Source organism: Spermophilus citellus (genome assembly GCF_964194105.1).
Source record: "Spermophilus citellus genome assembly, chromosome: 4".
In the NCBI taxonomy this organism is placed as follows: domain Eukaryota; kingdom Metazoa; phylum Chordata; class Mammalia; order Rodentia; family Sciuridae; genus Spermophilus; species Spermophilus citellus.
The window spans coordinates 6,699,588-6,759,003 of NC_138185.1; the positions used below are offsets into that span (position 1 = coordinate 6,699,588).

The 59,416-nt window shown below is 42.8% G+C and overlaps 1 protein-coding gene across 15 annotated transcripts; it reads right to left on the reverse strand.

Annotated features, from left to right (window-relative positions):
- Positions 1-5,329: 5,329 nt before the first annotated feature.
- STAU1 (staufen double-stranded RNA binding protein 1) lies at positions 5,330-58,955 on the reverse strand. 15 transcript variants are annotated; one of them, XM_081292636.1, is made up of 14 exons: positions 58,618-58,758; positions 49,144-49,212; positions 40,605-40,729; positions 33,808-33,946; positions 32,575-32,740; positions 19,656-19,754; positions 13,948-14,178; positions 12,375-12,518; positions 9,521-9,667; positions 8,335-8,410; positions 7,829-8,148; positions 7,089-7,211; positions 6,083-6,168; positions 5,330-5,621 (listed from the first exon to the last, which is right to left on the reverse strand). In XM_081292636.1, the coding sequence occupies exons 4-14, from the start codon at positions 33,906-33,908 to the stop codon at positions 5,606-5,608; spliced, it is 1,509 nt and encodes a 502-aa protein (XP_081148762.1). In that variant the 5' UTR covers positions 33,909-33,946; positions 40,605-40,729; positions 49,144-49,212; positions 58,618-58,758; the 3' UTR covers positions 5,330-5,605. The 15 variants fall into 15 exon arrangements, with proteins under 15 accessions (XP_081148762.1, XP_081148771.1, XP_081148772.1 ...); XM_081292645.1 differs by lacking the exon at positions 40,605-40,729 and adding an exon at positions 42,402-42,690 and having other exon boundaries at positions 13,948-14,160; XM_081292646.1 differs by lacking the exon at positions 40,605-40,729 and adding an exon at positions 42,402-42,690 and having other exon boundaries at positions 7,988-8,148.
- Between the last annotated feature and the right edge of the window lie 461 nt (positions 58,956-59,416).

A 59,416-nucleotide genomic window follows, 5' to 3' on the forward strand; every position in this document is an offset into this window, starting at 1 on the left:
GTAAGGAACAGGGACCCACGCACTGGGGCTGTGACGCCATATGGCCGCGCAGGTGCTGCCTTCCATTTAAACAATTGCTGTGGCTGCAGTCTTCCTGGGCACATGGTCGAAACAGTTTGTGGGGTTTTTGGTTCTGGTTTGGTCTGCAGTGCCTGGGACTGGACCCACGGTCTCACAAATGCTGCACAGGCCCAGCATGGTGTTTAAGTGTTTATGAGAGAATATACAAAGGAACTTTAAAAATCTGAAATGGGGTTAATAAGCACATAATAAAGTATAAATTTCTAACAGTGGCATGCCAATTAAATGATGATGAATTAGAACAGTTTCACATACATTCTATATTTGTATATTTTGTATACATGCATTAAAACAAAATCAGTACAAATACACAGTAGCAAAGAACTCCCAAGAAAAAAGTTGTGCTGCTTCATTAATCATTAGGCTTCTAACTGTATGGAACAGGTGAGCTCCAGTGCCACATCCACAGCCTCAGGTTTCTTTCCAAGTGCTGTAGCCCACATGCCTTTGTGGTGGTTTAAGATAAAGCACCCAGTGCATGTCTGAGCTTGGCATTAGAATACTCCAGGAACAAAAGGGCAGGAGGACTGGGCTGGGCTGGGGCTGTAGCTCAGTAGTGGAGTGCCCACCTTGCACGTGTGAGGCCCTGGGTTTGATCCTCGGCGCCACAGGTGAACACACATGCGTGTGACACCCACACAGACCGCTGGGCCCATGCCCTCTAACACCTCAGTAGCACTGGTTGATCTTTTTTTTTTTTTTAATATTTATTTTTTAGTTTTCGGCGGGCACAACATCTTTGCTTGTATGTGGTGCTGAGGATCGAACCCGGGCCGCACGCATGCCAGGCGAGTGCGCTACCGCTTAAGCCACATCCCCAACCCACACTGGCTGCTCTTGAATGCACCGATTCTGTCACTACAGTGGACCAGGGTCCTTGGAGAAATGGCTGAACCACAACTGAGGACCGGAAAAGGACAAGATAAATCCCAGGCATCCTAACGTGTTGAAATTCAGTAAGTCCACTCACAGCATGGCAAATTGCGGCTGTGCAGGAACAGAAAAGCCCATCCAAAAATTCAAATAGAAATGTCAAGGCACCCTGATTAACAAAAGACAACCTAAAATACAAAACTGGAGGGCTCACATTTCCTGATTTCAAATCTTGCTAAAAAGACAAAACAGATCAGGGAATAGACTCACAGAACCCATAAACGGTCCCTCACAAATATGGTCAAGTGACTTTCCTTTACAGTGCAGAGGCCTGAACCCAGCCTATGTGTACACTACACAAGCAAATTTTTATTTTGAGACATTGCCCAAGAACTTGTAATCCTTCTGCCTGTGCCTCCCAAGTAGCAGGGACTACAGGTGTTTAAAAAAGGCATAAGACCATTCAACAGGGAAAGAACAGTCTTCAACAAAGGTTGCTGAGAAAATGCCCACCAGGAAGGTAAAACACGTCGGATTAGGAGCCTTAATGTAAGGCTTAAAACTATAAAGCTCTTAGAGGAAAACAGAGCAAATGCTTCATTCACAGCACTGGATTCGGCAGCCATTTCTTGGATGGGATATTAATGGCACAGGCAACTCCATGAAATTTGTCCATCAAAGGGGCACACGAACCGGACATAGTGGCACACACTCGAGGGCTCGGGAGGCTGAGGTAGGAGGAATGTAGTTCTGAGGTCAGCCTCAGCAAGGCCCTAAGCAGCTTACAAAATAAAAAGGGCTTAGGGATGTGGCTCAGTGGTAGACCCCTGGTTTAAATTCCCACTACCAAGAAAACACACCTACAGACTCCAGGTGAGGCAGCTCAGTGTTGAAGAGCTTGCCTAGCAGGCACAAGGCTCTGGGTTCCATCCCCAATGCTGAAAAAAATGTGTGTGTGTGTGTAAATATATACGTCAACAGTAAAAAGGCAACTCATGGAATGGGAGGAAAAAATTCACAAACCGTGTATCTGATAAAGGACTGACTCCTAGAATATCCAGTCAATTCCAGATCTCAACAACCAACCCAATTTAAAAATGGACAGATGGTCTGAACACTGTTCTCCAGAGAGGATCCACAAATAGGCTACACGCAGCGCACTCACAGAGAAGGCCAGTCAAAACTACGGCGGAATCACCTGCGCCAAGGAGGGCTCCCTCAACACCACAGAGCACCGTGGGAATGGTTCCTAGAGAACAGCCTTGCCACAGCGTGCGGCAGCGCCCCCTGTAGTCCATGTTCCGAAGAACTTAAAGCCAGGCCTCAGAGGGGTACCTAGGCCCATGTCCCCAGCAGCATTACTTCAAAAATAGCCAAGCGTGGATGCGCTCAGGGCCGGCGCAGACCAGCAGAATGTGGAGTACACGCTAGAACACTCATTTTTAGAAAGGTGGGAAGTGCTAGCGCAAACCACGAAATGAAAGTAACACAAGCCAGTCTCAAAGAAGGCCACAGGAGTCCACTGACACTTAGATGACCACGACCACAGGTGCCTGCCAGGGGCTGGGGGAAGGACGACAGAATGTTATGGAAATGATACATCAAGCCGTACACTTAGAAAACATGGTGAAGGTGATGATAAAGTATGCATGCTTTCCACAGCTAAAAGGACACCTTGAACAGAGTCACCTTGAACAGACATCTGGGTGGCCAATTTTGGGAAAGGTGAAGGCATCAAAACAGGTGGTGGTAATGGGTTCTTACCATGGGGACCTAGGACTGCATCAGCTGCCGATACTCGGAATCAATGGGAAATAAGAGCCCTCGGGAGTGCAGCGCTCAGACCGATGGCAGTGTGGGCTCAGTGGGAGTTGCCAGTGGAGGGCAAGGAAGGAGGAAGCGCGGCAGGAACTAGCCTCCCACAACACCCTGCGGTTACCACAGTGGAGCAACCTGACATAAGTGGGTGACCAAGGCTGATGGACACCTACGCCTCAACCCTGGTGTGACACAGGAGAGTCATTTCTGTGGCTTTCCCTTCAAAAGTACTGGTCATTATCAGCCAGACGCGGGCTGAGGGTCAACTTCAGAGAAGTCCCAAGGACAGCCAGGCGGCCGAGCAACCAGACAGCCCGGAAGGTCAAGGCAACGTGCATTGCTCGACAAGCCCAGAACTGAGGTCCCCAGACAGGGTGGTGGTGCTGACTTCCTGACTTGATGGAATATCTGAATTGGGGGGACAGAGAGAGTACAGATGCAATTTCAGTAAAATTCAACTTTTCTGTTTGAAGTAACTTCAAAACAAGTTCACTATTTAAAGATTAAAAAAAAAATTAGATGGTTATGTTTTAATGTACAGAGAGGAGGGGACGGAAAGCTTGCCAGTGTGCTCTTCTTGAACTATCCTGGTTTTCACTGTGATGCTTTTAGCACTTAACGCTCACGTCAACAGGTCTGAGTGGACCCAAGTTCGCCCAGGCCACTGCTGCTTCTGTGGAGTGCCTGGAACAGGCCAGAACCGCAGACCCCAAGATGGACACCTTCCAAGTGCCACTGTCCACTCAGCATCCAGCTACATGAGGAACACAAGTTGCTGCAGGCCACAACCGGCTCTTCTGAGGGCTTCTGAACCTACAGGGGCACCTGCCTCAATGGGAGTCACTGTCCCACTAGTCTAGTTTCGTTTTTTTTTCTTTTTAATATTTTTTTTGGATGTTGATAAACCTTTATTTTATTCATTTATTTATATGCAGTGCTGAGAATCAAACCCAGTGCCTCACACATTGCTAGGCAAGCGCTCTGACACTCAGCCCCAGCCCCAGCCCATGTCTTGTTATTTTGAAAGACATAAAATGCCTTCAGATCACTTTTGGTTAAGTCAGGTGGTCACTTCATAGACAACCACCATTAAAACCTTATAGTTCTTTAAAAAAAAATTTTTATCAGACAGTAATCCCAGGTACTCAGGACGCTGAGGCAGGAGGATTACAAGTCTTAAGACCGGCCTTAGCAACTTAGCAAGACACTGTCTCAAAATAAAAAGGGCCGGGGATATAACTCAGTGGCAGAGCGCCCCTGGGTTCAATAACCAGTACCAGAACCACCAGCTGCCCCTTACCAGGCTGGAGGGCACCTCCGCACCAAGTGTCCCCATGTGCTCCCCGGCTGGCCCTGTGCCCCACTTCACTTCCCTAGCTTCTTCAGTTACTGCTCAACAGGACCAGAAACTTCATTAGTAGCTGTTTATTGATCAATGGTTTGATATAAAGTTATCTCAGATCTTCAGATTTTGCCCAGAGGGAATCACAAGCATTACAAATCATTTTTTCTTAAAAATAAAAAAGGGGAGGGATGACTTGGAAGGAGACCAACCTAACATACTGGCATTTGAAAATAAATTAAAAAAAAAATTTAGTATGACCATTTATTGGTGACAAACACTAAGCTTTACTTACATTCCATGGGGAGAAAGTTCCAGCGTGAACAACGGGTGGAAGCAGTACTGAACCGGCAGGGCACGCGCTTTTCACCAGGACAGAGCAGACCTCTGTGCACACATCTCTGTGTACAACAGCACAGCATCAAAAGCAACACAGCTGTATATACAAACGGTCGTTCTTCTCAGCCCAACACAGAGATGTCATTAATAGTATCAAGCGCTCAAGGAGAGTCAGCTGCGGGCTCGTGTGCGCGACCCCGCAGTGTGGTGAAAGCTAAACGTCCTCAAGAGCCAGATGGATAGACACAATTTTTTTAATAATCTTTAAAACAAAGATCAAAGTTCATTTATTTAAGTCCTGTTGCATTAACAAAAATAAAAATAAAATAGAAAAGGACCAAATGATCATCTAAAGTTTAAAATTCCTAAATTGTCCAATTTATACAACTGTGGGAGACTTCATCAAGTTTTCTGAGAAGTCCAGGACTTTTTCAGCTAAACCAGAGGGCCACAACCTGCACTACTGAAAGGGTCCTGGGTTAGTCCAATGACATAGGAACGCATAACCACACACATGGATATGATCTTTGCCGGTTAGGTACTGATAAAGTCAGTCTCAGACAAGTTTCTAAACTGTGCTATATAACTAGATACAATTGAGAAACTCTCAAATGAAAACTTTATATAGTGTCATATCAATCAAAAGAAAATAATGAAACGAAGAAGAGTACGCCTCACTGGGGAGGAAGTGGTGTTCAGGGTGGGCACGACGTAGGCGGTGGGTGGCCGGCCTGCTAGGAAGGTAGGTCAGCTGAGGAGGAAGCATTGGATTTTCTCTGGTGCTGTTAGCTCTGGGGCCGGTCTAGGGCCTCTGTCCAGCGTGGCTGTCCAGGGTTGTCCCAAAGTGTCTGAGTCACCAGGACAAGAACGTTCATGTTTTGTTTCTTTTTTACACAGCAAAGAGAGACAAAAAGGAAAAAAAAAAAAAAGGCCGAGCACCGAGCCGCCGCTGGATCCCCACAAGCCTCTCCCCCAGCAGCTGCCTCATCCGCTGGCCACCTCGGGTCGCTGTGGTCTCCATGCTGCCGCCCGCCTCTGACCCACCACATCTCTCAGCCCACTGGACGTATCAGAAATTCCAAATTTTCAAAGCAGTTTCAGTGTGTTCAGTATATATGTTGGGTCTCAAAATGGTTCACGGCCAGAAAATGTTCAGCACCTCCCACACCTTTAAGGAAGGAAAAATGAAAATGACACCAGTTTTGAAATGAGAGCCCTGTGCTGAGGGGACACTGCTCTCAGCAAACCCCAAGGGCCATCAGGGCAGGCCCCGCTGGCGATGCCAGGCTAGAGCAGAGCTTCCCAGCAACCCCGTGAGTGAAGGAAGCAGGGGGGGGACAGAGGACGCCCGCCTCAGGGCGGTGAGAGCGGGAGCTACACAACTAGTGAACACGCGAGCCCTGGGGGAGCAGGAGAGCGGGAGACGGGGCAGGGCCAGGTCGGCCACTGTGCACCCTTAGGAACACTTCAGCTTTGAGCCATGCGAATGTGGCACTTATTCCAAATCAACCCAGAACAAGCAGCACTCCGCCTGAAGAAGGTGGGTGGGAGAGGACACTGGGGCAGGGGCAGCTTCCCAGCCAGCAGCCAGGGGCGCAGATGCAGGTGGGGGCCGGGCGGCTCACTCACATGGATGCTGGCCCGTTGCCTGTTCTTGGCGTCTCTGTACTTTGTTGGTCCAACTCAGACAGCAACTTTAAAATATTCAGCGCAGCCTGAGGGGGAGAGAAGGGAGAGTGAAACCACAGCCATGGCGGGCAGCTCCAGCAGGACACCGCAGCAGGGAAGGAGGGGTCTCCTGCTGCCCCAGCAAACGTGAGGCAACTTCGTAAACTGGACCCACCAAAGAAAATGTCTGAATTTTTAATTTGAAACACACATTTAATAAAATAGATTAGTCACAGTTACCTCACTGAATCACAACCTCTGTTCATTTTATGAAATAATTCCTTAGTATTTTAAAATATTTTAGTTGCCAATGGATCTTTATTTTATTTATTTATATGCGGTGCTAAGGATCAACCCAGGGCCTCACACATGCAGGCAACTGCTCTACCACTGAGCCCAGCCTCCAGACATCCGCTTAGGAGTTTTAACACCTCACTGTAACCAGACTACATGAATTTTCTATACTACTTTCAAACAAAAGCCTAACGTGCATTTTCCTTTTTATTACATGATCTTCAGACATTAATTTGATGCATGCATTATATTCCGTTAAGTGAACTGCCACAGCTTCGATTTGTTGCCAATCCCTTTTCTCAGTTTTAGTGTTTCTCATGAACAAACTCATCTAAACAGAACACCAGAACAGGGGCTTAACACAGCGGCCCGGACATGGACCCCGATTCCCAGTGCCGGTGGGAAATGAAGTGAATACAGTCAGTCTCTGGAGGAGCCCCAGGGTCGCAGTCAACCCTCAGGTCAGCCTGGGAGATCGAAGGGCGAGGCCACCTGACAGGTAAGACAGAGTGAGACCCGCCTGGCCAGCCAAGTCGGTCTTCACAGACGGGCACTGTCCAGCAGCTGTTCACGAGGTCTATGGAAGAGTGGCTTCCCCTCTCCCCAAGGCCAGGACAAGCTCCACATAACCACCCAGCTTCACTCACCAACCCTCCGGTCAGGGGTGACGTACCATATCATGGCAGGACTCCACGTCCTTGCCGATACCGTGGCTGATCAGAGATGGCTGAGAGGAGCAATTGATGAGAGATACAAATTCGTTCTTGTTGTTTTTGGGGAAGTCTTTGTATTCAACCTGGAGGGGGAAAGAGAACTGAGGCCAGGGCAGGGAGGTGGCAAGCATGAATGAGTGGAGGGTGGCAGCTCCTGGCCAGCGTCTGGGACGCACCCTACCTACTGTGACCACCACCAACCCGCCCGGATGCTCAGGGACCAGCCCAGAATTTTACAGGAACCTAGAAGATGCCAACTAAGGATGCCTGGCATGGAAGAGGCTGTGACCTTCCAAATGGTCAAGGGGTCAGCTCAGGTGATCTGTTGCAACTACCACTAAAGGTTAAAGGCTTTGTTTTTAGGATTGCTTAGATCTTGAAAATGGTATTATGAAAGGACAAGGCCCTTCTTTTCCCCTACAGGCCTGTGACTGGCTGCACCTCCTTCCCTGTCCAGGATCACCCTTCTGCCAAGCCACTGCTTGCCCACCCCCAACCTCCCACCCCCGGGGCACAGAACTTCATTTTACTCTTCCTTCTGTGTTTTTCCCAGTGCATGGAGATGAAGCCAGGGACTCACACACACTAGGCCGGCGCTCTAGTACTGAGTTCACTCCCAGCAAGAGTCTGATTTTGCGTAGAGTGCGAAGCTCAATTTCTGAGAGGAGCCCAGCCCTCCCACCTCAGGCCTACCAGTTACCTGGAATCCCTGGGCTCTGGAAAGATAGTCTAGTTGCTCAGAGGGTCTTGTGAGAGGTCCATGGGGTACGTGGCCTGAAGAGATGTTATTCTTTAAAATGGTCTCGGCTGTGGGTGAAGTGCCCCCGTACAACAATTCTCGGGCTATCATGGCAGTTACCGTGGCCTTGGCAGGATTTGGAGCTGCCCTGGTGAAATCTTTGGTGTGATGTCCTTGACTAACTCCTACGGCCTGGGCGACCTCGGGCACCATGGGAAGAATCCCAGCAGGCAGCTGCTGATGACTGAGATAAGGCATCCTAAATTCGTCCTCTTTATTACCTGAGGAGGGACACACAGATAAACACAAACCCACGTACACCGCCAGAGGACGCCCCACACTGCACCCACTGCCCGCCACCCCAGCTCCAAGGGGGCCACAGCTTCTGACACCACGAGTCACACCGCTCACTCAGGAAGCATGCAATCCCCAGGACCACATCTGGATCACACGAAGATCACACTTACTAGTCCCATTTTCGTCCCCAGAGCCAGGTTCAAAAAAGGTTACTTTTCTTCCATCCCCTGATTTCTTTATTGGTGTCTTAAATGGGAAGGGGGGGGGAGAAGGACGGGTATGAGTATAAATGAAGCCATTGACATCGCAGTTCCTGCTACCCAGAACTACAAACCCAACTGGCTCAAACGAGGTCTTCAGCGGGAAAACCCTGCCCTACCCGACACCTGCCCATCCACAGAACACCGAGGGTGGCGACAGCCCCACACAGGCAGAGCCACTCTCCCTCGGAGCATGGGGTGGGGGTGGAGGTGGGGGGCTTGACCAGAAGAAGGTGCTAGTCTGTCAGAGCAGATCCAAGTGGGAAAGGAGCTCTTAGATGGAAGCTGACCACGTATCAAGACTGTTTCCTGGAGCCGATTCCCAATCTAGGAATCAGATGACACTTCTTAAGGTAACACTTTGCGGGTGGGGGATGTTGCTATCTAAAATTTGATCTGTTTCTGAAAACTAAAAAGAAAAGGATGCTAATGAATGCTCTACAAGATTTTTGAAATGAAAAACCAAAATACCAACTCTATGACAAATGTTTGGGGTCCCAATGATGAACTGTGTGGCCTTTATCAATACAACTGGCAGAGATGAGTGGCCACTCCTGATTTCAGGTTTATCCCAACAGGTTGTCAGTGACTGGAAATAAGAGGGCATCCAAGGCTATGCTGGCAAAAGTGATTTTTCAATATGGGATCACTTTCATCTTGTGTTCTATTAAAAGAAAAGAATTCCCAATCCCACAGATTTGGCCTAGAAAAACCAAAGCCTTCTCCACAATAGAAGTGTAAGCATTATCAATCTTTCCTGTAGGCTTCACTTTCAAAGCACAAATGACAGAATCACCCTCCTTGAAGTCGGGCCCCATCATCCTACAAACATTGACAGGAACAAGCTGCCCTCCAGTGAAGTCTCCACAGACTGCAAGGACACTGGCACGTAAGTGCTTGGCCCAAGCCTTGTCTGGAGCCCCTGGGTAGGAAATCCCCGAGTGCACTATCTGGTCCAAACTGTTCAGAGGCTGCTGGCAGAGCAGCTCTGCTGCAGGGAGGAGGGGGACACCTCGCCCTGGGCTTGCCCCGCAGGTGCCGGGGTTCCCAGGGCTGGGGAGGAAGCCATGCTGTAAGCAGGACCCTGAGCACTTACCTTCTCCTCTGACTTGAGCGCAGGTTTGGTGGGCTGGGCCTGTGGGACTTTAAAACCAAGGATCTCCAGCATGTTCTCAGCTGCGTTGCGTTTGGCCACCTTCTTATTGGTGCCCGTTCCTTCTGCAGTGTGGTTTCCCACCTTCACCTGAACAAGGCAGTCAGAACAGGCAGTGCTTACCCTCAGCAACAAGCAGGCATGGGCTGGCATGCTGGCCAAGGAACCTGGCAACGGGCAAAGCTGGATGGCAGGGTTGACAGGCTGCTCTGCAGCTTGCCTGCCCCACTCCTCGGGAGCCAGTTACTGAATATCTGGGAATTTAGAGAGCTGGCTGTTAAACATGGCCTTTATGAAACCGTAGATGACATAAGCGTATACTTCACAGAGATATTGAATACTCAAAACTCAGCACATCCCACTTGACTACATTTCAGCCATCTCTGCTCCTGAGGGGCTGCCCATCATCATATCAACATGAGGAAGTCGGATACGACAGTGCGCCTCTCTGCCACCGCACATCTCTCTTCCCAACTCCAAGACCAGAGGTGCTATAAAAACTTGCAATCAGCTGTTGTGGGAATATATGCACCACAGACATCCACCAGTGTTCCTATTTGATATTAAGTTATTTACTGACAAATTCTGAACTTAAAAGTGATGGAGAAAAGGTTATTAATGCAGATTAAGTTTAAAAGTATGTGAAGTCTGCAGCCATTAAACTCTACAAGAAACTGAAGCATTTGCCAGGCTGTAAAAGCTATCCAGTTCAGCAGAGAAAGCACTGATCATTTATAAATGGGCAAAGTCACATCGTCATGGCTTTCCTTTCATCTTATTTGTTAAGGTAAACAAAACCATCAACCAATATTCATGCTAAAATTAAAATCTAAATTATGGATTTGTCGATAACATGAGCAACCTTCTTTGCTAAACTGGATACAGTTTTTTCTTTCCCCCCTTGGTACTGAGGACTGAACTCAGGGGCACTCTACCACTGAGCTATATCTCCAGCCCTTTTTATTATTTTAAATTTTGAAACAGGGTCTTGCTAAGTTGCCCAGGCTGGCTTTGAATTTGTGATGCTCCCAAGTAGCTGAGATCAATCACAGATGTGCCCAGCTAAACCAGATCTTGTAATAAAGCATTAAGTGCTGATTCTGTTACACTGGTGTTGGTAATTTTCACAGTGAAGTTCTAGGTGTATGAAATTTATGATAAAGAGAATTATATGTGAGGGAGGGGGGATGGGTCTTCCGTAACTTCCCTATGTTCATATATGAACATACTACAATATAACTTTCCCAAGAATGGGAAGTTACACGATATATGTGTGATATGTCAAAATACATTCTACCGCTATGTATAAAAATAAATAAATAAATAAATAAATAAAAAAAAGAGAATCCTATCCAAGCTGTGTGCCACACCCCTTTCCATCAGTGGAATCTAGAATATGCCCAAATGTGCGTGCATGTGCTTCTAGAAACATCTGCCTGGGCACCTCCTTCCGGCCATGCCACCTTTCCCTAAAAGCTGGTTGCTAAACATATTCTGGCACACCTGCTTACATCCTCTTCCTAAATTGGTCCTGACCAAGGTACCCTGCTGCTAAAACCAAAAGCACAATGTCACAAGGACAGGATCAAGGAAACCCTTCCCTGGTTGAAGAGGGTCCTAGGATGATTCCCATCTGGCTGTCTCCCAGCCACCGGTCTCGGGCAAACCGATCCTCTCCACAAAGTGTGGTTTCCTCTTAGAGAATGTGAGGCTCATTTCCTCTCGTCTCCTGACACGGCAGAACAAACACCAGGATGACAGACAGTTCATGAGCTGCAAATTGCCACACAAGAGTCAAATGCAGCAGGTCCTTTATCTGAGAAGGCACATTCCAACCCCTCAGTGGATGCCCAACACTGCAGTCACCAGGCCCTGACACCATGACAGTCCATCTAGTAATCAAGGTGGCTACTACATGGTGAATGAGCAGGTGGAGTATACACCGTCCGTACGCTGGACAAAAGAATTTTCTGGGATGGAGCAGAATGGCTCAAGGTACCCTGCTACTCAGAATGGCGTGCAACTTAAAACTTACAAATTGTTGGGGTGGGATTGTGGCTCAGCGGTAGAGCGCTTGCCTAGCACGCGTGGGACCCGGGTTTGATTCTCAGCACCACATAAAAAAAAAAATAAAGGCACTGTATTGTGTCCATCTACAAAGAAGATTCCTTCTCTCTCTCTCTCTCTCTTTTTTCTCTTCTCTTTAAAAAAAAAAAAAAAAAACTTACAAATTGTTTATTTCTGGAATTTTCCATTTAATATTTTTAGACCCAGGGTGACCAGGGTAAAACTCCAGAAAGTAAAACCTCAGAATAGGGAAAGACCGCTGTATTCTGTTTTTCATTAGAAAATAATTAAATTCAGGTTTCAAGTAAGTTAAGGTGCCCATGAGAAGTAACTGTTTAATAAACCCAGCACAAGGAGAAACCCTCCGTGTCCCTGTGAGCGTCACCCTAGTCTAAGGAAGAGCCAACTCCATGGTCCAGGCCCTGCACACGGGACAGGAACAGATCTGTTGATCTTCTGCAAAGATCATCATAAACCTCCAAGGAGATGAGGAAGAAAGACTCGCCCAGAACCCACCAGGCAAGCGCTCTCTCCACCTTCCTCCCGTGGACATGCAGCACCTGAGGTGAGCGGCCAGTGGGCATCTCTAAACTGCCACATCACTCCAAGGAGCACATTCTTCGTGATGGCAGAGTGGACTGGCCTCCTCAGGAAAGCTCCCAGCCCCTGGACTGGACTTATACAGGGTCTGGTTGTGGTCAAAGAAGGGCGACCCAGCCACGCCACCCACCTGCATCACGAACTCCCTGCGTCGGGGGAGGCCTCGCTCCGTGAGCAGCGTGTACTCCGGCTCCTTCTCCTTCTTGGCCTGCTGGATCTGGGCCAGTCTGCTGATGGGATTCATCCCTTGGCCATACTCTGGGCTTGTCTGTAGCTGAGGAAGAAACGCTATATGGAGAAACCGTGCGCCACATTGCTCCCAAGAAAGACCCGGCTGGTTCAGAGTCAGCATGTGACGGGAGCTATGAGACCTCACACTGACTTAATGGCTCAGAATTCATCAGATGTTTATGACTTTCTGATCATCCTGAGGTGAGGTCTTACCAAAGCAACATCAATATTTCACTGAACAGGCGAGCATCGCTGCAATGGTGGCTTGCTTTCTTTTTTCCACTGTGTTGCCCAGGCTGGCCTTAAACGATCCCCTGCCTTAGCCTACAGAGGAGCTGGGATACAGGCATGAGCCACTACACCAAGCTGAGTGCCTGCTCTTTAAAAAGTTTCCATATATGACAGTAAATAAAGAGAAAAATTTGAAACTCCCATTTCTAAAACTCCCCCAGAAATCTGTACAGTTGTCCCTCAATATCTGCAGGGGATTGTTCCCCGATCCTACAAGGACACCAAAATCTCCAGCTGCAAGCGTCCCTTATATAAAATGGTGCAGTGTGCACATGAGCCTCTGTACATCCTCCCGAACTTTAGATCATCGCTAGACAGTTTATAACAATGCAAATACCACGTGAAGCTGTATTGTTTAGGAAGAATGACAAGGGGAAAAAGCTCTGTATAATGCCACCAGACATTTTTTTCCCAAGTATTTTTGTTCCAAGGTTGAGGGACTCCATGGATGGGAAACACAGATGTGGAAGACAGACCACACGATGATGGTTTCCAGCTTCCCTAACAATGACTTAAAATCCAGAAACCATTACACCAAGTTATTTTTTTTTTAAGCCTAGCATGTGCTTTTAGTCCTGCCCCTTAAAAAAAAAAAAAAAAAAAAAAAAACTCCATCTGATGGGAAGAAGCTAAGAATCCTACTTCCTGCCTGTTGGCCTGCTTCTGTGCCAAGTACTCCTCATCCATTCCACTACCAGGAGCATTTCCAGGACCCCTTAAGCACAAAGGAAAGTGTAATGCTAATGTTTAAGGAAGAAAATCCTAGCACTCCACACGTCCCCCAGTGGAACCTCGTCCCTCTTCTGGCTGTGAGGAGGGATCCATATGTTCTGACAGGTCCATTGGTAGAGCTCAAAATCCAAAAGGAAGCAGCATTCAGTAAACTCCTTCCCCTCCTGCCTCACATGTCCCTCCCACCACCTCAGGACCCGGCTGGTCACTGCACAGAGGCTCCACCACTCACCCATATGCCCCACAGGCAGGCATGAGGTCCTGCACCCACTCAGTGTCCTTGTCTTTACCTGACCTGTGGCTCTTGTGTGGCATCTGTAAAGTGTCTATCATGCGTAGCATGTGCTTTTAGTCCTGCCCCTTTGGCTCTGGAGACAGCCACCACCAGGATTCTAACCCTCCACCCCATGGGGCAATGATAGCGGCCCTTTGTTCGGAAAGGGTCGCACCTTGCCTGTGGGCTTGGTTTTCCTTTTGATCCTGGGCTTCACACGCTCCATGGCAGGCAGAGGGGGCAGCTTCCTGAGCTCCTCGAGTACAGCACGGGCCGCGTTCTTCTTGGAAATCTTCTTGCTCTTCCCTTCCCCTTCCCCCACGAACTCCCCAACCGAAACCCTGGTCACGAAGCTCTTCATGTGGGGTGGGCCACTTTCCCGGGCCACCTGTGTCAGAGGGAAAGACTGAGTGAAAGTGTGACAGACGCTTGCTAAAAGCTGTGGGGCACACTGGTTGGCACACTCTCTCCTCGTGAAGCACACAGGTCAAGGGCACTGGGACAGGGACCACGAAACGAAGGCACATCTACAGCAGGACAGCAAGCCCTGGGGCCTGAAAGCCTCTCCTTCCCTTTCTTCCTACTTTTCAAACTGGTTTATGTTCTTTAAGTCCCCCTTTCAGGCCTGAGTGTTTTTGAGCCTTAAACACTCAGGCCTGAAAGGGGGACTTTTTCACTCCACCCCATCAGAATGGCTCACATCTTCCCCAAGGTCCTGAGTTCAGTGTGATCCACTGCAACCAGCAGAAGCAGGCCCAGAAAAGCCCAGAAATCACTGCAGCACAGAGTTCAAGTTTATTATTTGCTCGGAGTCTCCAGCCAGGACAGAGCTTGCTAAATACTGGCTGCTAAGCAACCGTAAAAAAAGAATTTAAAAAATCTCTAAGCCCTGATACAAGGTGAATTCCAGCATATATTAAGTAGAAAAAAGGAACAGTCAGAGAGTATACGGTCTAGTAATTTAACTCTAAGAAAAAAGGTTTATAAATGTATTCACAAATACATAAAAAATTATATATAGACACGTGTGTTTATATGCTTATTTTTGCAAAAAGACACAGGAGGGATAAAGCAGAAATCAACAATAAGCTACCACAGGTGGGAGGGTCAGAATGGAGACACACTGCAGGAGACACATCTTTTGAGTATCAACAGAAATGACTATATACTGAAGCAATCACATAATCACATGGAAGGAAAATAAAAATCAAATCCAATGTATATTAGCCACGACACTTAAAAAAAGAGCAACAACATTAGAAGACTTACACTACCAGATTCCAAGAATTCCTCTAAAGTTACAGCAGCTATACTGTCATAATATTGAGTAAGGATACACAAACAAATCCACAGAACAAAGTACAGGAATAGACTGCACAGAGATAGTCACTTGACTTTCAGCAAACACAAAAGCAATCAAAAAGTTTAAAAGAGGTACTAGATATCCACACGGCAAGGTGCTGGGGAGACTGAGCTGTGATCACTGATTTATAAACAAAAATTAACTGGACTCAGGTAGGTGCAACAGCACACACTGGTAACCCCAGTGACCTGGGAGGCTGAGGCAGGAGGATGGCAAGCTCAAGGCCAACCTGGGTGATTCAGTGAGACCCTATCCTGTAATTTTAAAAAAGAAAAAACTTTACTTGGATCATAGACCTAGATCGCAGACCTAAATGTGAAAGCTAAAACCATAAAGGTCTCAGAAGAAAACCTGATGTCCACAAAGTTGGCAGATACATATTCAGATATGTATCTAATAAAATTTTTTAAAGACCAGTGATTCAGCTCAGTGCTACAGAGCACTTGCCTACCATGCTGGGGACGGAGAGGGGGATTTACAATATTAAGTGTTAGAATGCAAATCGGTACAGTCATTTTGGGAAACTGGCAAGTTTTTATTGAAGTTAAAATATCTACCCTATAACTCAGTGATTCTGAGTGCACATGTACACAAGGAAACTTACAGAAGAATATCAGCAGCTTTATTCTTAACAGTCCCCAAAAGGAACCTGTTCAAATGCCCCTCTCCTGGACAATGCTTAGGCTGTTTCACACTCATACACAAGACTACTACTCAGGAACAAATTACCAATGCACACATGTGGAGGGAGCTCAAAAACATGGCATGCACGTGAAACCAAAACCATACATATCCATAATATTCTAAAAAAGGCAAAATTATGGGGACAGAATTCAGATTAGCAGCCACCAGAGGCTGACAGGGTAAGAGATGTCCTGCATCCTGATGGACATGTGCCCACGCTAGAAACAGGGTGACTTCATGTAAACTACCTCAAGAAACCTGACCCTCCACACACCAAACAAGGTGATGGAGCAAGTCAAAGGACACAGGAGCCAGCCTGAGGGGCACTCTGGGCATCAAAATGAACGATTATGACAAGGAGAAATACCCCAAATAAAATAAAAAGAAACACATCTATTCAGCTCTAATGCAAGAGAGGGTGAAGAAGTTCTCTTGACAGTGGAACGCCAATGCATAAATGCAGATCATCCTCCTGAACGCAGGGATGGGTGACGCCTCCAGGATCCTCACTGCCTGGAGCTATAGGGGAAGCTGGGAGGGCACAGCCTCCAGAGTCCCCACACCTGGTGTAGAGCCCTGAAACCAACAGACAACATGTGACCCCTGAGAAGGACCAACATCACTCCTGAGGTGTCCTGCCAAAGCACACACAATGCATGAGCAATCAGATGTGCCCCGAATGAGGACCATTTTACAAGTGACCTCTACACATGTCCAAGTCATCAAAGACTGAGGAGCTGACAGAGGTTAAAGGAGAGCAAACAGACTTTGACTAAATTTGAGGTGAGGCGCTGTGCTGAACACTAGAGGCAGCAAAGATTTCTATCCAGGACACCACTGGGACAAGTGGCCGCACGTGAACACACGATGTGTGGGTGATGGTAGTGCAGAGTGCTGAATTTACCCTATTAGGCAAACTAACTGTGTTTCTTTAAAAGAATATTCTCACTCTTAAAACATACATGCTGAAATATTGGAAATAAAGGGCATCATATCTGACAATTACTCTCAAATGATTCAGCAAAAATAAAAACGGAAACTAAAACAATATTACAGAAAAAGAAAAGGAGATGTGGTAAAATGTTCACAGTTGCTGAATCTAAGTGAAGGACACACTCACTATGCTGTTCTTGCAACTTTTCCATAGGTTTGAAATTTTTTTAAATAAACGGTTGAAAAACTGTCCAGGAAAGAGCTTGAGCCCAAGAATTGGCTGTGCAGGGCTGAAGGGGGTCAAGAGGCACCACAGCCCCAAAGCCTATCCCCTTCAAAGCCCATTCCCTTCAGGGAGAAGGAGGTGTTGTGAAGAACCAAACTACACAGGCACCTGTAGGGGTTGCCAAAAACACTTCCTCAGGCGCCCCTTACGCCAACACCTAGATTCTGGAATATTCCTTCCCAGAACAATGCTTTCCACATCCTCAGACCAGACTTGAAATCACAGGGTAGCCAACCCTATGGTTCACTTCAAATCACAGCCCCTGTCCCCCAAGGAGTGTGTTCACCATCTCCTAGGGACCTCCTGAGGCTCTCAGGGGTGTGATTGCCCTGAGCGAGGGCACGCCCAGGGCCTGTGAGGTCTGCACAGCTTCTGCAAGCCAAGCCAAGCCGTTCCATCAAAGGCAGGCTGCGTTTGTTTTTCCAAAACATTGTTCGATGGCTCCTGCCTTCTCCTATCAACACCTAACCTATCTTCCTACATGACAGACTTTACAACCAAAATCTTATCAAAAATTGACTACTATGTTAATTTATTCAGGAAACAGTTCCTAAGCATCTGAAATATGCACCAGGCAATCTTCTAGATGCAAAACAGAGTCCTTGCTCAATGTAAAAAAGAATATGAACCTCCTGACATAGGAGTTACACAATGAAAAGTACTCATATTACAAACTCTGTGCCACCAACAAACTGTTTTAAAAGTATTAATTAAGAAGATATTAACCCGGGCTGTGGCTGTAGCTCAGTAGCAAAGCACTTGCCTAGCACATATGTGAGGCACTGGGTTCGATCCTCAGTACCATATTAAAATAAATAAATAATAAAGGCATGCTCTCCATCTACAACTACCAAAAAAAAATTAAAAAAGATATAAACCACCAGAGGGCACTCCTACAATGTGTCTTATGTGACTACTTCTTAAACGTTACACATTCCTTAACACAGGTTTCAAAGACAAATCTGAAAGATAAAGAAAAATGGAGGTGAGAAGCAATCTGGTCCCCACCCCAGACTCCACAGAGAAAATGCACAGAACGGCAGAAAGTTCCAGAAAGTTCTACAACTCTCAGGCAGGGCAGCAACTCTTGTGAGCAGGTGACAAACTTCACAGAAATCCAGGCCCTCCCCATGAGCAGTTAACTCTAACCCTGAGATGACGTGAGGGCCAGGCAGCTCCACTCTCCCAGTCTTGACACACCTCCCTCCAATCTTTAAAAAAAAGCATTTTCCTGTCATATTAACCCTAAGCAGGGGAGAAAAGGGATACTTCTTCCCTCTCTTACAACAGGTGCCCAGGGAGGTCTTGTGAATACTTTGGGGTGCAGGTCCCAACTAATCCCTACTCAACAACCAGTTGTCCCATCTCCCCTCTTCCCCGACCCCGTCTCTGCGGTCCCAACATAAGGAGAAAGATGGCAAGGCCTGCAGGAGCAGGAGGCTCTTACCCCAGGAGGGAGGAAACAGAGCCTCCTCTCGCTTGCTGGAGCCAGGGAGGGTAGAGGGGGGGTGTCGGGGCAATGGAGGGGACAAGGAAGATCCCCGCACACAGACCAGTCCTGCTTGGCAAGCAGAAAGCACCCAAGGCGGTAGGTCAGAAACTGGCCTCACTCAGGGGCAGGTGAGGGAATAAATATGGGGTGAGTTCAGGGTACTAGCACACGAGAGGAGAAGGTACAGAGTTGAAGACAGGCAATGAAATCTTGAGGGTCACCTGTAACTGCAAAAGAGGCTACAAAGCTAAAGTATTTTACAGGATTATAAACTTCACATAGGCTTTGCAAAAATAATTCCATGATAAAGTATGGGATCAAGAAGAATAAATTTGCCATGCATCAAACCATAAGGGAAAATTCAAAAGAAAAAAAAAATCCTCCTTTACCTTCCCATTCTATGGACAGACTATGTTGTTTCTGAAGAAAACATTAAATGAATTTTATTTTCAATTTTGAACAAGGAACCCTTAAAATTGCTTTTATTTATTTATTTATTTTAATCAGAAACTTTTTTTTTTTTAATTTGCAGCTGGACACAATACCTTTATTTATTTTTACGTGGTGCTGAGGATCGAACCCAGGGCCTTTCACATGCTAGGCGAGCGCTTTACCACTGAGCCACAGTCCCAGACCCTAAAATTGCTTTTAGATTACAAAATCCCCAACGACCAATGAAAGTGATTAAACAGATGGATCAGGGGGCAGACATGGACAATGACAAAACCAGTATCTTTTTCAAAGTTACTGATAAGGCTGTTTGGGACACTAAAAGAAATTCTCAATATTTTGGAGGAAAAGATGCTTTTAAGAATGATGAATGCAAGGAACCCTCCCTGGGTCCTAAAGAGTATGTGAGTAAAGAGACCACTATTCTGCCAGCCTCCTCAGGACGTTCACAGACGAACTGAGGCCACGCATGACCAGGCTACAGAGCCAAGGACACCCCTAGGTTAAAGACTCCAGGAGAAATTAATAACACTGCTTTGCTGAACAGAAACTCTGAATCTTAAATGTGGAGGTTCACATTTTATATTATTCAAATGATACTTGGGGGGGAATCACGCCTATGAGGAATTCTACAATGTTTTATAATACAAAGTTCTACATGAGAAATAAACTTACCTCGAAATTCACAGGCAAGTTCCGTTTAAGTGCAATCTCAAACACTTGACTTATTTCAGATTTATTGAGATTTTCTTCTTCTGATTCTCTTCCATTCATCTAAAAGAAGAATAACTGTTTAATAGTTATCTTTTATCAAAAGTATTAACATTCCAGCCTCAGTAATAAACCTTAAAGGCACTGAACCTTGTCTTTATGAACTTAACAGTAAACCAGTGACCAAGGTCACATGTATATCATGTGTTTCTGAATTTTAAAGGTTAAAAAAAAGGACTCTGTCCAACATGGATCAGAAAGTACCTCAGAGATCCACCACAACGAGGTGCACACAGCAGACCTGTGGTATCAATCAGCCAACCGCGCTGCCGCGAGACACCTGTGCTGCCTAAGACGTGACCTCCAATGTACTCGAGCACTGAGGCCACTACTGGGGAGAGTCAAACACACAGGTCTGTGTGGAATGTGCACATGGGGGCTTTTTGTTTGGCCATAAAATCCCATAAAGTTATAACTGCCATGTTATACTCAGGCACTGGCAAAATTCAAGATGCAAACTAATGAAATCTTGTCCTCAACATAGAGCAGAGAGTCTATCTTTATAACAAGGTGCTTTTACAGCCCTGCAGCCAGAAACAGGACCAGAGAGGAGCAGGGAGGGACATCCCCTCTGCGAGGCGATCCCAGGTTTTACACTGCACTGCAGCGATGGCACCAGAAACTAGATGAGCTTGGCAACAGCAAAGTGCCCAAACATGCAGAGGAACGGCTGCCCTTCACATTACTGCTTCTGAGTTTCTGTCAGAGAATCTGTAAAGTCCTGTTTCCAAGATCAGGATTCCCAGGCAGGACTCCCAGCTGAAAGCGCTACATCGACGAGGGCAAGACTATCCAAGGTGACAGTTCCTTAATTTTATCAGGCAGATTCTCAACCATACTGGATGAACACATTCAGCTATGATAAAAAAGTAAAAAAAGAAAGAGAGAAAGAAAGAGAGGGAGAGAGAGAGAAAACCTAGGTTTAAAAAAAAATGCTACAATCTAGAGTATAATTCCAGACAAAATGAACTGATCCCCTATGCCATTCACGAGTCCTTCTCTCCTTCCCGGTGGTGCTTTCCTTCCCAGCCTGGGCTCACTACTCTGAGCTTCTTCACTATTCCCGTAACATTCTGATGGTCCACTAACCCTAAGCAGGAAGATGCCTTTTTTTCTTTCTAACAAGATCTCACTATGTGGCCCAGAGCAGCCTTGAACTCCTGGGCTTAAGCCATCTTCCTGTGTCAGACTCCTGAGGAGCTGGCTTTACAGGCGCCCAGGACACAACCAAGAGTCTTCACACAAGGAGCCACAGGAGACTGCAGTTCCACAAAAGACGGGATTGAAATTCATTTATTTATTTGTTTGTTTGTTTGTTTGTTTGGTACTGGAGATTAAACCCAGGGGTGCTCCACCCTGAGCTACATCCCCAGACCATTTTATTTTGAGGCAGGACATTGCTAAGTTACTTAGGGCCTCACTAAATTGCTGAGGCTGGCCTCGAACATGTAATCCTCCTGCCTCAGACTCCTGAGTGGCTGGGATTATAGGTGTGCATCACCACACCAGCTAAAGTTTGTTTTTTAAATAGATTTTAAACTTAAAAAAAAAAAAAAAAAGCAAAGTGGGCTGGGGTTGTGGCTCAGAGATACAATGCTTGCCTAGCATGCGTGAGGCACTGGGTTTGATTCTCAGCACCACATAAGGTAAAATAAAGACATTTGTCCACCTATAACTAAAATATAAATATTTGGGGAAAAAAAAGCAATGTATTTTAAAAATTATGTTCATGGGCTGGGGTTGTAGTACAGTGCCTAGCATGTGTAAGTCACTGGGTTCAATCCTCAGCACCACATAAAAATAAATAAAAATAAAGGTTAAAAAAATTATGTCAATAAATGGTACTGGAAAAAAACAGATATCTAGGTGTAAAAGCATAGCGATGCACACCTATAATCCCAGTGACTCGGGAAGCTGAGGCAGGAGAACTGCAAGTTCAAAGACAGCCTCAGCAATTTAGCAAGACCCTGTCTCAAAATTAAAAAATAGGGGGCTGGGGTTGTAGCTCAATGGTAGAGCACTTGCCTAGATGTGTGAGCCCCTGGGTTCAATTCTCAGCACCGCATATAAATAAATTAATAAAATAAAGGTTCATTAACACCTAAAAAAATGTTTTTAAATTATAAAAACCTAAATAAACAAAATAAAGGTATTGTGTCCATCTACAACTAAAAACTTTTTGTAGGGCTGGGGATGTGGCTCAAGGGGTAGCGCGCTCGCCTGGCATGCGTGCGGCCCAGGTTCGATCCTCAGCATCACATACAAACAAAGATGTTGTGTCCGCCAAAAACTAAAACATAAATATTAAAAAAAAAAAAATTCTCTCTCTCTAAAAAAAAAAAAAATAGGAATGACTAAGAATTGTTCAGCAGGAAATTAAAAAAAATTTTTTTTAAATAAATACATAAATAGAAAGGGCTGGGTATGTGGCTGAATGGTTAAGTGCCCCTGGGCTCAATCCCTGGTACCAAAGGTTGGGGCGGTAATTAAGTAGAATCTTTACTTCACATCGTATTTAAAAATGAACTCAAAGTTGATAAGCTTCAATGAAAAAGCTAGAGCTGTGACGCTGGTAGAAGAAAGCAGAGGGGAAAAGCTTCGTGACAGTGGACTTGGCAAGATTTTTTAAATGTAACACTAAAACCACAAGCAAAATCAAAAAACAGATTAATTATAGTCCATCAAAATTACAAGTTTTGTGCATCAAAGGACACTACCAAGAGGGAAGGAGGCAAGCTGGGCTAGTGTGCACACCTGTAGCCCTGTTTACTCAGGAAGTGGAAGTGGGAGATCACTTGAGCCCAGGAGTTCAACAGCAGCCTGGCCAACAGAGTGAGAGCCTGTCTCAAAGGAAAAAAAGACCACAGTGAGGACAACCTGCAGGATGGGATTCGCAAGTCAAATTTCTGATAACGGGTTCATAAGAAGAATACACAAAGAACTACAACTCAAAAACACAATAAAACAAACCAATTCAAAAACGTGAATTTCTCCAAAGATACATAAATGACCGACAGTACATGAAACAGTACAAGCCAAAAAACAGTATAAGCTCAACGTCGGGGCTGGAGTTGTAGCTCAGCGGTGGAGCACTTGCCTCGCACATGCAAGGAGCTGGATTTGATCCTCAGCACCACATAAAAATAAATAAACAAAATAAAGGTATTGTATCCACCTACAGCTAAAAAAGACATTTTTTTTTTTAAAGAGAGTGAGAGAGGAGAGAGAGAGAGAGAGAGAGAGAGAATTTTTAATATTTTTATTTTTTAGTTCTCGGCGGACACAACATCTTTGTTGGCATGTGGTGCTGAGGATCGAACCCGGGACGCACGCACACCAGGCGAGCGCACTACCGCTTGAGCCACATCCCCAGCCCTAAAAAAGACATTAATTTAAAAAAATGCTCCACGTCACTAGAAAAATGCAAAACAAAATGATAAAACGCCACTTCATGCCCACAGGAATGGTTACTATCAAAAACGCAGAAAAGAGCAAATGCTGGTGGACATGAGGGGCAGCACACAGTGCAGCTGCTATGCAGCAGCTGGGTGCTCCATCCAAAAGTGAAGCCCAGCCGGGCACGGTGGCACACGCCTATAATCCCAGTGGCCTGGAAGGCTGAGGCCGGAGGATCAGAGTTCAAAGCCAGCCTCAGCACAGCAAGGCACTAAGCAACTCAGTGAGATGCTGTCTCTAATAAAATACAAAATAGAGCTGGGGATGGCTCACTGGTCGAGTGCCCCTGAGTTCGATCCCTGGTACTCCTCCCCTCCCCTCCGCCAAAAAAAAGTGAAGCCCAGAACGGCAGTCCCACTCTAGGTGTACACCAGGAACCTGAGCGGAGCCCTGAACAGAATCTGTACCGCTGTTCACTGCAGCATCGTTCACCACAGCTGAAAGGTAAAAACCCGGTGTGTCCACTGGCACTCGAGGAGACAGACAAAATGGAGAATATTCATGATTAAATACAAAATGCAGCCTTCACAGCAAAACTTGGAACTTGCACAACATGAATGAACCTTAAAAACATGATAGTAAGTGAAAAAAGCTGAGACGGGAGAACAAATGTCCACTGGAGGCACTTAGATCAGGCAGGTGCACAGACAGAACAGCGGACGCCAGGGACGGGGGAAGGGCAGTGGGAACTTGCTGTTTCAGGGGTACAGTGTCTATTTGGGATGATGAAAAAGTTCTGAAAATAGACAGTTGTGATTGCATAACCCTGAGAATCTATTTAATGCCCCTGAACTGTACACTGAAAAAATTTCCATGTGTACACTTCACCTCAATTTTTAAAAAAGCAACTATCAAAAAGGTATGTGCTTCCTAACCGATATTAACACACTAGAGACTGTCAAAACATTAACTTGTGCCAACTTAATTCATTTTTATGCATAAGAAAGCCTTTTGACAGCTATTTCAAGAGTGTCCAAAGATTTTTTTTTAAATAAGTTGTTTGGAAAAAAAGAAAAAGTCTGCTCATGCTAAGTAGCTGTGTCAACACAAACGTTCCCCTTATGTGCAACCAGAACAAAATGTGGAAATAAAGGGGCTGAAGCTGACAGAAGACCTCAAGAGCCATGCATATATCCCAATTTTCAAATGTGTTGCTCATTCTGCAGACCAATTAGTAGTTTTTAGCTATTATGGTTGTGTGGCTGTTTGTTTGTTTACAGTCCTAGGAATGGAACCAGGGTCTTGCATATGCTAGGCAAGCACTCTACACTGAGGTAGGCCCCCAGTGTTACCCAGCCCCCTTTTTTTTTGAGACAGAGTTTAGTTGCTCAAGCTGGCCTCAAACTTGCCATCCTCCTGCCTCAGCCTCCTGAGTAGCTGGGATCATGCAATTTGTTTTAACTTTTTTTTTAATTTATTTTTTAGTTGTAGTTGGACACAATACCTTTATTTTGTTTACTTATTTTTATGTGGTGCTGTGAATTGAACCCAGAACCTCACATGTGCTAGGTGAGCGTGCTACTGCTGAGCCACAATGCCAGCCCTTAACATTTTTTATTTTTTAGTTTTTTCGACGGACACAACATCTTTGTTTGTATGTGGTGCTGAGGATCGAACCCAGGCCGCACGCATGCCATGGGAGCGCCCTACCGCTTGAGCCAATCCCCAGCCCAGCCCCTAACTTTTATTTTTAGTTCTAAATAATTTCAAGCACACAGAAGGATACAGATAACAATGTAACAGAAAATCCCGGATTTAACAAATACCCACATTAAGTACTAGTGACATCAATTTTTTAAAATGTTACTGTATTTTTTATACCTTTTAGTTACTTATTTATATGCAGCCCTGAGGATCACATCCTGTGCCTCACACATGATAAGCAAGTGCTCTACCACTGAGCTACAGCACCAGCTCATTTTTTAAGAAAAGCAGTGAAGCCTTCTCTCCAGCCTTCCCATGGCAGTTAACAACCCACCACGTGGGACTGTAGCCTTCCCAGCCATGTTCTTTTAATGGATAAACTCTATAGTATGAATTTATGTTTGGAATATTCACATAAATCATTCTCCTGCCTGCCTTTATCAACATCGTATATTCAAAGTTTTCAGGTTTATATTAATGTAATGCTACTTTGCTACTGAGGTTCCACAAGACTGATGAAAATAATGGATCTGGTGCCAAGTTCTAACCTTAAAGCCAGTCATTCTCAACCAGAGCAGTGCCAGAGTCACTTTGGAGTTTCCAAGGGATTGGCAGAGAAGCCACCGCCAGACAAATGAATTCAAGTTCCTGTGGGTTGGATATCCACTTTATAGTATTTATTTATGAGTTTCCAGGTGATTTTACTAGCAACCAGACTTAAAATTCACTGCTCTAAGCCATTGCTTCTAGAGGAATGTCAACAGGGACAAAGCAGCCAGTGAAATAAAAATGCAAAACAGGAAATGACATACACATTTATTTGAAAGTGAGATTATATTATTTTATATATAAAATAAGTATATAAACTATGTTTACATGGTTTATATATAAAATTATTTTTTGTATAGCCAGGCACTGTGGCGCATGCCTGTAATCCCAGTGGCTTAGAAGGCTGAGGTGGGAAGATTCTGAGTTCAAAGTCAGCCTCAGCAAAAGTGAGGTGCTAAGGAATTCAGTGAGACCCTAACTCTAAATAATATACAAAATAGAGCTGGGGATGTGGCTCAGGAGTCAAGTGCCCCTGAATTCAATCTCCAATACTCAAATTATACACACACACACACACACACACACACACACACACACACACGTACGTATTTTTACATCATCTGGGTTGGACCAAATACTGCAAGTGGGGAGGCAACAAATGACTCATATCTACAAATATCATCCCCAGTAAGATGATGAACCTTTAGCAGGCCTTAGTCTTCCCTTCACGAGTGGGAAGTTACTGTTAACATCAATTCCCTAGAGTACGGTCCAGTATTAAAATCTAAGCAACACTAGGAAAAAGAAAAAACACTCTGAACTATGCTTGACCCTCAATATGCCAGGAAAAATATTCATCACCATTTATTATCTGGCTCCAATAAACCCTTTTTATTTTTCTGTATTTAGTCACTTTTACAAATAACAGGCATAATAAACAGATAAGTCATTTAATTTGATATTTTAACAAGAATTTTAAAACAGCAATCCTAAACTTTTTCCCCAAACTTCTGGTCTGAAAGGCATTCATTCCTAGTATGGGCACTCCATATGCAACTCCCCACCTATCTCCTGTCCTGCCTGAGCCAAGCACCACCCACTACAGAACACCAGAGTTCAAACACCAGAGGCTCTCACTTATCAGGACTTCTGATCCTTCCTGTGTGGTCCTGTCTATTTCTCAAACAGATGCAAACTGCTGCTGAAGAAAGAACAACCATCTTTTTTTGCTCCTCAGCTGCAAAATGTTTTCACTTATATTTATAGACACCAAAAAAGATCAATCTAATGATTTTTTGTTGTTTTTATATGATCTGCTCCCTTCCAATCACCTTTGCACACATTTGTCCACTTATTTTGTAGATAAGTGTTAAGAAATAAATGGAGTCAAACATCATAAGAGATGAAAAAACGTTGTTACACGTGCTTTTGTTTTTTAATCTGAACGAGATGGCCCAGGTTCTTGTTGATAACTGTTGTTTAAGGAAGTCCTTCCTGACAGACTAATGAGTATTCCACATTTCCTTTTCTTCTGCCACAGAAATATATTGTTTGCTCACCAGTCCTTGGGTTTGAGGACATTTAACTAAGCCATCATCTGCAGGCTCAGTCTGAGACCTCACTTAGCTGCTCCAAGTGCCCTCTAAGACTGCCTGTGGAGGGCCACCATCAGCCTCTGTGTTTTTCTTCCAACCAGACTAAAAACTGAAAAAGACCTCCTCTGTCAATCTTCTCTTTCCACTATGGATGGGAAAATGAAAATCCTGAATTCTCACCTGGGTTCAGTGAAAGGCAAAAGAGGAGACTCAATGGATGGTGTCTCCAGTCTTTTTTTTTTTTTTTTTTTTTTTGGTATCAGGGATTGAACCCAGGGGTGCTTAACCACTTAGCTATATTCTCAGCCCTTTTTATTTTGAGACAGAGTCTCCTTAAGTTGCTTAGGGCCTCACTAAGTTGGTGCAGGTGGCTTTGAACTTGCGATCCTCCTGCTCAGCCTTCTAAACTGCTGGGATTACAAGAGTGCACCACGGAGCCTGGCTACACTTTCTTGCAATACATTGGGCAAGGCCCTGAGAATGTTAAAGGATGATGCAATAATGACCATTATTTGATTTACCATATCGTCTGCTAGGGATTTCATAATTCCTCCATTTTCTGGTGATTTTTGCCTTATTTAGTAAACTTGGAAACAAATGATGAACAGTGTTGAAATAATATGTAGGATAAGTAATGGCAAAATGTTCCAAAACATAGGGAAATTAAGATTCTGAAGTTGCTATAATATAAAAATGGACAAAAAGATCCAAAGGGACATGTGTTAATTTTGAGAGAGAGTGACTTTTACTTTATTTTATAAAATGTTTTCCCTTAGTTCTTTATAAGATCTCAGAAAAAGAATAAGAGTCATGTGATATCATTCCTTAAAGGGCTTGAAGAGGAGCTCAAAAGTGAAAACTGGCTCCACTGGATACTGGCAGCATGAGGGTGAAGATATTCCATTTTAGTTTTAGTCTTACTTAAATGTAGCCCTGTCCCAAGAGAAGATAAGGACTCAAGACCAGCAAAATTCCATTCATTTAGTTTGACAAAAATATAGAAAGTATTAAAAAATTTTTAATAAAAAAATCTTCCATTTATATCACCAGGATTAAACTACATCTAAAGTCTTCTATAACCTTCAAAATATTCACTATGCATATGCACACATACATATACACCCACCTAGGGAGTTCTCTGCTTGCTTGAGCATAAGCAGGATCACACTGTAGGCATAACAACCCTGTATCCTGCCTACCACTGTAGATTCTGGCCCCCTTACATGCCCACTTATGCAGATCGACCACACCCTGGTACTCCCAGGAATAAATGTTTCCATTTACTTAACCATTTCCCTAGTAATGAACACTGAAGATAGCTCCTGGGTTTTTCTACTGCAGATATTACAGCCATGACTGTCCTGCTCATAACAGCTCAGACATGCTGAATAAGTCATCCTTTATCAACACAAACTTTATATCTAAAACAAAACAAAACCTCATGAGCCTTCTCAGCTCAAGACCTTTGTACCCACTGCTCCCTCTCTGGGAATGTGCTGTCCTGCACCTCTGCTTGTCTTGGTCTCAGCTGAAATGACTTTCCCGGGGAGACCCCAGGACACAGCACTAGTGCCCTTCTGATCCTGCCACTCCTCCCTCCTAGCACTCACTGTGCTTTTTGATGATACCCACGTTAATGTCTGATGGCTCCACTGCACTAGGCTCTAGAGGGCGGGGCCCATACAGGACACTGGAGTTTTCACTGCAAGCCTTGCATAATGTGGAGGAGGGACCTGACCAACCTGCAGTGGACAAAGAATGCTACTCTGCCAGCTGTCTCCTGAAGAGGAGCAACTGACCACTGCGCAATCACATGCTCTACAAGTTTTCAACAGCAAAACTGACTATACGTGTAACATGATCATTTCCTACAAGGGAAAACAGGCTGCTTACACCCTATTGGCAGGGTCTGAAGCCACATATCACCATGTCTTTGGTTAAGAATTCTGTTCCTCGGGCTGGGGATGTGGCTCAAGCGGTAGCGCGCTCGCCTGGCATGCGTGCGGCCCGGGTTCGATCCTCAGCACCACATACCAACAAAGATGTTGTGTCCGCCGAGAACTAAAAAAATAAATAAATATTAAAAATTCTCTCTCTCTCTCCTCTCTCACTCTCTCTTTAAAAAAAAAAAAAAATTCTGTTCCTCTGATTATGGCTCACGGAAATACCATGGACATAAAGATTTCACTACAGCAATATTCTTCACTACCCATTTCATCATAAGGAAAACTGCAAATAATCTAGCTTTTCAATCAAGGGCCTCCTGAAAAAATGCATTGCTATATTTACACAATGGAACAATTTACAGCCATTAAAAATTTCTTACCGGGGCTTGAGGTTATGGCTTAGTGCTTGCCTAGCATGTTTGAGGCACTGGGTTCAATCCTCAGGACCACATAAATTAATTAATTAAAGGTATTGTGTCCATCTATAACTAAAAATATGTATTTTTTAAATTTCTTAGGTATGTGTTAAAGGAGTCCCCCAGGGAATTATAAGTAAGTGACATAATAACATTTTCATGATAAACATTTTAGTGGAAAAGGTGTTACTGTACCATATCATCCCATTTTTATGAAATAAGACAGGTGCGTGTATTTACTTATGTGGGTACTAACATCCACCAAAACATGTAGAGTGATTAACTACAAGTAGCAAATTTATAAATTCTTTATTTTCCTTTTTTTATTTCAAAAATTTTTATAATTCATATGTACTTCTTTTTTCCCTCTGTACTAGGGTCTGAACCCAGGGCCTCATGCATTTAGGCAAAGGCTGTACCACTGAGCTAAATCCACAACTTTGTTCTTCACTTTATTTAGGGTCTCATTAAATTGCCCAGGTAGCCTCAAGCTTGCAATCCTCTTACTTCAGAAATTCTGAGCAGCTGGGATTACAGGAGTGTGTACCATGACCTGGCTCACATGCATTACTTTTAAAAAAATAAAATTGTATTTTAAAAGGTTATCTTGGGCTGGAGATGTGGCTCAAGCGGTAGCGCACTCACCTGGCATGCGGGGGGCACTGGGTTTGATCCTCAGCACCACATAAAAATAAAATAAAGATGTTGTGTCCACCGAAAACTAAAAAATAAATATTTAAAAAAAAAAAGGCTATATTTACTCCCTGCTCCCCACCAACAAGATGGCCTGGCAAAATCAAGGGGGCAGCACATTTAGGTGATTTATTACTTCTAAGAAAAACTTTCATCCCAGTTTCTGATTCCTTGTTTCTCAATCACCGTCTTCCAGACAATTCCGAAAGGCATTGTCTCTACTTCAAACCATACAGAGCTGCTCAGGAGCAAAGAGAAGGGAAGCCAAGGTTCATGAGTAGACTGAAACATCACTCCAGCAAAGCTCCTCAAGGAACTTGCCCTGGAAAGCGTCTGCTACAGCCACTGCCCCAGCCCACGCATCAGACTCCAAGACACCCACCCACAGGTACATTCCTTTGTAGCAATGTTGTGAACACTCCCAAGGAGGACTCGAAGGGTAACTGTGAAGCACTGACAATACTCAGGAGCTACGGTTCTCAGCTCCTGCTTTACATTGACCCCAAGAGCAAGTAAACAACAAGAGCGAAAGCCAGACTGCTGGGTTTTACCCAAGCCCTGCTGCTTTAGAATCGAGTGGGGTAGGCCTAGGAATTTTTTCTTAGACTTCAAGTGATTTTGATGCAGGCAACCCACACACCACCATTCAGCAATCATCTATCAACTGTTGGCTAGAAGGAACTGAGAAATACCTACTCCATCTGACTGCAATTACATGAGCATCAAAGTCAAGTGAAAAGGATGAAAGGTCTCCAACATAACCCAGACCACACTACCCTTTTGGTATTTTAACAAATCTCATCACTGACTCTTCTTTTTAACTTCATTAAATCATCTTCTCTTAAGGTACCATCTGATTCTTTTATTTGATCTTTTGTGACCCCTGGACTTAGGATATGTGATGAAGATGGAAAACAGGAACACTGTAAACAAAAGAAACACCAAGTGCTCCTGTGTGGCTAGCTACGAAGCCACAGAGCACCCTCCTGCGCTGGGCTGTCACACTGCCACCAGCTGGGTATAGGTCAGACCTCAGCAAGGCGCTGCCCAGGGTCTATGTGCGTCCCCACCTGGCATCACACACTTAGTCCTATGCTCTGGGCAAGACTATCTTCTTTGTGACCTTGCTACCTGGGGAGGAAAAGTAGAATGCCACCCATGGGCATTTTTAGATAACAATCCCTACTGGATTACACAGAACCATGACCTCAACATTCTCGACTCACTAGCTTTCTTTTTAGACCTTTGGTGACTGAATTTGTGATAAAACTCTACCTTACCACAGAAAGTCACTAAAGCTTTGGCCTGTCACCTCAGTAGCAATGGAGTCACTGATTTCCTAAAAATGATATTCCTACTTAGTCACAAAAAGTTAGAATCATTTTCCTGTCATGGTGGTTTTAAAACATGGTCCCAAATTCTTTGATATGCCTCTCATCCAGAAGTAGGGTTCTACACATTGTGAATGTCCTAAAAGCCACTGAATTGTACATTTAAGATGGTTAAAATGGTGGACTTATATAAATTGAGTGGGGTGGGGTGAAGTACTGGGAATTGATCCCAGGGATTTGAACCCCAAGCTATACCCCAAAGTTCCTCTTTTCTTTAAGACAGGATCTGAGTTGCCCAGGCTGGCCTTGAACTTGCAATTCTCCTGCCTCAGATTTCCAAAGAGCTGGGATTACAGGTGTTGCACCATCACACCTAGCAATAATGTGATTTTTTTTACTTCTAGGTAAGCAAAATTAAATGTAAGTTTCCATTATCTCCTTCCTTTGAATGAGAGCTGTGCCTAGCTTGCCCTGTAAAATAACAGAAGTGATACTGGCACTGGCATTAAGAAACTGGAAGGTGTTTCCATTTCCCATCTTCTAGGATGCTCCTTCTTAGAACCCAGCTATCATACCCTGAGAAAGTATAAGCATTTCTTGCAGATTCACTAAGAGAAGAACTGAGGTTCCCAGGACAAAAAGTCAGCTTAGCTTCCCGCTGACAGCCAGCACTGAATTATCAGCCACGTGAGCCATTTTGAAAGTGGGTCCCCAAAGCTACATGGAGCAAAGGTAAACCACCCCTACCAAGTCCTAACTCAATCACAGATTCATGAGCAAAATAAATGCCTAGTGATATTCAAACCACCATTAAGTTTTGTGATAGTTTGTTACACAACAATGAATAGCAATCACTTCTACAAAATAAAAAGTGACCTCGTAAAACAGGTCAAAAATTCTGACCTGGTACCTTGTTGGCAGACTCTGGCAAGCCTAACAGTCAGCACTCGTCCAGTCTTTCTAATGTGTTTACCCCACACTCACGTCACTCAACCATGTCAGGAATGAACCAGAAAACATCTGACTTTCTTGCTAAGAGATTGAAAAAGGAAAGGTGGGGTGGGCCAAGAAGATATAGGATACAAAATCGTGTAGACTATCAAATAATAAAAATTATAGGCAACTGTCAATACACCTTAGAAAAAGGACCTTGACAGGCTCCTTCCCAGCCCTCCAGCTCTGCTACTCCTCACCTCCAGTCTCTCAGGCGGAGGCTCGTTCTGCAAGATCCTCAAGGCTTTAGCAGCAGCATCATGTTTCGCAGCCTGTCTCGTCTTTCCTTTCCCACTGAATTGCTGTCCTCCCACAGAAAGTTCAACTTGATAAAGTAAGGGTGGAACTGGAAATGGGTAAAAGTACCTAAAAATAAAAGGGAGTTAAGAAGATGAGTTTTGAGTTGTTGATAAGTCACCCATACGTTCTCTGGCAAATTCCAAATATTTCCTTCATTATGACCTAATCACATTAACATTCGCTTGCTACAACAAAAAATAATGTATCAATATGTCCAGAAATTTTGTAAAAGTTTTAAAATGAATTCCAATTATTATAAAACTAATTACTGGGTGGTAATTCACACTTCATTTAATACACAAGGGCTTATAAATTACATTAGTTTAATTTATAATGCTAGCCTATTCTGACAAAATCTAAAATGGATTAGACTTTGGCTGAAACAGAAAGTTAATTTGCTTTGCTTCTGCTTAGATTTTCTCTTGCTTGTCTCCATAGGAAGTCTGTTAGAAAGGACCCTCATTGTGAGATGAGGGTGGCTCAGTGGGAGAGCATTCGCCTCACATGCCGAAGGCCCTGGGTTCCATCCCCAGCACAGAAAAAGAAAGGAAGGATTCTCATTTCTAGGAGCCCCACCTGTCCATAACCTTGCAGAGTTTGCTTTCTTGCACTTCAAACTTCTATTTCTAAAATGCAGAAGGAAGAGAAAGAAATACTTCCATTTTGATCGTCAATGTCTTATGTCTTATTACTTCCAGCAGATTTTCAACATGGGACATTTTCAAGTGTCAATATTTTAGTTCACCAAAGCCATTTACAAAACATACAAGTTCAAAAGTCAAAAGATTCCAAATAAACAATAATCAAGAAATCTACAAATGCTGAGAATCATGGTGTTGTAGGAATCATGTTCAAATATGATTCAGTTACACAAAGTAGATACGAGGGTGCTCTCCAGCTAGACTGCTGGGGGCCCAAGAACAGTGCTCATAAGGAATATGATTGGGTTCTTTCCAAAAACAGAAGTTAAAAGAGCACTAAAACAGTTCCAAAGGCACAAGTACAAAATTTATTCTCCACTTGGCAGGCCCAAAGAAGACAAAGTCATTATTCATATAATTCACAGATAATAGTCTGTATAAGAGATCAGATATATTTTTACCTGTATTTTACAAAAGGCCAAACATACGTACCTCGGGGGATAAGCACCTCCTCTCATGTTGTAGTTGTAGGTGGACTGCATCCGAGAGTAAGGGTCAACAGGCTTATACATTGGTTTTTTTCCAAGTTTCATGCACAGTGCATTTAGTTGAACAGTAGGAGTTATGCTTTCTGCAACACAGAATCAACACAAAGAACTGGGTTTTTTTTTTTCCTGACATAAGAATGATGATCACTAAAATAAAAAAGAACAGCATACCTTCTAATTATATTCATGATGCATTAAAAAAGGGCCTGAGTACTTCACTGCTAGAATCAGGTCAGGAAATCCAAGAATCTGCTGTGACTTCTCAAGATTAATACACAGGCAACAGCATAAAATATATTTGAAGAGCTATCGGAGAGTGCAACAATTTAACCCACTACCAGTAAAAGCCCTACTGTACAGTTGTCAGAAATAAGTTACAATACGCATCAGTTTTCCCACTTTAAAAACCCTGCTTGGGCTGGGGATACTTGACAAGGATACTTGCACAAGGCCCTGGGTTCAATCCCCAGCACTACCAAAAAAACACCTGCTTCACTGTCCAAATTACTTTATAATTGAGAATGCTTTACCAATATAAATTTGCTTGTTCTGATTTACTATTATTGGCTTACATGCAGAAGTATGTTTGTTCATACCACTTATTTGCATAATGCATTTATTAAATACTAACTGTATGCAAAGCACTGTGCTGAGCTTGAGAGACACACAGGAGATGGACAATGCAATGGGCAGGCGCCCCAGGTCAAGATCACTGAGGCAACAGCAAAGTAAGTTCATCTGGAGAAGCCAGCTTGGGTCCAAACAATATTCAGATGACCTCCATCCTTTATATCACAAAGGGGTTTGACTAGTGATCATATTTGTTAGCAAAATGAGTTCCACTCTCATTCACCACACAGCAAGTCTTTACCTCAGAATTTTCATATTTGTCTTTAGAAAATATACACTATTAATTTTTTAATCTGTTCTCTCTGTTCATGCAATTCATAAACTTTCATGAACCATTTAAAAAGAAAATCAGTGTGGTGCAGTGGCACATGCCTGTGATCCCAGCAGCTTGGAGGCTGAGGCAGGAGGATCCTTAAGTTCAAAGCCAGCCTCAGCAACTTAGCAAGGCCTGTCTCAAAATAAAAAGGGCTGTGGATGTGCCTCAGGAATATAAGCATCCTAGGCTGAATCCCCATTCAAAAAAAAGAAAGAAAGAAAACCAGCCTGAAAAGGTCAATGACAGTGCACAAGCACATTTATAACAATCCTTCAAAAAATAAAAACAAGGCCAGGCGCAGTGGTACATGCCAATAATCCCAGCAACTCAGGAGGCTGAGGCAGAAGGATCAAGAGTTCAAAGCCAGCCTCAGCAAAAGCAAGGTGCTGAGCAACTCAGTGAGACCTTGTCTCTAATAAAATACAAAACAGAACTGAGGATGTGACTCAAGGGTCGAGTGTCCTCGACTTCAATCTCTGGTATTAAAAAAAAAAAAGAATTTCTTTATGGGGCAGGGATTTGTGGCTCAGTAGTAGAGAGCTTGCCTAGTATTCATGAGGCCCTAGGTTTAGAATCCCAGCCCCGGGTCCCCCCCCACAGGAAAACAAAGAAAAAACAGACTTTTTTTTAACCAAACTCAGTGCATTAATCAAATTTCTTTGGGGGGGGGGGCTGTGGTGGGTACTGGGGATTGAACTCAAGGGCACTCGACCACTGAGTAACATCCCCAGCCCTACTTAGTATTTTATCAGAGACAGGGTCTTAATGAGTTGCTTAGCGCCTCGCTGCTACAGAGAATAGCTTTAAACTTGCACTCCTCCTGCCGAAGCCTCCCAAGCAGTTGGGATTAAAGGCATGCGCCACTGCGCTTGGCTTCCAATTTCTAAGAATATCCTTGGGGTCTATACAACCAGAGGGTCACAGTAGTCACCAGCCTTTCGTCCTTGTGTTAGAATTCTACTTTATACAAAATCTATATAGTTGCATCTTAAGTACAGCCTAAATCATTTTAAGAACAGCACAACCCAGAGAATTTACCTGCAGTAGAGAATGAATTCGAAGACTACCATAAAGAAATTAAAGGCAGCCAGGTGCAGTGGTGCACACCTGTAGTCCCAGTGGCTTGGGAGGTTGGGGCAAGAGGGTAGAGAGTTCAAAGCCAGTCTCAGCAACTTAGCAAGGCCCTAAGCAACTTAGCGAGACCCTGTTTCTTTATTTTTCTTTTTTCTTTTTTTTTGTGGTGCTAGGGATTGAACCCAAGGCCTTGTGCATTCAAATCAGGCACTCTACCAACTGTTTCTAAAGGGCTGGGATGTGGCTCAGTGGTTAAGGGTTCCTGGGTTCAATCCCTGGTACCAAAAAAAAGGAAAGAAATCAAAGGCAAAAAGAAAGGTCTGACTGAGACTTTCCAGACTAGTCCCTGCCTACCCCCAGCCTGGGGAGACTTCATTCATGCGAGGGGACTTTGCCAAAACAGCCACTTCAACCACAACCTTTGGGTCAGTAGTTCCCAACTTTCCACAGACATAGCTCTTGATTTGTATTGTCCCTGCTTGAGGCCTTTGTTTAAAGAGCTATGACCTCCTACTTATATATAAGTAAAGATTTAAGTTATTTTCAGTTCCTTTTGAACCATCAGGAAACATTACTGACATCAGCACTTCTGATCAACAGATTATATCAGTATTACACACTGACCTGACATGATCCCACCTAAAATCCATGTTCTTAATAATATGTACAACCTTATCAAAGAAAAAAACGTACATTCCTTATGATTTTCTGAAATCTTAGAAATGATTTGGGGAAGCCTCCTGCCCGTGATCAGCTTAGCAGACCATCAGAAGAGAGACTGTAGACTGAGAAGTGCTGCTTTAGGGGCTGGGGTTGTAGCTCAGTGGCAGAGCACTTGCCTAACATGTGTGAAGCACTAGGTTCAATCCTTAGCACCATATAAAAATAAAACAAATAAAATAAAGGCATGTTGTCTATCTACAACTACAAAATAGCAAATAAATAAATAAAAGAACTGCTGCTTTAGGGTCAGGATAAGAATTCCTGAGCTGGGGTTGTGGCTCAGTGTTAGAGCACTTGCCAAACACATCTGAGGCCCTGGGTTCAATTCTCAGCATCACATAAAAATAAATGAACAAAATGAAGCAACAGATGGGTGTATGCCACAGTGTAGGATCTGTGCTTTCAAAACCTATAAGTTAGTTAAGAAACTATCCACATGCATACCAAAAGGTACTTCCAGACACACTTTGGGAAAGGAACCTGTCTTGGCCCACACATAATACCTATTTTCTTCCTTTGCTATAAAAAGGGCACGCTATGGGTTTAGAAAAAAATATTTCTTTCAAAGTTCTGACAGCAGCTCCAGTCCAAGCTTGACTTTTCTTTTTGTATTGGAGATTGAACCCAGAAGTGTCTAACCACTGAGCTATATCCCCAGCTCATTTTATTTTTTATTTTGAAGGGTCTCATTAAGTTGCTTAGGACCTCACTACTGCTGAGGCTGGTCTCAAGCCTCCCCTGCCTCAGCCTCCTAAATTGATGGGATTACAGGTATGCACACCACGCCCTGCTATGTTGGGCTTTTTTTTTTAATACTAGTTCTTTCAGTTTCCCAGTGCTGATCTCCACATTAGCGGTACTAAGATACCAACAAATAAAAAGTATAAGCTCTCAATTCAAGGAATCTGATGTCAGCTGTAACATGTCACTTGGACCTGGAACACATTTTATGGTCATGGCTACAAGGCCTGGTCGTTGCCTTAGTAATTTATTCTTTTACCCTATTTTCCTTCCTATTGTTTTTATAAGCAGAAAAAGTTTTTCTAGTATCCACTGACTAGAATTGAACAGCACTCCATGAAAATATTATTCTTTGAAAGATGGAGTTAAGCAGAGAGTCTAAAGACTATTTTCTTAAATGTTAATAAACTTTGAACAACTCAGCAAGACCTGTTTCAAAACCTAAAAAAAAAGGACTGGGGAAGTAGCTCAACAGTAAAGCACCCCTGGGTTCAATCCCCAGTACCATAAACAAACAACTAACTATTTGGGAGACATCCAAATAGTGTCTTCCAATTACTTCTCATAAAGAGATATTGCAAAGTTGATTTAAACATATTAGTATCATACAAATTAAGACAATGTAATGTGTTTGAGGACTCGTCTAAAATGTAAACCCATTAGACAAAAACCTGAAAAAAATCTGGGAATGCCGACAAAGTTCTAAATTGCTGTCCTCTACTATCCTAAGGCTATACTATTCAGACACTGCCTCCACTTTCAGAAGAAAATCAGTCCCACAGCAAGCAAAGACCTGAAAATGTTTCTGAACCCAAATCTAAGGTAAGGCCTTCAAAACAGTTCAATCTGACCTCAATGCAGGCCGAGGAAGGCAAGGCTTTCTTCCTTTATAAAGGTGCTCCAAATGCACATCTCCATTCTTAAAATTAGGTTCTATCAATCCCATCACTATTAAACTAATACTCTGTCAAAAAACATCACTGCATAGTGATTCCTCAACTGTGGCTTCACTTGAGGCAGCAGGGGGAAAGCCTGCAAAAGCACAGACACAGGATCCCACTCCCAGAATTGGGACCAAACAGCAGGAGGGACATCTGGGCTGATGTATTTTCAGTAGGCTCCCAAAGTGATTCTGCCTGATACGCCCCCAAAAGGTTTGAGACACTACAAAATTTGGAACTTAACAAAATCAACTGCAGCTTTTACTTTTCTGATTTCCTTTATCACCAGATATCACTTTTTCTCATTTATAAATAATTCACAGAGAAAACACCAGTTTGGCTGTGTCTAGGTCATTTAAACTTGGTGCCTAAGGCAATGGGGCTGACTTCACAGCAGATTTTTCTTGCAGGTCTTAACTTCAAGGTTCCCTCCATGAATCTTGATTCTACTCATAGGAAAATTTAAAGAATTTTTATTTCTGTTGAAACATTAGGGGTCTCTACATACTACAGTTCACACGGTTACTCACTGAAGTACCAAACAGCATAACTCAAAACCCTGGCTGGCCTAGAAATCCAATAGCAGAAGCCCACAATGCAGTGTCATCCCTGTGTCATTTTGGTGATCATTTCATGAAAAGAAGCTGGGAGGGGAAAAACGCTAAAAAACAAAAGCAGTTAACCTCATGAACAGCGAGCTCTGCCAGTCCCCAGGACCCGCCCTCCAGTGTGCTGCCACTCTGCGGCCTTCTATGCAGAAGTCTGGCAGCAAGGTTAGAATCTGGGTTTTGATAGTACATCAGACTTCTAATTTTTTAAACACTCTTAACCATCACCAAGGAGAGAAGAACTTCTTTTCTGAACAATTTGTAGATTAAAAAAAAAATGCAGTTATAGACAAACATATAATATAGTGAAACTATTTAAGGGGCTAAAGTTCAAGTTAGAAAGTACATGTTCCAAAAAAATACTAAAAATAGTTAGTAAAGGGAATCCCAAAGTTAAGGTCTGCAAAAGAAAAGGAAAAAAAATCCTGTAGAAGAAACACAACAGTTACAGAAAATGACTAACTGTCCTCCAAATACAAAGGAACACTTCAAACATAACTATGCTTTAGAACAACATTTTAAAACTAGGTGAGTGTGAAACTTCTGTTTTTCTTAAATACATTATTGCTTAATAACGGTAGCTATTATTTACCAAGCATTTGCTAAGAACCAGGCATTGCACTCCACACTTGTTATTTTCACATTTAATTCTCACAACAAACCTAATTGGTAGGTATTATCATCCCCATTTTATAGATGAGGATACTGAGGTTCAAAAAAGTAGCAATGTGTTCAAGGTCACAGAGCTGGTAAGGGTTCAAACCCATAGCCATCTGACTCCAAAGGCAACTCACCCAGGTATACTGTGGTGCCTATTTACCATGGAGCTTGATGTTACTTTCAGTAAAATGAAATCTAACTTCATTCAAGGCCTGAGATTTGCATGTGAAGAAAAATAAGGCATAATGAAGGAAATAACTCAACCTTAATATTTTTGCTGCAAGGCCTGGATCAGAAACAGATGGCCCAATTCCTTACCTACACCATATCCTTTTGTACCACTTCCGAAAAAGATAAAGCCGGATATGCCAAAATTAAAGTCTAAAATGAACTTTAGCACAGGCAGCAAATTTTAAGAACCGAAAGCAATAATAATTAGCAAAACTTAAAGCCATAACCAGTCCTCACTCTCTAAGATTAGGAAAGTGACAAGGATAACTGAAATTAAAGACAATCCAAAACACTGAGACCAATTTCTACCTTTCATCATCAAACCTTTGACCTAGACTGCTAACAAGTGGCACACTGCTTTCCCAGCCCCCCCCACACACACACACACACTCACACACAAGCACACACGCACTACCTCTCCCTGTCTGTCTACGTGCAAACAAACAGGAAAGGAGCCAGAGGACAGCCACAGACAGGAGGCAACCAAGGGCCTGGACAACTCATGGGAAATCAATCACAGCACTTGGGAATGTCTATTCAGAATCCTAAACAACCACACACTATTTGGAGTTTTAAAAGCCAAATATCCCCCAAAGAAGCACATATTTTCTTTGAGTTAATCCACAAGGATGAAAAAAGAGCCAACTCTTCAAAAATCTACATATTTGCACTGTTGCCTTAACAGTATGAAAACACATTTTAAATCACAGTACCACTTTCAAAAGTAGTAAAAAAAAAAAAAAAAAAAAGGAAAGAAAAAGAAAAAAGAAAATTTCCTGGTGGGTTACAAATGCATAAGCAGGTGGACAATATTTACCTTACAGTGAGCTGGACCTTGCTCACGCAAAAGCTTACACTCAGGCTGAATCTTGGAGAAACAGGCTAACTCATTCACAAGACACACTGGGGTTTTCTCTTTGGGGTTTGCCACGTCAGAAGGAACTGCAAAATAACGTGTAAGAGTGCTGAAATCTACTAGGAGTACTCAAGACTGCTATTCCCCCAGGGATATAAAAACAGAGGGAGAACAAACCGAAAGTCTAAGGACATCAGCAGCAGTGATGCAAATCTGCAAACAATGCTGGGAGCTCAAACATAGAGAAGACACCACTGAGTTTTTTTCTGAACTAGTTAAAGCCATGTAACCAAGGAGCAGATATGTCTTCCAAAGAGAGAGAACAGCAGTCAGAGGAATTACCAAACCTCAGCAAGCAAGCAACATCTGGAATCTGATGGTGCACTGCTATTGCAACCCAAAAGACGGGTAGCAAGGAAGTCTTCTGAGCAGAGACAAATTGGTTACCGTGGCAGCTATCAGATGCAGCCTGTCGGTATTTCACCAAATTCAACATGCCAATACCATCTCTCAAACAGGTCTGTCATTTTCCACAGACCCAACTTCTCATTCCTGGAGCATCCCTAGTCCTTTCTCCAGAGTCTGCCAACCTCCAATGATCTATTTCTGACAATTACACATATAAAATAAAATGGCCACAGTGGGCAGGAGTTTTACAAAGTCAATACAATGTGGGTAAAAGAACACATGAAAAGAAAAAGCAATAAACTCCACAGGACTGAACTAGTCTGTGCCTCTTCCTTTTAAAACAGTCATACACAGCAAATCTGGGGAAACAGAGTCTCTAGAGAATGGTGACAAGTCAAGAATGCCATCTGGAGAGGCAGTCCAAGGAATCCTGGAGGTTCTCTGAAAGATGCCATGCATCTGAGTAGGAGAAGCAAAGCTGGAGGAACAGATTTACAAAATAAAGGAAATGAGAGGATAAAGGAGGAAATTCAAGGAAAACTGCCAGGCAATGAGGCAGCATTGAGGAGACTTTGCTGCAAGGTGACTCTGGTAAGGAGAGGCCCATACTGATACCTCACTTCTTTAATTGGTCTTGCCACTTTGCAGAGAAAGGGGAGACATAATGTCATTTTTAGGTTTTTCCCCCCCAAGTGTTGAGTCTTTTCTTTAGTTCATTTTCAATTTCCTAATAATCAGATTTAAATGCTTCTAAATATATATACATATATATACACATATACATTTTTTTTTAAATCTCTGCTTCTTTATTCCATTTCTAATTGGTCCTACTGTGGTTTCTGAACTATCTCTGGAACCTCCCAAATTTAAAGTCACTTGTTCAAAATAAAAAAATCAACAAATGCCAACATACTCTTTTGCCTTCCAGTGAATCTGGCTGCCCCTTTCTTGGGATAAAATCCTGTAGCCATACAGAAAGGCTTGCACAAACAAGAATCATCAGTTCTGGGAAATAATTTTAAAAGTAAAATTTCCCATAGAACAATAACTGTCCAAAGTGGTACTTACTGTTCAATTCTTTCACCTACCACATTATAACAGACCACGCTTTACAGTGTAAGCAGCTTCCAATCATCTTTCTCACAAATTACAAATGGTCTGTCAACATGAGGTTCCATCAACCCCACAACCAGTATTCTAGATCTGGATACAGAAGCATGATTGGTTATCTTCTCTTTTGCTCCTTGAAGGTAAATGTGAGCCCTACCTACACCTGCAACCTACTTGACAGATCAGAAAACAAGCTGAGAAAACATTTGAAACAGAAGACACTTGGATTCATAAGCTTACCTGCAGCTGCACTGGTGGATGTAATAGATGCAGAGGGTAAAGCAGAGTTTTGAATAGGTCTACCTGCATTTTCAGAGGGCAGAGAGCTAGTAGTAGAAGGAATACTCATCAAAGGCTGTGAGAGAAGAGACTGGTTCTTGTTCAGTATTTGGCTCCCTGAGAGAGCAGCGGATGGGTTCTGAACTTGCACTTGGACTTGAGACATGGTCACTTTCAACAAAAGTGAACAACTGCAGGTAAACAGCTTTCAGTGCAGGTTAATTCAGTGCTATGAAGTCTAAAGTTCTACCTAAAAGTTGTAAGGGAAAGAAAATAAAAAGGTAAATTATAGAGGAGATATGTAATTCAGTCAAAATCGGTGTTACCTACTTAATTATGAAAATAGTCCCATTTAGCATGTAGCTATGTCGATTTATTAGAAATGTTTCTCCATGGTATACAGCAAGTTGTCTCGCCTTGTGTGTCCTACAGTGTTTTTAGAATGAGTTCTAATACCCACATGTCCTGCATGTTCATTTCACAGAGAGGCAGTAGGGTAGAGTACTTATTGTTGAATACTGGGAATTGCAAACTAAAGCCTACACTCAAAAGTACAAATTTAAAAGCATGGAGAGGTTTGTTTTGCTTTGTTTTTATAGTATATGGGTATAGTAAAGGTTTTTGGTCTCTAAATTATGAGAAACTGGAAGCAAGCTGGGTTAGTAACACCATCACCAGATTAATATAAACAATGCTTCTGTCTAAGGTCTGTAGGCTCAGACTGGTACTCTTGGAGCATTTCCTTTATTTGACTAAAAGAAGGAAGGAAGTTCTCACTTTTGCTGTTTCTTTTTTCTTATGATGATAGAAGACATATCTGTTTTCCTAATCTGTTTATATCAGGTGGTCTCATTTTATTATAGACCTTAAACCAGAAAACTGCTGCACCCACAAGGAATGATTAGAATAGCAAAGACCATTCCATAATATTTGAAGTATTACAGGTGAAAGTGAAGAAGATGCAGAGGAGAGGGGTGGACTTCAGACTGCTGGTGCTGCTCCTGGGGCCAGGGGTGGCGCACATGGGAGACTGTTCACTTTGTTTTTTTTTAAGTTAGAAGGGCTGCAAAGGCATCATTACACGTGCATGTAAATTTCTTCACAAATCAAAAACAGGAACAGTCTCCTTACAGTCACCTCCATCCTTCAAAAAGCTGAAAACTGTTTTAAGCAAGTCACAAATAACCAGTGTAGCAACGAAGACTAGAAATGACAGGTCTCTCTGGAAAACAGCCAACCAAAGCCAAGCCAACACACTGACTAACTAGAAGTTCTATTACAACATAATTGCTTGTTACTTTAACTTTTTAAAAAGTTTCAAAATGATTTTTAAAGCCAGACACCTAGAAAAAGATCAATGAGCAGAGCAAATAAGTTACTACAGGAGTCCTGCCACATATTCTCTTGCCCAGGAACAAAAAAGACTACAAAACCCAAAAGAAACTCAGCTGCAATGTAACTTGGGATGGCAAGGCAAAGCACTACCTCATTTACCAAAATCCCTAGCAGTGCTGCTGTTTCAAAAGTTCCTTACTCTAAGAATCAGAACAAAACAACAGAGGCGGTCGGTCCACTGACGATCTAGATAATAGTCTTAGCAGACAAGTTGCCAGTGTCAAGAAACAAGTCCAGAATGTTTTTTAAGAAAGCCATGATCTTGTTTCATTTTTTTCCTTCAGCTGCCAAAATAAGAAATACCTCACTTCCCCACTCATCTCCCTCCCCACTGTCTAGAGAGCACTGTTTAACAACAAGAACAACAAAATCACTTACAGTGTACTCAAAACTTCATGATACTGAGAATAAGTCACAAGGTCAGAAAATAAGCCAAGAATCTACCCCCATCCCAGAAGGAGCAACAACTCTGCCCTGGGTCTAAGACTCTGAATGAACATCTAAAATTAGAAAGGGTGGGGCCCAAAGGGATCCTTTCTGGCCATGCTGTCTAAAGCAGGCCCTGTGCCAGCATTTCCAGTTACAGTCATAAATACGTGGGGTTTCCAGAAGTTAAGAAACTGCCCCCAAAATGTTCACCTCAAGTTACCTGGAGGAGACGGCTAACAACTGGTTGAAACAAGTAGTTAAAAACTACTAATAAAAAAATGCTTAAATTCTCCAATGAGATGGTACTTAATAAACTTTAAACTTCTAACAAGACCAACACTAAATTTTACCAAGCAGTAGGCTGAGGTGTAGCTCAGTGGAAGAGTGCTTGCCTAGCATGCGGGAGGCCCTGGATTCAATCCCTAACACTGCAAAAACTAAAGTAAAATTCACCAAGCACTACTCATTTGACAAATAAAACAATTGCTCACTTAACACTTAAATGTGACTCATTTAAGCCTGAAAGAAAATGTAAAGCAGTGGTTTTCAAGGAGACAATCCTGTCCACTCAGGGGAACATCTGCCAATGTCTGAAGATATTCTTTGGTTGTCACTATCTCTGTGTAAAGGGGCCAGAGACACCAGGATAAACCTTGTAGTTGTGAATGGGGAAAATAATAATAATAAATAAAGCTTACTTACGGTAATTCAAAGAACAAACAAAGCTTTAGCTATTGCTATTTATAAAGTTCACGGCAGCCTTCGGGGAATCATGGCTATCTGGGGCCACTGCTTCTGCATAAACTGTGAACGGGTTGCTTAACCGTACTTTCATCCTTAAATGAAAATGTCAGTCTCTTCCTTTAAATGTCCATGAGGACTGTTTCCACCAGATAAATTAAAGACTCACTCAAGAGATCAAAATGCTTTATTAAAAGTCTTCTTAAGAGCCAGGCACAGTGGCTCAGCATTGCAATCTCAGCAGCTCAGGAGGCTGAGACAGGAAGATGAGTCTTCAAAGCCTGCCTCAGGAAAACTAAGGTCCTAAGGAACTCAGTGAGACCCTGTCTCTAAAAAAATACAAAATAGGGCTGGGGATGTGGCTCAGTAGTCGAGTTCCCCTGAGTTCAATCCCCAGTACCCTCCCCACCAAAAAGGAATCTTAGGGGCTTTATCCACCAGTTCAGGAAGGCTTCCTCTCAGTCCTGTTTATGGAGCATACATGAGCACCACAACACAAAAAGGGGAGAAACGATGGAGTTGTAGGTGTTTCCTTGAAAAGACTCCTTAATTCCAAAACTGTCCTCCCATACCCAGACAAATACCGTCTCACCTTAGGTGGCAGCTATCACTTCACAATGTCAAGAACTTTCTGTAGGTTATAAGGAAGGGGGACATTGGCTTGTGATCCCTATGAAAGCCACCCCTCCCTTTTTTAAATTACACACGAAGTGGCCAGTAAGATGGCACACACCTGTAATCCCAGCTGCTAGGAAGGCTGAGGCAGGAGGATCGCAAATTCAAAACCAGCCTCAGCAATGGTGAGGTGCTAAGCAACTAAGTGAGACCCTGACTCTAATAAAATACAAAATAGGGCTTGGGGTGTGGCTCAGTGGTGGAGTGCCCCCAAGTTCAATCCCCAGTACCCAAAATATAAAAATTAAAAAATAAATTACACATGATGTGCTTAAAAAGTACCAGAAGCCTCACTTAGCAGTAAATCCACAATCACTAGAACATATTGAGCACAAAGTCCTAGTGATTTAATACAGAAGAAGGCAGAGCAGATCCATTTAGAAACAGTTTTTATAAAACTATCTGCAATAGTGCTTAGTCTTACTGTCAAGTAACAAACTATAAAATCTTCATAGTATAACTAATTAAGCATTTCCATTAACCAGCTTTAACTGAATCAACATGACTTATAATGTTGTTGCTACACTTTTATGTAATCAACACATCATTCTCCTTTGTAATAAGTGATTTTTAAAAAAAAATAGAGAAAGAAAAGGAACAAAAAAAGAAGGTATATCAATTCTGGGCAAACTTCCTTTTAAGATTACCACAAACATTTCACCCGCTGCAAGTCCTTCAGTAAATCTCATGTAACATGAGACACAGATACAAAGGAGCGCTCCAGTTCTTTACCATGATGAAACATCAACAGGCTGGGGTGTAACTCAGAAGTGCTTGCCTGGCATGCACAGTTGACTCTCTGGACTCCAGCCCCAGTATGGAGGAGGATGAGAGCATTAATAATACCAACTGCAATTTTAGAACAAATTCATTCAATATTCAACAAAAATTTATTAACCATCTACTACATGTGAATCCATAAATGGCAAACTGAACATTCCCAAGTGCTGAAAAGAACCTATTTACAACTTTCTTGTAAAACGAAGAAATGCTTTCTCAATATCAACACAAAAATATGGAATGTCTCACAAATCTGTGTGTCATCCTTGTACAGGGCCATGTTATTCTCAGTATCACTCCAATTTTAGTATGTGTTCCGGAAGCAAGCACTACTTGTTAAACTTTCTATCAAAGACACAAGAAGAGATCTTTAAAGAACCAAGTATAAATTCATTATTCTTTTTAGTGGTTTTTTTCCCCCCCAGGGGGAGGGTGCTGGGGATTGAACCCAGGGCTTTGTGCATGCAAGGCAAGCACTCTACTGACTGAGCTATATTCCCAACGCCTTTAGTTTTTGAGAGACTCGATCCCCAGAGAAATTTGGTCACTTTTCCTAAAATATAAAATCCTTTTCAAAACCCTTGAAATACACCTAAAATGCCTAATCATTCCATATATCCAAGAGTTACTTCCAAGATCATTTTCAGACCCATTTTTCTAACCACAATGTGACTATATAGGTTTTCTGTAAGTAAGCTCACTCCCCTCCACTGCTTCCCTCTATCCCACCCACCTCCCCAAGAAATATTCTTTCGCTCCAAACATTATCCAAACATCTACAGTGAGTACAGCCACAAGTATAAATACATGGCAGCCACTATCATCCTACATAATCATTTTCAAAATGACAGCTTTAAGGTCAATGTCAAGCACATGAAATTACAAAATAATAAAAAGTTATTTAAAAGAAATATGGCCAAACTACTTTAAAAAAAAAGGGGGGGGGACCACTATGTACTTGATGCTCAAGAGAAAGACACAGGAGAATTATTCCTGAGGAGTGACTCTCACTTGGAAGACAATAAAATGAGCTGAAAATAATGACTTGGAAACAACCCAGACTGTTTAAGATGTCTGCCTTCAGTATAAGTGACTGAATGTGGCCCCTGTCTCACACTTGGCCCAATGCCAAGTAGGCAAAGGAAGATTTTCTTTCCATACAAATGTGACTGTTGGGTGGTCTGTTTAAAGAAACATTAAAAGAGAATGCATTATTGTTTACCCTAGAAAAACCATAACACCATATTCAAGTTTAAAAAATTTGCCTCTACAGTCTAACAAGCCATAAACCTTATTTTTCATTTCTAGCCCTAAAACCTTGTCAAGCTCCCTCACCCTCTTCCCAATAAGTCATTCTTAAAAATCACTAAATTCAAACACATTAATTTTGTAGATACAATCTTTTTAAAACTTTTTAAATTTTTTTAACTTTATTGTTTTATGTGGTGCTGAGTATTAAACCAGTGCCTCACATGTGCTAGGCAAGCCACAACCCCAGCCCTGTAAATACAGTTTTTAATTCTAAAATTATGAAAAACACAGGAAAATGTTTTCAACCAGCCAAATGAATACCTATCCCTTCAGAAAAGAAACATTTTATCTGTAACCATGTGCCATTTACCTAGAAACATGAGTGTATTGACCAACATCTTCATACAAAACTGACTCAGTTTCTCAGAAACCAGACTTGCTGCTGAACAATAACCAACAATGTTAAAGCAGTACAAACCTGTAGTTGTGGCTCTCAGTGCACACCCAACTCAGATGGTAATTTTATGTCCAGCTCTTGGTGATCCACTACCCTATGCCTCAGTTTCCCAGACAGCTTTGTAATAGGATATTTGACAAAGCCTCACTTAAAGCAATCAGAGAGCTAACATACTGAAGGAATCCTGAGACCTGGTAATACAATTTTTTGTATAGCATTATACAAATTCAGTGTGATGAGCGTAAATTCAGTCACTGAACTTTGTACAGTTTCTCTAATTTCCTTGTATTTAGTTCCCTCATTCCCAAGTAGGTTAACTTGTCTATGAATACTATTTCAAAGACAGTTTGGTGATGTGCTTTCAGTTCTTAGAGGCAAAGTGCTAACAAACACAAGCAGTGTTAACACATGCACTGTGTTCTGCAGTACCCTGACTAGAGACTGCAAAATCCTGAACACTCTTTCAATAAAACTCTTTTTTTGTCTGGATGATCACAAGCTGCCAGTGGTAAATGGAGCTTGATTTATAACCCTACCTCACAACAGAAAACAATGTTGAATTAGTTCCACAAGTTTGAAAACCAAGTTTAACCTAAACAACCTGAGAAATCAAAGGCTTTTTAAAAGAAAGCAAACCACAAAAGCTTCTATGGTAAAGATGCTGATTGAAGGAGCTATGTTTAATGACAACTTCAGTGGTCCCTTCTCAGTCTGGTAGGTAAGTTTAAAATATATGGCAATGCTGGCTGGAGGGTTTTACGTTCTTGCCAACAATTTTTCCTGCATTACTTTCTGATTAAATAAAAAAATTAAAAAAAAAAGAAATTAAAACTACATAAAATGTCTTCTGTTTCTCTAATATTATAGTCAGAAATTTCTAAAAAATCATTTTCCACACAGGCTAATGAAGATCTTATTCCAAAGCATCACCAACAAAAGACAAGCCTGAAATTATAAAGTCAAATTTATGTGTACCTTAAAGAGGGCGTTCCAGGAACAATGTTGTTTTGCTCAGTTCTGAGAGGTTATGTGGTTAGGAAACTCCTGGAAAATAAGAAACAATAATTTACCAGGGGACATCTTTTTTTCTGAAAGTGAAGACACATATTGCTTGAGTTTGGGGAAAACCTAAAATTTACAAGCAAGAAAATTTCTGAAAGCATGATGTCATGGTCTGCAGCACATGGCAGACTCTACAAAAGACACAATGCCTGAGAAGAGGGTGAAGAGCGCCTCACAGGGACACGAACAGGGGAGACAGAACTCTCCCTTTTCAGTCTCAATTACTTCCTGATGAGAGTGCCCTGGCTACCTCATGGTTTGATTTTTATTTGTTTGTTTGTTTGTTTTTTTAAAGAAACTGGATATCATATACGATCCAATCACACAAGCCTGATTTTCAAACTTGTGAGGGCCCCCCAATAACTATCAGCTAAATATTTCATTTAATCGTGTCCTTGCCATATGCTTGATAATACAAATGCATTCAGGTGGAAAAATTACCAAAAGGCATTGTGCACATAAGCAATATTACATTAAATTGCAAAACACAAGAAAAGCATTATCTTTAGTAAGTACAAATCACAATCAATTTTTTAGAACTGGATATGAAATGACAAAATTTAACTTTCAAACTTTCAGGTCTGATTTATCTAAAGGTTCCCCCTCCCCTTTAAATGGCAATAGTCCATAACTAATAGAATTCCAGACATGAGCTGCTTTGTGCATTTTTATCACAGAAAGCGTTTTTGCTCATTTTGGTTTCTCACTGTCACTCTGGCTTAACAGACAATAAAAAGTTGCTGCTCACTGTCTAAATTATTTCAGAAATAAAATCATGAGCTCTCATCTGTTCTCTAGTATCTTAATAGCTTAGATTCTTTTTATTGTAAATAATATCTAAAATGTCCTCAAAAAGTTTCAGATTTCAGAGCATTTCAGATTAGAAAGCTCAATCTGTAAATCTATGAATAAGTTCCTAAAATCTGAAAAATTCTGAAATCTGAAAACATTTCTTCTCCCAAGCATGTCAGACAAGGTATATCCAACCTGTACTAACAATTTTCCAATCTAGACCTCACAGTTGTTCCATAACCTTTCTTATCCAAAACTGACATGAAGAGAACCAAAAAGAGTCTTGGAGCCCAAACAAATACCTAAGCCCACAAAGCACAGTGAACGCAGGCCTTGCTCTGCTAGGCCCAACAATTATTTTAAGTTTGCATATCTAATTTTTTAGCCAAAAGCAGAAAAAAATTAGAATAGAAAATGTAGTTGCTGCCAGGTGCAGTGGCACATGTCTGTAATCCCAGCGGCTCAGGAGGCTGAGGCAGGAGGATCACAATATCAAAGCCAGCCTCAGCAACTCAGCAAGGCCCCATGTAACTTAGTGAGACCCTGTCTCAAAATAAGATATAAAAAGGATTGGGGGCAGGGGTGGGGGCTCAGTGGTAGAGTGCTCGCCTAGCACGTTCAAGGCCCTGGGTTCAATCCTCATCACATTAAAAAATGAAGGTACTGCATCCAACTATAACTAAAAAAATCAATATTAAAAAAATGGGGGGATGTAGCTTGGTGGTTAAGGGGCCTTGGGTTCAATCTCTGGTACCAAAAAGAATACGCAGCTGCTAGAGTCATACCCAACTAATGACAGGGAGAAGAAACAACTGTCATCAATAACAGCAAAAGAGGATAAATACAGAAAGTCTACAACCATTTGAATCTCAAACATCTTTCCCCATAGCAGACACTGATATATTACATTCGTGCTTCTGTGAGCAAACCCATTTTTAGAAATCTCCCAGTCAATTTCAAAAGAAAATACAAACCACCATGATTATTAATAAAATACCTATGTAGCACTTACTCAAAGCAATGCCAGAGGTAAGAAAGACTACAGGAAAGTCCAGTTCCCTTAGTTCCCATTCAAGAAGGCATACGAGAATGCAAGAGAGTGAATTAATTCACTGCTTTATTCACATCAACACCTGCTGTTTGCAGGCTCTACTCTAGGCTCTGGACAAAGACATGTGCACAAATAAGACACAGTCCCTGTCCTCGTGGAATTTGTATAAATAAAACCTTGAACCCAATACAAATTTTTAAAATAAGTAATCCCAGTAGCACTCTAATTAGTAACAAATACTTTATAATACATATCACCTCATAACTGAAAAAGACACCTAACACCATAAAAGCTCCCTGGCTGTGAACAGTAAGTTTAGGAGAAGAGCGAGCCGGCTGGCACACCCTGCAGGGCATGATGGAAGATGCCTGACAGGGATCTGAGTTGGCTCCCAACTCCACCACTCAAAAATATACCTCAGCAAGTTAGATGTAGGCTCAACTTTTTAATATATAAAATGGAGCTACCACCATCAATTGCATAAGATTACTAAAGTAGTAATCACATGATTCCTGGGTGGATTAACTGGTAATGTAGGTGAGATGCAACTATGACATACCACACTAAAGTGAGCTGTTACACATTACTTTATTAAGTTACACCATAACTGATATAAAATGTTACTAGTAAAGCACATTAAAGTACTCTATTAAGAAAAAAATGTAGCAAATTTTAGAAAGGATCTCATACAAAAATATTATTTTACTTTACTCTTTTTTATGGTTAGTGCTTAAATAAATTCTCAACAGAGAAATCACTAATCTAGCAGTAGTCACAGCTAAATATTACAGACTATACAGGTTTACCCTACTACAAACCAAAAGGACACTTTATTTACCTATCTCTATTTGATTGTCATCTAGGTAAAGGGTCAGAGAGCCTCAATGAGCAGGTTGGATAAATTGCACAACAAAGAATGTAAGCTTCCAAGCATAATCAAACTTATCATTGCATATAAATTATCTTCTTTGGGACGGCGGACTGCCTAGCATTCTGCATAAGATCACAATGGTTGGGGCTGGGGATGTGGCTCAAGCGGTGGCGCGCTCGCCTGGCATGAGTGCGGCCCGGGTTCGATCCTCAGCACCACATACAAACAAAAGATGTTGTGTCCGCCGAGAACTAAAAAATAAATATTAAAAAAAAATTCTCTCTCTCTCTCTCTCCTCTCTCACTCTCTCTTTAAAAAAAAAAAAAAAAAAAAAAGATCACAATGGCATCAATAAACAATGGTCCTATTTATCTCAGGGTGGAATCTTCAAAAGTAGAAAAGTCATGCCTTAATTAATTTTAATCCATAGAAAGCAGGACTTTGGAAAAAGGAAAGATGTGAGAGAATGACACAAGACCCAGTGAGGTCTTAAAACTCATCCCTGAGTGAAGACAATATTCTAACAACCTAAGCAGCATTATCTGCTTGCTTCATGACCAAGAAAGACACATTTCCAACACCTTTTTATGATTGAGACACATTTAGCTTCAATTGTGGTTAAACATAGAATGGAATCTCATACACCATCTCCTAAAAGCACAAACCCAAAGGTAGATTTAATTTCACTGACCCAGACTTTCAAAAGTAGCCCTGAGGGACAACTGCCTGGTGAAGAACCAGAGGGACTGCTGGTTCAGGAGACCATGGCTTCAAAGAAAGTAAAAGAGAAACTGTTTAGGAAGCAATTCAATACTAAACAGGACGTTGCCTTAAGCACCATTAGCTGGGAGTTAGATCTTAGAAACAGCTGGGAAGTAAAGAGGGCAACAAACACCTATCCTACAAAGTTAACTGGAAACTTAGTTCACTCTTTTCCAATAAAGCAAAGTATGATAATTCAAAAGAAACTCATTTCCTTAGCAGCAACCTTGACAATAGTCAATAATAATTTTCAACTAATTTCAATGATGAATTATAATAATTCAGGAGAGAGCATCCTTCAACCAAAGTTATTAAAATATCCTCCCTCCACACACAAACCTGTGAATCAGCTTTAAAGTTTTATCTTAAACTTTTCACACAACAAACAAAAGGGCCGATTTAAAACATTGAGTATTACCTAAGCAGACCTTCTTTCAAATTGACCTAAGGTTCCAATGAACAAAGTTCATCCTGGGAGGAAAAAAAACTTTATCCCAGGGCAGCCAGGGTTGCACTGGTGATAAGCAGAATCCATTATCCTAGACAAAAGCAGCCAAGCAAGATCAGAGAGGTAGCACAATTAGAGCTACAGCTGCACAGAAAGGGCACTGGCTTTGGAGCTCGACCAACCTATGCTCTGGCACTAACACCTGGTGGCACAGGACCCTGCCCAGTGACTTGGCCACTCAAGGGCCTCAGTATCCTTACTCTGCAAAGATGCTTGTAGAGTATTAGAAATACAACATAAGGGGTCTACTTCAATCCTTAGTACAAAAGAAGGCTCGATGAAATGCAGCTTTTATATTAGATAAATTCAACTTGATCTTTTAGATTCCTTTTCTGCATGGAATAACCCTCACCCTGTAATTCTAATTCTAACCTGGCACATGGTAAGAGCTCAATAAACAGTAGCAAATATTACCCATCAAATTCACAAATGTTGTTCTCAATCAAATAAACATCCATAATATAAATTATAGCTACATACTACTTGTAAAAAAAATTTTTATATTGGAACAGAGAACATGCTGACTAAAATCAACCCACTCAATGGGTGACCAATCCCACAGCTCATCAAATACAGAGGCAACCTAGTGAGGGCTTAGTCCTTCACAGTCACTTTCATTTAGGGGCAAGACACCAGGGGCCTTAAATAGATTTCATAGCCTTTATAGTCTGGCCTACATGACAAAAAAACTTCTATTGTCATATAACAAAATGGCCAGTTTTGCTTCCATTACTGTTATAACCCCATAGTTATTCATACTTCTTTCCCAAATTAGATCTTCGATTAAACAGAAGCCAGGTGGGTTACAGATTTAATATTTAGAAGTCTAATTTTTAATCAAAAGCAAATACTTCCTTGGGTAGATTTTTCCACTTTTGTTTTCAGTTAATACACTTTGAGGGAGTTCCTTAACTATTGCACTTAACAAAAAAGTTGAACTTTACATTTACTCCCAGAAAATAGGTTATCAAGAGAGATTTGGTTTCTACCTCCACTAACCTGGTGACATTACTTTTACATCAATCTGATTCACTACTAAGGGAATGTAAATACTCAAAAAATGTTATTTCCTATTTAGCTCTTTTTAAAATAATAGTTTTCTTTACAGTAAATTTTTAATTCAGAGCATTAAGTTGTTGACAAGAAAGATAACCAAGCCATCCACCCAGTGGCATTTGATAAGATCAATAGAGCTATATATTTATAATCCTATTATATCTTTAGTAGGTGAGAACAAAGGATTTGGTCAACAAGACTTAAGCTTTGGGGACTGGGGATGTGGCTCAAGTGGTAGCGCGCTGGCCTGGCATGCGTGCGGCCCGGGTTCGATCCTCAGCACCACATACCAACAAAGATGTTGTGTCCACCGAGAACTAAAAAATAAATAAATATTTTTAAAAAATTCTCTCTCTCTCTCTCTCTCTCTCTCTCTCTCTCCTCTCTCTTTAAAAAAAAATATTAAAAAAATAAAAAAAATAAAATTCCTTGTCAGATAGAAAATTCCAAAAAAAAATAAAAAATTAAAAATTAAAAAATTTAAAAAAAAAAAATCCACCTGTAGGGACTGGGGTTGTGGCTCAGTGACCAGAGTGCTTGCCTAGCATGTGTGAAGCACTGGGTTTGATTCTCAGCACCACATATAAATAAATAAAATAAAGGTTAAAAAAAAAAAATACACACCGTCTTATTGGGGACAACTCCGGATGAAGAAGCAGTTTTGTGATTATACCCGGAATAACTGATGGTTCCTTCAAAAATGAGGGAAAACGTTCCATGAGTCATGTTCACTTCTAAACTTAAAATAATTTGTATATAAATGGGCTTTCTGGCTGAATCTTAAAAAGAGAGCAATTTATTCTGAAGACACTATATTTATGGTAACAATTCTAAACACTTAAAAACTTTTACTTCAAGTCTTAGCTTAAACAAGTTTTTAAAATGTTTATGTCCTTACTGGATATTAAATTTGGGCTTTTTTCCTAAATTAATTTTAAGAGTCATATCCCTCCCCACCTCCCAGGTTGTAATAACTAAAACATAATGTATAACATTTCCACTGTAATTGATCAAGCTCAAATGTAAATCTACAGAGCTGAAATAACAATGTTACAGGTCTAAATGCTGGAAACTTTTTTTTTTTTTTTTTTAAAGAGAGAGTGAGAGAGGAGAGAGAGTGAGAGAGGAGAGAGAGTGAGAGAGAGAGAATTTTTAATATTTATTTTTTTTCTTAGTTCTCGGCGGACACAACATCTTTGTTGGTATATGGTGCTGAGGATCGAACCCGGGCCGCACGCATGCCAGACGAGCGCGCTACCGCTTGAGCCACATCCCCAGCCCGCTGGAAACTTTTAATGACTAGAAATTTAAAAATTCAGTAACAATGGCAAACATTTATAGTATTCCTGTTAATTACCATTCTAAAAGGTATTTCTTCTCAGACAAGAAAGAAAATATGAACACCTATGCTTGTGATTTCATACTATTGACAAAAATTAAGGTTTCATTTATACTTAGTAAATTTGTTGTTTGTAAATTATACAGATGGGGAATCTTTGGGGAAAAGTTCTACAACAAAAAAAAATTTTAAATCAACTATTCTTTGCTAAACACTTAATCTAAGGTAAAAGCAATATATTTACACAACTACTACAAAGAAACTGCAAGTTTTCATTATGAATTATTAATTGTAGTTTAACTATGACCCAAAGCTACTTTTTAAAGTGGCTTAACACATAGGTCTCCACCAAAACAAAATTAGGGGAATCTATTTCTGATTGCTTTTCAACTGGTCATACACAGCTCAAGAAGTGTTGCTTTTGTGCACAAATAAACAAAATCAAATTCTGGATGACTGAAGAGAGGAAAGCACTGAATCAAGAGCCAACTCAAGGGCTGGGGATGTGGCTCAAATGCGTGCGGCCCGGGTTCGATCCTCAGCACCACATACCAACAAAGATGTTGTGTCCGCCGCGAACTAAAAAATAAATATTAAAAAAAAAAAAAAAACTCTCTCTCTCTCTCTCTCTCTCTCGTCTCTCACTCTTTAAAAAAAAAAAAATTAAAGAAAAAAGAGCCAACTCAACTACACAACGCCCCCCCCAAAGTAATTACATATAAACCTGAGATGAGAATTCCAGCAAAATAAATAAATAAACACCACCAGAATACTAATTTTTGTAAAAGGTTAACAGCCTGGAGCAATTTGGTAAAAGTCAAAATCGTTAATATTGTAACTTGGTATTTAGGATGTTTCAAAATAATCCAGTTTAGGGGAAGGAGCACAACAGGAAATAAGACTCATTAGCTATGAGTTAATAATTGTCAAGTTGAGTGACCAATACATAAGGTCCTCCATAGTATTTGACTTTTGTATATTTTACATAATAAAAAAGTTTTGAAAAAACTTTTGTTATATAGTGTATCAACACCACTTCCCTGGCACCACTGTAATTCGTAAATATGGCAGAAGGTAGGTTTCCCATTGTCAAGTGTTTACGTTTTTCAAGCAAAGGAGAAGCATCACACGGATGTACTCTCAGTCAGTCACAGGCTAAGGCAAGACCATGGCAAGCTCAAAGCCAGCTTGGTCAATTTAGCAGGACTCTGTCTCAGAATAAAATGGGGGGGGGGGGGGGTTATGGATATTAGTTCTGCACCACTGGGTACAATCCCCAGTAATAAGATGGGGGCCGGGGGAGTCATTTAAACAAAGATTTTAGACTAGAAAAATGATTTTAAACTAGAAACTATTTCCTGACTCTATCAGAAAATTCTAGGAAAGTGTCCAAAAAAGGATTATAGATAAGTGGTAGAGCACTTGCCTAGCATGTGAGAGGCACTGCATATAAATAAATAAATAAAAATAAAGGTCCATCAATAACTTAAAAAGAAAAGAAAAAGAGGACACAGCATCATTGAGAGATGGCTGTAAAAACCAATCTGAGTTCACTGAGGAAATTTACTGCCTAAAAGGATCCTAAGGTATAGGAGAATCACTCTCGACACTGCACACAGTTACACTCTGGTAAACCTTAACATCTACCAGTTGCGTTTCCTCAAAGATGGGTATACCTATGCAACTCTGTGTACTTAATATCCCACCTGTCACTGTGATGACCAAACTCCTCTCTCTGCACTCCAGCTGAATTTTTAGTTTTTACTTCAACAAGTAGCAATGTAATCTACATTTGGTAAGCACACGATTCTTCAATGATCAAAATCCAACAAAACTTCGTCTAAGTCTTTTTCCTCCATCCTATCAACAATTAAAGCTATAAGCAGAAGGGAAGAGTGGCCTTAGGAAGGTCCCCAACAACAGTGGCAGAGCAAACTGAACCGCGCATCTCGGCCGGAACAGAAGAAAACTTCCACACAAGCAATACTGCAACAGGGAGAAGGGGCCAGGGCTTCAAAGGGAAGTCTGCATGCAGGAACGGAGGAGGAATCAAAGCCAAGTCGTGGCTTATAAAGTGAGAAATCAGGCAGTGCGTGAAAGGACATTTTTCTAACATGGTACACTCCCCTCCAGAGCCTGACACTCAGCGAGTGTTTCAGAAAGGTCTGCTGAACTCAAGGGAAGCTTCTGCCAGCAACTTTCCCAGAAATGGAATGACAACGAGAAGCTGGCTGATGGCAGAAACGGGGACAGGTCGCTCCTACCGCGGGAGCCGAATACCTGCAGTTGGTCAAACAGAGACGATGGAAATAGCAGCATGTACCTTTTACCGCCCGCCTGCTACGGAGCGTCCCGGTGGAGCCGGAGCGAGCACAACACAAAGCCGGCGCGGGCGGCGGGCGGCGGGCGGCGGGCGGGCGGGCGAGCGCGTTCCTGCCCCAGGAGCCCACCGCGCAGGTAGGTCCGCTTCCGTCCGCGCGGCCCCCGCCGCACACCTCCGTATCGCTCGCAAACCCCGCGGGCGGTGTGCCGGGACGCGCAGGGGTCTGGCGCTCCGATCAGCGCTCCACACGCCCCACGTCGCTGGACCCAACAGCCTGAAGAGGCAGCCGCGGCGCGAGCCCTCTTCCGACGCGGCACAAAGAGTTCTCGATGGCCGCATCTGCACCCCGCTGGACACCTGGAGCGCGCACCCACCGCGCCGCCGGCCCGAGCCGGGAGGTCTGCGCGGCGGGGACCCCGCCCGGAGCAACTTCGCCTCGGCGCGCGGGCCGAGGGGGCCGAGGCGGCCGCGGCACCTGTTTCTGGTCCGAGCCGGAGAGGAGGAACGAGGGCGCCGGGCAGGGGGCGCAGCAGGACCCGCCTCCTCCGGGAAGGCCCCGCGGGCGGGGACGCGCCTGGGAAGCCGGGCGCGCGCCCGCCGAGGCCTAGCCCACCCGCCGCCCGCCGCCCCGCGGCCGCGGCGCCCGCGCGGGCCCCGCCAGGCCCGGCCCGGCCCGCCGCCTCACCTGGCTGCTGCCCCGAGCTCGTCCCCCGGCCGGCGGTCCTGGGCGGCGGCGGCGAGGAGGGGAAGGAGGAAGGAAGAGGAAGAGGAGGAAGGGACGGAGGGAGGGAAGAGGCGGAGTGGCCGCGGAGGAGGCGGGCGCCGCCGGGCCGGGGGTCAAAGGAAGGGGGAGCCGAGAGAGACGCAGCGGCCGCCGGCGCAAACGCTGAAGAGTCGCTCGGGCGCCCGCAGCCCGGCAGGAAGTGACGGGGGAGGGGCCGGCGCACGCCCCCGGCCCCCGCCCGCCTCCATGCCCGGCCCCACCCCCCACCCTTGGCGGAGACCACAAGTCCCGGCGGGCACTGCGCGGAGCCTGCGTTCGCAAGGCACGCTGGGAGCCACGGAGGGGCGGGCCGCGAAGCCTGCTGGGAGTTGTAGTCCGGCTAGGAGTCGCGCGCTGCTTGTGGGGACCCAAAGCGCTGCCCGGACCGCGGGCCTCCCCGCCCTCCCTGACGCTTCCTGCTTCCTTCCGTCCGTCAGCCCTTTTCTCCTTTCTCAGCCACTACTTTCTCCCCGCTCCCAATCCCTTTTTCCGCCTTCTGTACAGTTTGTTAAACGCCTGTTATGTGTAAGGATGGTGCTGCTCGAAGAACTGAGACTGGAGAGAAGAGACAAAAATCCCTGCCCTCGTGGAGCTTCCGTTCTAGTGGGGGAAACAGGGCAAATAAAATCAGCTGCTACGTGAGACAGAAAGCGGAAGTGCCAGCTCGCTGCTGCTTTGGCCCAGCCCTAGATAACCTCGTCGTCTCTTAGCAGCTCTCTTG

What these genes read in the sequence shown, in the direction of transcription:
- STAU1 (XM_081292634.1), bottom strand. Translation starts at nt 42,606, where the DNA reads ATGTCTCAAGTCCAAGTGCAAGTTCAGAACCCATCCGCTGCTCTCTCA. An exon ending in ACTTGCCTGTGAATTTCGAG is followed by an intron (nt 14,179 to 19,655) that starts GTAAGTTTATTT and finishes ACTTTCACTCAG; the next exon opens with TCTTTCCCTCTGACACAGGT. An exon ending in AAACCAAGCCCACAGGCAAG is followed by an intron (nt 12,519 to 13,947) that starts GTGCGACCCTTT and finishes TTTCTTCCTCAG; the next exon opens with CTACAGACAAGCCCAGAGTA.